Consider the following 72,089-nt stretch of genomic DNA (forward strand, 5'->3'; position numbering starts at 1 on the left):
TTAACCCATGGTGGTCAGGTGGGCACATGCTTCTGTAATTTGCATAAAGATCTACTCTTAATGAATAATTCATAAGGGTTATTTTAAACACTAGGCTTCTACTTCGGATGGCTCTATAGTACCGCAGCTTGATTGGCTGTACAATGTTTTCATCACCAGCAGAATTCCTATAGCATAAAAGCAACTAAAGCTGAATTGAATATACAGTATTTGTTTTTTGAAAAATGTGTGCTATCATTTCAAAACAAATTGCAGAGATTTCCCCCCCGCCACCATTAGTATGCCTAGCTTTTCATGAAAAACAAATTACAAGCTTGATCGTGTCTGCCATTTGTAGCCTTGACCGGTATCTGTGATTCCTGGAGAAAGCAGCAGTCTCTGTATTTGTCTTTAACTTGCATAAACACAAGCAACATGTAAATAAGAAACCATTGCATATATATGGAATGTGCTACTGAAGGCTGCGCAATTCCACTGCAGTACTGTAGATCTCTCACCATCACAATCTTCTCTTTCAGTAGTGATATGATCTGGAAAAAAAAAAAAGAATTACTCACTGACTAAGTTATCTATAGTATTTTTTTTACTCTGCCTAAAATTACATTTAAAAGAGGACGAGGGAGAGACCTCTTCATTCGCTAAGGAGAGGAGACAGGAGAGAATTAATAAAGGACTAACCAGGACAATGAATTTAGAGAGCAGAGGATAGTTTGCTTATTTAATTTGGTACAAATAAATAGCATCTTTCCTTATTCTTTATCCTCATTTGAGGTGAATTATATGCCTTTAGGACAGCCTTTGTTAGTCACTTCAGGATATGAGAATCACAGCTAATGCTTGTTACAAATGGTTCTGATTCAGAAACCTTATAGATGGACCTGGGGATGGTCAAAATCTAAAGCAGAATTGAACATATTTAAGTCTTTTAAAAAGCTGTAATCCAAAAAAAGAATAAAACAGAAACATAATGCATGATAACAGCTGATATAAAAGTCATGTGAAATGGTATGTGTAATCAATGTATCTCACATTAAACTATATGAAATGTAACATATAGGATACGAGAAAATACTGGATTATATGTGGCTTCAAGCTATACACAGAACCTCTACATTTTAAATGAATGATTTTAATTATACTAAATTACAAAACGTACACATTACATTGACTCAGTGTAACATACGGTAATGTGATACAGAGGACGTGAAGCTGATATGTTTCTTCATATCTCAAATTATATGATATTGATATTGAAACTGAATAAAGAACAGTGTTTCTAATTCTGGTACCAACCATGCCTATGAATCCAATGCAAGACAAAACTTGTAGGAGCAAAGAAAAAGGCAAAAATTACTTAGGTAGTTTGGCTATTAACTTACTTATATGGGGTAATGTTATTTCTTAATTCAAATACTGTTGCTATTTCTTTAAAGAAATATTTTAAGGCTATATGACAGGGGGCACTCCATACCAACAGCATGATTTATTACTTGATCTGTCAGTTTGTTCCACCTTTGCCCCTTAAATCAGCTCATGATATGTTAGGTGAGAGTGAGGTGTATTTGGGAGAAATCTTGAAATGTAAAAATAGAAGCAAATAGAAAATCTCTTTTAGGATTAGATGCACCTATTCAAGAAATATTGCATATTATGCAGAATTATTAAAACTAATTTTAATTTTCCATCTCTTGCCAAGTATGTTTAATTAAATCTTGCAGGATTTTATAAGATCACTGTGCATTTAATCATCAACCATTAAATGTTTACAGCTATAATAAACACCAAGCAATCTTTAATGCACTAAATAGATATTGTAGGTTTAGTACATTTCAATAAAAGAATATTGATAAAAGAAACTCTGTAAAGGAGAGCCAGATTAATAAATGTTGTATACGGGATGTACTTGTATACTTTGTATTTGTGTGAAGTATCTGTTAAATGTCAGCCTTTATTAATAAAAAAGAAAAAAAAATAACTCAATAACATCTTGATTGAAGTATTTCTCTCTGATGAGTCATTCTATTGTATGAACTCTTTCAGTCCTTAGTCAGGCAAAATTCTTGTAGACCTCAGTAAGAGCTTTGACTGTGTAAGTCTCTAGGGTTGGGCCCTTGATGTTCATATTTATAGAGGCAAAAGAGGTGCCAGACCCTGCCCTCAACACAGCACAAAGAATGAAAGACACTACCTGGTGCATAATCTGGAAAAGAGAGGAGGGAGGTGCCCACAAAGAAGTCTGGCAATGCCTTATGGGACATACTTTGATTTATCTGTGAGTACAACCAATGTGCACATCCAAACTTTGTTGCTTAATGGTTGCTGCTGATGGCAGCTTTCACACTGGCTGACTAAGCATGGGAGATAAACACATCCCTTCCTGCAGAATAACAAATGCCCCAATGGGGGCATGTCTGATTGGCTGATGAGTTACCTAGCCCTGAGATCCAGTATTTATCTTTACTTTATGAAGTTATTCGATTTGGCATGCTTGTTTTGGAGGAAGAGTCTCTTTCACCTTTCTTCCCCCACCTTGAACACCAGTGCAGCAGAAGGAGCCCTTACCATTCCATGTGGGGTAATATTATCTTCTAAAATATAACTGTCTACCACATGCTTGCAAACAGTGTAAGGGTTTTCTGTGGTGCTTTGAAATATAATCACAAAATTCCAAAATGAAAAAAAGGGTGAGAGCGAGCTAAACTTACAATGTATTCCTGGCATGAATAAGGCCTTTTCTCTTTAGACCCAATCCTTTTATACTGGGGACAGAGATGAATGAATGTCAGCCTTCATGCCTCTGACAGAATATTTTTTTCATGAAAAGAATTCTTGAGAAATGTCTTTAACGGTTATGGTTGAAGGTTTCAGTGTGTATTGTGACCTCTCTCAGTACTTAATTTGTCAGGGAGCTGGCTCATTAACAAACATGTTTTCTTCCTACCGTTTAGGTAGCATTTTAGTTAAACAGGTATTAACAGAAACAGAAAAAGAAAAGAGTTTTAAACAGTCTGAATAGAAACTGTTCCCATCTCAGCTTTTGCTAGGTTGGTATCTGCGGTGGCCTATTCCTCCTGCTAGTTCTCCAAATGACCAGAGAATCATACAAGAGGAAAGGAGTAGATAAGGTTTGGACTTCTGATGTAAAAAAAAGAAGTGTGATTGAGCAAGGGAGGGAACAAACAAAGCTTCAGGCTTTATTTAAGAATTTTAAAGAAGCAAAAAAGGGCATAATCCCATTTTCACTCCTTTGTGGATAACCTTTAACCAGGCACAGCTCCCATTGAGTTCAGCTGTGCCTGTCTGAGGATTTTAGGATTGGTTCCTAAAAAGAAAATAATGGCTCAACATAAAACAATAAATATAAACATAGGAGCCTGATTTTCCCCTCATTCACACTGACTTTGTACCAGTTTAATTCCTTTGACCTCAGTGGAATTACTCTTGATTTACACTGGTGAAAGTGAGAGGGTAATCAACCCTTACATTTTTCTAGCATTTCTAGTAACAAAAAGCAAATATCGTGTAGTTACTTTGGACATATCCTAGAGCCCTTGAGATAACATATAGCCTTATAATATGTGCAGCTTGGGTGTATTTTACTCTTTATGAGTTCCAAAACAAATTCAACCCACTGACACCTACCAAGCATTTTTTCCAACCACTTACACGTTACCTTATACTGCCTGCTTTAATGTACTTGTATCCATTTAATCTTGTGCAAAATTTTCTGTTTTCTTCTGACAACATCCAAAATCATGGTACTTTTGAAGATATTTTGCAGCAAACTGCTGATAATCAGGATATAGAATGAAATGACAGATTATTAGCAATAGAAAAATAGCTATAATGGAGGGAAACATTCTAACATAATGAATGAGTTGTTAGCATATCCAGAATTGTATGGCCGATCAGCCCTATAGAATTACTTTTTCTCTAAATATCAACAGTTCACATTTTTTTGGAGCTTTTCTTCTCAGGAGGAGAGCAGAATGTATTCAAATATATTTGAAGTGTGTATTGACATGATTCTGAAGAACAAAAAATATAGATTGCTACATTTGTGGAATAAGCATGGTTTTTGCCATGGAAAAAGAGAGTAAAGAGAGAGCAGAGAACTTTAAACCTAGAATGGGTTTACAATTATTGGTCATTTACATAACCTGCTTAAAAAAACTAGGGAAATTGTTTTTTCATTTTCACAGGGCATTTAAAACATTTATTTGAATCATACTTTTATTTCTCCACATGGCCAAATATTGACATACCTTTGTAAATCTAGGAGGCTGTGACCTAGAGGAATTTGAATTTAGAAAATCCAGAGTTTTATTCCTGGCCTGGCCAAGAGCTAGTTGTGAGGTTTTGGACATGTTATTTCAACAAATTGTATCTGTTTTCCTTGGGTGTGCAATGGGTAAAATTATACTTACGTACATTTGGGCCAGATTGCATCCTCTAGATCCATACACATTGCAGGCTCTCTGTGTGCTAATATTCACCCCTCATTCCTCATGGAACAGGGGCTTAGCTGCCCTCACAGCACTTTTCCCTATCCCCCAGCCACTGCAAATTCTTCCCCACATTGTGTGAAGCCCATGATGGGGGAGGAGACTGGGAAGAAAAGTGAGTGGCATGATGGGGTGCACATCATCTTCCCTCCAGTCCTATGGAAATTTAAGACCATACAGCTTCAGGCTGTATGTAACTTTCATATGTAGTCTACCACAGAGGTTCTGAAGGGCAGCTGAAGCTGTGGGGGAGGTATGGTAGGTCAGCTTCTATGAAGCCATGCTGCCAGGTAGCTGGGACTGCTGGGGACCCACAGATAGTGTGGATGAATAAGTATCCTGCAGATCTTTAGGGAACCACCAGATCTGAGGGGAAGCCAGTGGTGTTTCCCAAATGGGATGTATCAGTCTGTGAGGGTGATTTACAGGGAAGGGGATTTCTGTGAGGGGTTATTCACTGAGATTTCCTCTATGAAGAGACCTTTTCATGGGTTTCCCATTTGGAGGGAATCACCTTATTGTTTATTACACAGCACCAGAAGTGTACCCTCACTGGGGGTTGTGAGTAATTAATTAATTCATGTTTGTGCATCACTTTGAAGATGTGAAGTGGTAGACAAATGGTAAGTATTATAATTATTTCAGTATAGGATTTTATGAGTCGTTTTTTGCAGTTCTGCTATAATCTGTAATTTGTTTAGTGCAACATGGTAACGTCTCTAATACAGAGCAGTGACTTATCCCTTAATAGATCATTATGAAGGCCCTGATTCTAGACTCAAGTGCAGACAAAACTCACTTGACAAAATTCACTTCAATAGCAGCAGGGTTGGGTCCTAATACAGATACACATACTGAGCTCAGTAGAGCTCTGTGGTAAGTATGTGTATGAAACTAAGTCATCCTCACTGAGCATGAAACAGTCCAAAACCTAGAGACTCTCTCTCCCTCATGAACACCCAGATTTCAAGCTCCATAAAGGATAGAAATCTACTGATCACATAGCAAACTCCACAAGTGCCACACAGCGTTGTATTTATTCACAAAAAAGTGCCCTAAAGGGAATCTGATTTTGCATGGGAAGGAGGATAAAGTCACTGAGAAATTAAAGCAGTAGCCCCTTGATGTGTATGGCATAATGTGGTATATTTTCAAAGCCGTGAGGCAAGCTTTTAATAAATTTCATTATTTCTGGGATTTGTGCATGTAATTACCCCCACAGTACTTTCAAAATGTAGTCTAATATGCCTTTACATGATTACAGAGTATATGACATGATGGGGCATGCAATGAATAAATGTGGAGACATTTAAATCACATAATTAACAATTCTTCTTGTAGCCATATAAATCTATCTAATCTGTCTATCTCAGTTCTTATATGGCACCCTCTTTAAGAAAATGAGGTATATGTCAATATGAGAGACCCTTCACATGCACTTTATATATAGTATCACATTACTAGTACACACATATTTTGTATAATTGAAAAGAGGTATGGTGCAGTTTCTGTCAATCTCTTTCTTCGGTGTGCAACAGATAAATAGGGCCACTGGAAACACATATTACCAAAATTCCCATCTCAGCATGAATTTAAGTTTCTCTGTGGATTCCAATGTGTTTTCAATAATCTAAAGTTCATTTAGGAAAAATTATAATTTCTACTGATACAAATTGAGATTTTATCCCTCTGATAGTGAATGAATGCAGTGCTCTGTTCCCAGCTACAGAGACAAACAAAATGAAACAATAACTCTCAGAGAGGCATGAACCTCCCGCTAGTCACCTTGCTGAGGCACTAACTCTGAAAGCTGAAAAAATGACAATTTTAAATAGCATTAACTATTTCACAGCTGCTCTCCCTAATAGAAACCTCTAATGCTTTATTCATTGTGTTCATTTGAAAAGTCATTCCATGCACTTAGCATTGAACATTAAAATGATACATGTAACTGAATGCTTTCTGAAAGATTAGAGTTTGTTTCTTCCACATAATCCAGTAGGGAGAAGAACTAAAAAAGATGATTCTAAGTTGCCTGGAAGATCTGTGCAGGGGGTGGGGTGAGGGGCAAATGTAGATTTCTAGGGGGGAAATGAAAGATTTCATGGAGATGTGGAAGGAGATTATATATATATATATATATATATATATATATATATATATATATATACATACACACACACATACACACAAAAGCGTGACAAGTCACCTTTATGTAAAGCTATTAAGTATGGATAAAAATCTGTACTAAATAATTTGCTAGTGTTTTCATAGCTGTCTGAGTGCATTCACTTTAAAATAATTCTGCAGATTTTCCTACAGATATTCAAAAAATTGCTACACAATATGATGCAGAGTTTGTCAAAATTTTCTTCAGATTTCCAATGGTTTTAATAAAAAAATCTGTCCTTCCCTTGATAATCTTAATCATCCAGTGTAATTCTTTAAAGAACAGATGAGGCTTCATGGATAACTTTGAGAAATATTTCTGCCTTACTTGGTATATTTATTTCCTCGTTATGGACTAAATTCTGAAAGGTGGTGAATGAGCACCTGAAACTGAAGTCAGCACCTTTCAGAATTCAACTCTAAATTACTAGAGCCAGCTGTATGGAAAGCTGATCTTTGATTCTCAAGCTTTAATCTATGCGCTCTCTGTATTCCCCCTCTGAAATCATAATATGCCCTTTGTGACATTACAATAATTTCAACAGTAGTCAATTGTGATCTCCCAAACAAAGGCATTGAGACAAAGAGGAGAATAATAAATAGGTGCTGGTGAACGCTTAAAAATTGATATGATCTTTCCATGTACATGTCTCTAAATGGAGGGGGAAATAAACAGGGGAAAACATATGGGCCTAAATTTTCAGAACTGATTACTGATTTCGGGATGCCTCAGTTTTGGGTGCCCAGTTAGACACATGTCGAAGGGTCCTTATTTTCAGAAAGTGTTGTGCACCCAGCCTGGTTTACAATGTCATACATGAGAGAACTACTCAGCCTCTCTATGGAGGCTCTGCTCACTGCAGTGTTCACTTAACAAAGAGATTTACAAACTGAAGCCTGAATGCTAATCATCAGGGACTGGAAGTGAGCTGTCACCTGCAGATTCTCTTGGGGGCTTGTGTTTAACTAATGGAAATCTCCATGGAGAAGGCCTACCAGCAGGTATCACCCCACCTAATAGAAAAAGCAGGTGGAACATAGTGTGCCTGGCTGGAAAAAAAGAATTAATCTTTTTGATGGTCTTTGTACCATACTGTCTACAACCCAGGCATTCAACTTTGCTGCAGGCTGTGGGATAGACTTGCAACATCCTTTCAGCAAAGAACCTGCCAGGGGTAAAGTTTTAATCCACTGTCATTCATCTACAGCCTATATATACTTATCCCAAAAATCATGGGTTACATTTCTGGCAATACGTTAAGAACTACAGATAGTGGAAATGTCAAAAAAACAAAAAAAGTAGGTGAAGTGCAAAGGAGGTTAAAAATCCTGTTTAATGGAATACCAAGAATTCAGGATCCAGATGAGAACACCAGTGCTCCATAAAGACTGTTGATTGCTTCCCATAGCCATTAGTGCTGTCATTCACTATTCAGAGATGTTAATTATAGCACAGTACACAGATAAATTAACTTTTAAAAACTACTTTAAAATGTATAAAAATGGGCTGGCTAAGCTGAATATTCTCGATTTCACAATAGGATGCTATACCTTTCATTTGAGTTATCTAGATATCATCCAAAATGTAGACATACAGAGAGAGAGAGGAACATTTCAGAAAATTGACAGCTTTGTGGGTGAGTTGAAAGCAGAAGCAAAATATATTAAAAACACCAGAGAGAGGGAGCGAAGCACAGAAATGCAGGGAACCGGTGATTAAGGGTGTTATCAATAGACTCTGACAGTAGGCATGCTCTGAGAGCTGAGGTATTTCAAATACAGACAGTATCATACTGGAAAGATAAACACATCTCTGAAGTGATTCCCTCATTGGGTTTGACTAATTTTATCTCAGTTGTCCTCAAGTCAATGAAATTAGGTTTTAAAGTGGTATCTGTGATGTATTCTTCAGCTGGTAGCTGTACTATGGCTTTACTTTGGTTAGAACTATCTTAGAAAGGTGTGTTCCATTCTTTGTATTTAAACAGGCCACTGAAAGAGCTTGAGGATGTCAAGCAGTCCAGTTAAGTTCTGAGCTAGGGTATGCTCATGTTATCTCTTCAGAAAGACCATATCGCAAAACTAAGTAACATTAAAATCATGAAGCTAATTGTTTCTTGGTCTGCTAAGTGTAGTATCCTGTCTTCAGCAGTGGCCATAATACCTGATGCCTCGGAGAAATGCTGTACCACACCCACCATAATGCATCTTGCCAGTTGAGTAATGATATGGGGATAAAATTCCTGCCTAACGCCTGCAGGCAATCAGCTTATTGCCTGACACATTTGGTCTGATTTCCCTTGTATCATTCTCTTCACCTACATAAGAGCAAATGTTAAAAGATTATAAAATTATCCAGTCCTTTGAAAAATCCTGCTGAATTATTTTTGTGATGACCTCTCACAGTTTGACTGTAATATGCTGTGAATTCACAGTTTGACTGTAATACATTGCTCAAAGAAGATTTCATTTTATTTGTTTTACATTTGCCACCTTTCTTTTTCATTTAGATTACCTTCTTGGACTTGCACTGTGGGAGAGAGCAAAAAGAAGTAGCTGATCAGTTTTCTACTATACCCTTCCTGATTTTACTTTAGTCTCTCACTGCAGTAAGAATCATCATGTTTCTAATAATTATTAATGCTTTTCTTTTAGCCTTCTTTGTTGTGCTTAGGTGCAATGATCTTCGAGCAACATGTTAGATAGTAAGTGTAGCACCTCACACCACCTGGGTTCAATAATGATGCAGCAGCCAGTACTTCCTTGCTTTGATCAGTTTATCACACACTCACAATTTAAATTTAACAAGCTTTTTGCATCTAATTTCTCCTCTTTTGAAGTTCTGGCTTCTGAAACAAATAGGGAGGTGGGGAAGTGGTGACCCATTCATTGAAGTAAGTAACAGCGAACATGATTCGAGCCAATACAATATTTCATATGTTGAAATTTAAATAAATATGCGTTCTGGGGAAAATCCAGTCTGAACACCCAAATAAGAACTGTGCCCTAGGGAGATCTGATGGAGCTGTGGGAGGAAATCCTCTATCATGCTAAACAGCAATAGTATAGCCATTGTGGGACCACTACTGTAGCCTCAGCAACTGTTATGCCCCTTTTCCCAGGAGGGGAATAGATGATGGGCTGGCACTACTGCAAATCAATTGGCCCCTGCTGCAATCTAGGGACATTACAGAACGGTGGTGTATGACATGCTGGGCTTGCCAGGGACATTACATCCACCCCCGCCTCTACCCTCACTTCACAGTAGAATGATATTGATTCTACTGGAGTCAGGGCTCTGTGCATATAGAATGGAGTGGCAGAATATGCACTCAGATATATGATACATATCTATATACACACAGAGAGAAAGAGAAAATATTGATTCGATGTAAATTAGACACTTTTTGTACCTCCCATTTAAATTAAAATTAAAGGCCTTCTATATAATGGTTTATGGAGTTCCAGGGCTCATTGAAATCTTGAACCAGCAAATGTTAAACCCAACTGATTCTGATCAAATAGCAACTTTGTGGTGGATGTATTCTGTTATTTGTTTGGGGCTTCATTTCATACACACTGCATAGTATATCATATTTTGTTCTTGCTATGCAAAATAACCCACGCTTCACCTTAAACTACTATACTAAAAACATGACATTTTGTCAAAAAAGAAGTAATGAACATGAACAGTAGCTACATTTCTAAATGAATTAAAATGGTTATTTTTTTAATTCAAAGTTATCCAGATACACTAGCTGACAATTTTTCCTTTATTTTCAGAGATGAGCGTGGTATGTTGACCTAACTGACAGTGCTTCATTTGCACATCAGGTTTATAAGATGAATAACAGATGAAGAATTTCATGTGTTCTGGGAAGAATATCTTCCTTTTTCAAAGGAAAATACTGATATGCAAGTGAGAGTTATGTGAGACCCCTAGGAATGGGACAAAGTGGCATAGCAGTTCAGTATTTTGGAAAATGCTGATGTTTTGGCACTTGCCAATGGATTGTTATTCATAGGTATGCTTTTATTGCATTATTTTAAATTCCCTGAAGTCATTTATTCAAATTAAACAAACAAACCCCAAATACCAGTGTGAAAGGTGCCTTATAAATACTTAGCTGAGAGATTGTGATGCGCTACTATGTTCCCGCAATTTAAAAACAGTTAAATTGATCATTTTCTCATTGTGCTTAAAATGTTTGTTCTTGGGCTGAAGATTTTTGGGAGCAAATTTTCAGAAATAGTCTCCAGCACCATCCCCACAATTTGGTATGAGCAAACAAGGTTTGCATCTACAACTTGGGTTACTAGACAGATAGAGGCAGCTGCAGTTGTTGGTTCAGAACTAGGCCTTGATGCTATAGTCAGACCTGGAAGCTCAGACCTGAAGCCTTTGTAGTGCCACTTTGAGATCAATGCACTTATCTGATTTTAAGTTGACGGCATAAGAAGGCTTGGGGACACTGAAAATCTATTACATTAGGCAGACTAACTGCACCAATTTTTGTAAAAGACTTTTTATAGGTTTATTGTTGGAAAGTGCAGTACACAGTACTGATTGAACTGAGTCATTGATCAATAATTATTGTGTATCCTCCAGCCTTCAGTTTTAGTAATAATTTGTTATGTATACTGTGAGCATAAGGATATAATTACCTCCATTTTGACTTGCATAGAAGTAAATGAGAATGGAATGAGACACATTTAATGTTTATCAGATTATATTCTCTCTGTGAAGGGATTATATACCCTTGATTTTCTTGTGCAGCTCCTTTCTTCTGTCCAGTCATGTTAGGTTACCAGTTTGGAGATCTTATATAGCAAAACGTTAATTTGAGAATAGTATTTTCAGAAAGATATAATGGTGTTAGCCTCTCTAGGTATGACATTTGGGGATAATATTGCATAAAGTCTCGTCCTCACTTCACATTTAATGGCATTATGCCCAAACCAGGACAGGTCTTCTAGCTCTAGTCTGATTTATTTGATTTATTAAATGAACTCGTCAGAAACCGCTGTGTGTATGTACAATTACAAAACAAACATTAGGCACAATATTGCAAACACTAATATGGCTTCAATAGAACTACTCACGGGAGCAAAGTTACTCATATGCATGTTTGGAAGATCAGATCTCTGAGTAAAAAGGAACAATTCATGGGGGAGGGAGGTATTATGAAACGTTAAGGACTGTGTGAAAGCATACACATTTTTTTAACATTTTTAACAACATTTTTACCATGCAAATTTGTCCTTTTTTCCACACCCCAAGGTGTGACGGTTTCATTATAATTTTTAAAACTGTATTGGACATGTGAAAAGCTCTCAGGTTTTATTAGTGAAAATAATTGTGATAAATGGGCCTACTGGGTGTGAAAATGGGGACCAATCTGCATCCAATATGATACCAAAAAAGCTCATATTTTGACCATTGTGTGGTTTGTTGTGAATACTTTCTCCAGTCTTAAACATTATATTGAACATGTTAACACAACCTTAGTCATATTGTTGCAACAGTGTCCTTTAGTTGCTTGCCTTCCAGAGTTAGCAGAGCAAGTAAGAAGTTACTTGTATCAGTAGCCCCCGGTCTTGTTTATGGATGGAAGTCATACTTAAGCTGTGTTTGGCTTCATTTTGGTTCCAGCTCTGCAGCTAAGTCAATATGGATTTCCATAATGGAGAGAAACCTCTTGTAATGAACTCTGATTCTTTGCTACTCACAGTGCTGACTGTTTACAGTGAAACGTTACATAAGCCCCAATCATATAAGTGATAATAATAGTCTCCCCAGTTATAACTCATCTCCAGAAATAATAAAATTGTTCTCTGGGAAAATGGCTGCATTTAGCATTCCTCCACCATACTGTGTTTAATGTGTGAAGGGTTTTTTTGTTTATTTTTAATTTTGTAATATTTCCCCCCTCTTGGTCAATAATCTCAGTACTATATCTTTTTCTTCAACGTAAAAAATGAATTGATATTTATTTTGTTTGTATTTTTAACGTACCATATGACATAAGAATTGCATCATATTATACAAATGCCATACTAATCAGAATCAGTAATGTTAGCTATCATTACTATGTAATAGTCTAGTATTTTAACTGTAAGATCTCCATTGTATTGTATTAACACCTTTCTCCTATTAATCTCATATTACTAGGGAGAAACTCAGTAGGGAATTGAGAGTACAATATGCTAACAGTTTTGTTTCCTATTGGTGATACTTTCACCTTATAATATTATACTGTTCTAGTTATCAGAAAGAAGAAATAGGATGGGAATAACCACTTAGAAATACTGCCAATGGTAGCAAAAATAATGGCAAATCAAGGTGACCCATACATTACCTAGATGATCTCTACATGGTAAACAAATGGCTGGTTAACATCCAGGATGCTTTGTGCTGTAAAATCTCTGTAATATGGCATTATTCCCTGGGTCACATGCATGCAGCTGAGCATACCTGTTTTGGTTCTTGACCTTTTAAAAGATGGAAGGTGGGTAACATTGTTCACCCAGGTGTCCTCAAATGAAGCACCTGGTCAGAGGGATTACATGATCTGGAAGGGTCATGTGACTAAAGGATCAGGTGGTTGCCTGTGGGGATTATTTACATAGCAGCTTGAACTCACTTGGAAAGGTGAGTAGCTAGGGAATTATTGGTGTGGGTCTTTGCCACAGCAGCCTGCAGAAGGACTACTGGGGTGTGACTGGTAGAACTCTTTGTACAGAGGAAGCTGGTGATGCAGAAACCAAGAAGTAAGATTACCAGGATACCAGGGTGACTGTGAAACTCTGAAAAAGGGACAGAAAGAATGCGGGGAGCCCAGATACAAAGGCAAAGGGTAAATGAATTTGGCTTAATGATATTAAGAAAAAGAAAACCAGGAAAGAACAAGTGGGACTGCTAAACACTGAGGATAGGGTGGAGATTAAAGATGCTCTAGGCCTGGCCCAACACCTAAACAATTAATCAGCCTCCATTTTTAATGAGGCTAATGAAGAATTTAGGGGTAGTGGCAGGATGGCTAGTGGCAATGATGATATGGAGGTAGAAATGACCACATCCAAAGTGGAAGTCATATTCCAACAGCTTAATGGGACTAAATCATGGGGCCTGGATAATCTCTGTTCAAGAAAATTAAAGGAACTGGCACATGAAATTACGAGTCCAACAGCAAAGATTTTTAGTTAATCTGTAAACTTGGGGGTTGTACCGTAGGACTGGAGAATTGCTAATATATTTCCTATTTTTAAGACAAGGAAAAAATGATCCAGGAATCTACAGGCCTGTTAGTTTGCCCTCACTTGTACGCAGGGTCTTGGAACAAATTTTGAAAGAGAAAGCAGTTAAGGACCTGGAAGTGAAAGGCAATTAGGATAAAATACAACACGATTTTACAAAAGGTAGATCGTGCCAGACCAACCTGATCTCCTTCTTTGAGAAGATAACTGATTTTTTTTTAGACAAAGGAAATGCAGTAGATCAAAATTTGCCTGGATTTCAGTAAGGCATTTGATATAGTTCACATGTGAAATTATTTGTTAAATTAGAAAAGATGAGGATTAATATGAGAATTGAAAGGCGGATAAGGAACTGGTTAAAGAGGAGACTACAACAGATCAAACTGAAAGGTCAAATGTCAGGCTGGAGGGAGGTTATTAGTGGAATTCCTCAGGGACTGGTCTTGGGACCAATCTTATTTAACATTTTTATTACTGACCTTGGCACAAGAAGTGAGAGTTGCCAATAAAATCTGTGGGTGACACAAAGCTGAGTAGTATTACCAATACGGAGGAGGACTGGAAATCATACAAGAAGATCTGGAGGACTTTGTAAACTGGAGTAATAGAAATGGGATGAAATTTAATAGTACAAAGTGCAAAGCCAGGCATTTAAGAACTAAAAAGAACAATTATTGCTATAAGCTGGGGATTTATCAGTTGGAGGCGACAGAGGAGGAGAAAGACCTGGGTGTATTGGCTGATCACAGGATGACTATGAACAGCCTATGTGATGCACTGTGAAAAAGGCTAATGCAGTCCTACCATTTATCAGGCAACGTATTTCCACTAGAGACAGAGAAGTGTTAGTATCCTTATATAAGGCACTGGTGAGACCTCATCTGAAATACTGTGTGCAATTCTGGACTCCTGTGTTTAAGAAAGATGAATTCAAACTGGAACAGGTGCAGAGAAGGGCTACAAGGATGAACTGAAGAATGGAAAATCTACCTTATCAGAGGAGACTCAAAGAGCTTGGCTTGTTTAGCCTAACCGAAAGAAGGCTGAGGGGAGATATGATTGCTCTCTATACATACATCAGAGGGATAAATACCAGGGATGGAGAGGAGCTATTTATGTTAAGTACCAATGTGGACACAAAAACAAATGAATATAAACTGCCATCAATAAGTTTAGGCTCAAAATTAGGTGCAGGTTTATAACCATCAGAGGAGTGAATTCTGCAACAGCCTTCCAAGGGGAGCAGTAGGGGCAAAAACCTAACTGGCTTAAGGATTGAGCTTGATAAATTTATGGAGGGGATGGTATGATAGGACTGCCTACAGTGGCATGTGGCCCATAGCAAAAATCCCCAGTGGCCAGAGATGGAACACTAGATGGGGAAGGCTGTGAGTTACTGTGGGGAATTCTTTCCCAGCTATTTGCCTGGTGGTCTTGCCCACATGCTCAGAGTCTAAGTGACTGCCATATTTGGGGTTAGTAAGGAATTTTCCTCTAGGTCAGATTGGCAAAGATTCTGGGGGGTTTTCACTTTCCTCTGCAGCGTGGGGCATGGGTCGCTTTCAGGTTTAAACTAGTGTAAGTGGTGAATTCTCTGTAACTTGAAGTCTTTAAACCATGATTTGAGGACTTCAGTAACTCAGCCAGAGGTTTTGGGTCTATTACGGGAGTGGGTGGGCGAGGTTCTGTGGCCTGCAAAGTGCAAAAGGTCAGATTAGATTACCATGATGGTTTCTTCTGACCTATTAACAAATCAGACCCTGGAAAGTTTGTCTTTAGTTGAAACCGCAGTTGTGTGAGAGGTGAGTACTTCAAGGAGTTCAAGGGGAAACTGAGGTATAAGTGTATACCCAGAGAGATACAGTGTGTGACAATCACATTGGCTTGTACCTATGAGAAAATGCCCAGTGCTGCTAATGAAGAAATTGATGTCAAAATTCCCATTGATGTCATTGGGAGCAGGACTGGTCTTCAGTGGATCTTTGTTGATTTATAGTAGTGTTGGATTTGGCTTTAATGTGCCCTAAGTAAACTTATTTATGAACATTCAGTATATCAGGTGAGTACTGCATGTGCATTTTTGCATGCATATCTGGAGCCTCTTTTTGAAAATATCTCTCTTACTGCTTATCTGCATTTCAAAAGTTTAGAAAATGTCAGAAAAAATAAACCAATATGTACATTTTTATGATGATAAAGAGTAATTTTAGAATTTTGCTAGTTGGTTTCAATGGTGACACTTTTTAATTGTTTCAAATTGCTGTGGGGGTTTTTTTCTGGAAAAAGACTGTAAAAAGAAGCTTTTAAAAGAAAAATCTAAAGGTGAAGACCTGCAATTTTCTCTGTTAGGGGGACAAGGTAGCCTGCTCAATAAACTTTGCATGTGTCTACACTGCGATAAAAGACCTGCAGCATGGCCACAGTTGACCTGGGTCAGCTGGCTTGAACATGTGAGGTTCAGGTTATTGGGCTAAAAATGGTAGAGTAGACATTCTGGCTTGGACTGGAGCCAGTGCTCTGAAACCCCACGTGTGGGGGTGGGGCAAGTCTCAGAGCCCAGGCTCTAGTCCTAGTCTGAATGTCCACACTGAAATTTTTAGCCTTGCAGGCCAAGCCCCATGAGGCCTAGTCAGTTGACACAGGCTGTGATACTCTGTGCCCCAGGTTTTTTATTGCAGTGTAGATGTACCCTTTGAGAATAAGGGGACCAGAGAGGTGGAGCAATAGAGGGCAAAATAGGAATGAGAGAGGATTGACCTGGGAGAAGGGAAACATCCTGCAGAGGAGAAGAAACCAGCAGGAAGAAAATTGATGCAAAGAGGAAGGGAAAGAATAAGGGGGTTCCTGTGATGCAAGTCTTTGTGAATCCACCACATCTTAACAATGCTGTCTTCACAGAGGATTGATGCTTACAGGTTAAAGAAATGGTGAGAGTTCATTTCTGATCATATACAAGTGAAAATAATTACTTCATAGATATAATAATAATATTTTAGAGGGTTAGTAGTAAAATTTGCCCATGGCCAATGCCCCTTTGTATCACATGGATTTAGGCCTGGTCCACATGCAGTTTTTGTACCTGACTTAACTATTTCAGTTTAGTGTGTGATTTTTCATCAAAATAGTTAAATAGGAATAACCCCTAGTGTGGATGCAGTTATATCAGTATAAAGATGACTAATGCTTATTCCTGTAAATGTATTGGAATAATCTATAGTGGCATAAGCATCTTTCAACCTGATATAGTTAAAGCAGTGCAAAACTGTGTTTAGACAAGCCCTCACATTAAGACACATCATGCAACTTACTATACTTGACAAATCCACATCAGTGAGTAGCCTTGCATTTCCGAACAGGGGACCTTAGCTGCCACAGTCTCACACACATTCTGCATAGGGGGGGCCACTCGGGTTTTAAGATTTGCACCTTGTAGATTAGCAATATTTACTTTACACATACAGTAGTCAGAAATATTCCATCACAACTCTGAAAAGAGCAGAATGAGGCTCTTAAAATATGGCCTTTTCAATTCTGTGACAAAGACAAAAGAGCTTTTTATGTACTTTGGAGGATCATTAGTCTATGAAAAGGGGAGACTGATGTTGGCTGTGAATCAGAGAGAGCCTCTGGAATATGTGCTTATCTCTAATATGCATGGTGTTGCATCACGTTCAGCCTAGTCAAGCTCGGGCTTGTATTAGAGTGAATGGAGTGCATGGATGGTGGACTACTGGGATATTACCTTTAGTGGCATCCATTTGAGAGCTGCATTTCAAGTTCCTTTTCAGAGCAAACACATTCCTTAAATTGCACACATTCTTTTTCCAAAATTATATGCAGAAATTGTAACAGATGTATTTCTACCATAAAATTATCCTAATGTATGCATAACTGTATTACTGTAGAGAGTATTAACTAGAGCCCTTCAATATGGATGCATTTTTAAGTATTGTAAATATATATTCTAACCAATCCAAATATATGCTTTAAACAAACCACTTCAAGCACCTTCTCCTAGTTCTTCTTGATGTCTTCTACTCTGGAATGATTATTTATTTGTATTATGGTAACCTTAGTTGTCCCAGGACTCCATTGTTCCAGGCAGCGTACTAAAAACAACAAGAAGATCTTACAATATAGGTTGTAAATAAACCTAGGTGGAATAATAAATCAGTAGATACTAAATAAATTGTTATTTATAACAGGTCCAATCCTCATTCCTTATTCCTTATTCAGTTTTCACTCAAACTCCTGTTGACATCAACAGGAAATGGACTAAGTAAAAACCAGTATTCATGAATTCTCAGTTTTATGGCGCTCATCGCTACAGTATCTGAGTCCCTCATCGACATTAATAAATTTAGCTTCACATCACCCCTGTGAAGTAGGGAAGTATCATTATTCCATGTTACAGATGATTCAATGATTTCTCCATGTACGCACAGTAAGCCTGTGCAGAGCTGCGAAAAGAAACCAGATTCGTTGACTCCCGCTCTTGTACCTCAACCACACTGTTCCTTCTTTCTTTGTTTAAGTAAGGATCTGAGGATTTGGATCATTATACACACACACACACATTGTGTTATTTTTCCACCTCATCTGTGGATATCTACTTGTTCGCCTTAAAAACATACATAAGGTACCTGATGATGTCAGCAAAGTATAGATCTTTTACACTACTCTGTGCACTTATGTTTAATTGTACAAGAGACAATCCACAATGGGCTGACATTGAGAATAAAAATTTTTGCCTGTGGATTTTAATTGGCTGTCTCCATTAGGAAAGAATTGTACATGTGGTAATAATGCCAGATTGTGAGACAAAGTATAAAATCTCAGGGTTTGTGATTTACATCCAAAAGCAACAAAGCTACATGACTGCAGTGCAGATAAGCCCCAGGCTCAAACCCATCACTATTGTATGTACTATATTGTGTACACACCACATTTGTATGTTGCACACATTGAAATATATTTGACTCAGGAATGTGAAAAATTCCAGCAAAAAGGACAGATATTTGGAGAGGTCAAAGAACAACAATAATTTTGTTTAGTGATTTTGCTCTTTTCTCTGGTTTTTTTTTTGTTTCATTGTAAAAATGTATATATTATGCTGATAATGACTGCACATGTCCTATGGCTGGAAGGTACAACAGCCAAGTTCTGAGGGGGATGGGCCAGAAATGACAAGTAACACATTTCAGCAGTTTGATTGGGCTACAGTTACAGAGTATTGCTTTTCTTTGGTGAGAGGAATACATTCAGATTTATAGGTAGCAATGAAAGAATGGCCATCATGCTACATACTTGATAGTCAGGAATGTTCATATAATCCTTTCATAAAAAGGGGTTGGAGGGCTGATTTTACTCGATTGAAACTGTCTGTCTTTTTGGCCCTTCTGGGAACATATTTTCTAGCAAGCAATTACAACATAAATGCACCACTATCACAGAATTGGATAAATGAATGAATAAATAGTGTAGTTTAAGTAAGGATGAGGAAATGTACAGAAGAAGATGGTACTTTTTAAAAAAACAGCTCAGGTAATGTAGTAGTGTAAAAAAAAGAGGAGCTAACAACAGGAGGAAATAATTGTCAGATAGCAGAGAAAGAAAGAAGAGAATCGCAAGATGGTATACAGTGCCTCTCTGAATCTGCTGAGAAGAGACTGACCGATGGAAACTAACTAGCATATACTCATCATATTCTCCTGAGGGAGTCTCCCAAATGCAATTGTGATAAATTGTCTGGAAAAGGAAGATAATTTAGATCTTCCAAACCACAATGAAACAGTGATAAACTAAGGCATAAGACATATTTAAAAATACTAATAAAGCATTTAATGGATACTCTATTTTTCTCTGTGGTTACAGAACTGAATTATTCAGTATCAATTACAAACCAAATATTAATGCACAGTGAATAATTCACAATGAATATTTTATTCAATTAATGTAACTTCTGCTGCTGCTTCAAGAATACCCTCAAATTTAATTTTTCTTCAAATTTGATTTAGTTTGATTTCCTCAGATATATTTATTATTTAAAAGTATTTTGCAAAAAAAATCGCAGGATTTTTTAAAAAAAATTTTACACACCATGGCTTGCTCAAAAACAGTTATCTGTGTGTATTCAAGATTTAATGTTCAGATTGTGTAGGCTAGTGGTGATAAATCTCATCATGTTGCTTTTGTTCCCTGATTAGATTAGTGCACAAGTTCTTGTAGCATGAATACTCACAGCTAAGAATCTGCCAAATATTTGTCCATGTTAGTGTGAAAACCACTTTTTGCAAATTCTCGTGCAAATAAAATTTGACCGTATGAATGTTTTGGAAAAGCAAACACAAAAGTAGGCCTCAGTAGCTGAAGTCCTTTGTATAAATATTCTCCAATTTTTTTTACAGTATCCTCCTGACCTACCAAATTATCAGCCAATTCACACCTTTTATAGTCTTTCAGATCAAAACTCTCTCTGACTGAGCGTTGATGGAGATCACCATTCCTGTTTGAGTGTAATTCAACTACAGTACTAGAAATTTTGTTTTCTCATGTCTGTCAGATTTTTCTAAACTTTATTTTTAACGCTAAGCACAGGCACAGATTAAAGACTTCTGGGGCCCTGTGCACCAGGGCCGGCCTTAGGATTTATGGTGCCCTAGGCGAGATTATTAAACTGGTGCCCCTGTGCCTTATCTGCTCTTAGCAACACAAACATAAGCTTACAGTATTGGAAAACTTGCCACATTCACGTTATTAAAATCAGTTAAACTTAATTAAGCACACTGTAATGCTGATGGACTAGCACTAAAGAAGCAGCACTATAGAAAAAATTCTGATGACAGAATGATGCAAATTTTTTTTTAATTTATCAAAATTTTATTGGAAATTTATATGAAGAGGTATTGAAACAAAGATTTGTTTTTAATTAAAAGCAATCTTTCTGGCTTTTTTGGCTGAAAAATCAGTAATAATGTCATCGTATGACAAAGACAAAGTCGTGTCTTGTTCGATTGCAAGAATAGCAAGACCAGTTAAGCGTTCCTGACTCATTGTAGAGTGGAGATAGTTTTTAATGAGCTTTAGTTTTGAGAAACTCCGTTCTCCTGACGCTACTGTTAAAGGAATTGTCAGTAGAATACGAGTGGAAATGTACACATTAGGATATATGTCAACAAGTTTGCGGGTATGAATAAACTGTACAATGTCCATCACCGATTTTGCATGTGGCAACATTGATGACAGTGTACTCAATTCTTCATACAGTTCAAGTCCATTTAAATCAAAACTATCACCGTGCTTCAGGAGGCTCTCTAGGTTCTTGCACTTTGTCATTAGTTGCTCTTGTTTTCCTATTTCGTTGAATTTAGTTATGTCATACAAAAATCCAAACTGTTCATGGTGTACTTGCAAGGTATTAAACCTTTCATCAACAGCAGATACTACTTTATCCATCACAACATTAAAAAATTCAACCTCAAATTTCTTTTCTGGATCGTCTATGGGCATGATCTGTTGTACAGATTCTTCACAAAGAAGTGTCCCTGGCCTTTTTAACTCATATTAACTATGTATTTACTTTATGAAAGTTGGAGAAAACATTGTGAAAACATAAAATATTGGCTGCCCAACTTCTGGGCTGGCAAAAGTTATACTGACTCACAGGGAAAAAAAAAAGCAGGAGAATCTTAGTACAACATATGGTCACTCTATACCAGGGGTCGGGTCGGCAACCTTTCAGAAGTGGTGTGCCAAGTTCACTGTAATTTAAGGTTTCTCGTGTCAGTAATACATTTTAATGTTTGTAGAAGGTTTCTCTCTATGTCTATATTATATAAATAAACTATTGTTATTATCTGAGGTCTTGGCCACCGGTCCTGCTCAGGCCACTGCCAGCTGAGTAAATGAAACCCCAAACTGGCAGCGAGCTGGTGGCTGGAACCCTAGACAAGGATCCCAGGCCCTGCTCAGCCCGCTGCTAGTCTGGGGTTCTGACCACCAACTCCTGCCAGCCAGGATCCCGGCCGCCAATCCCCCCTCAGCACGCTACCAGCCTGGGATTCTGCTCACCCAGGCTGGCAGGAGGCAGAGTGGGGCTGGCGGCTGAGCTCCTGACTGGCAAGGGGCCGGCAGCCGGAACCCTGGAGTAGCAGTAGGCTGAGTGCTGCTGGCACCCCAGACTGGCAGCAGACTGAGCCACTCAACCCCCCATCGACCCTGCTCAGCCCGCCACCAGCCCACTCAGCCCGCTGCCGGCTGAGTGAATGGAACCCCAGGCTGACAGCAGGTTGAGTGTTTCGGCTGGCCTGCTCAGCCCACTGCCAGCCTGGGGTTCCTTGGGGGTCCCCAGGCCAGCAGCAGGTGCTGAGTGGGGCCGATGGCTGGTATCCCAGCTGGCAATAGGGCAGCAGCCAGAACCCCAGAGCAGTGATGGGCTGAGCTGCTCAGCCTGCTGCTGCATACCATCAAAAATCAGCTCACCTGCCACCTTTGACACGTGTGCCGTAGGTTGCCGACCCCTGCTTTATACACTAGTAAGGAGATGAGCATATTACAGTTGTTGGGCTCTTATCAGGAGTAACAGGCTATAGGAAAGTCAGTCAACATTTTTTGTTTCTCTGATGAAAACTGGCCCACTCCCTGCCTCAAACCAAACCTGTCACTAATAATTGTCAACAACTTAATTTTCTGTTTTTGGCTAAGATATTGATTTTTTTTTAAATAATATTGAAATTGGATTCAGGATTGTTAGCAAGAATTTTTGGCAAACAAAGTTGTTAAATGACAATCTAAATGGCAACACAGTACTGCTTTCATGCTTGGCTCACCCCCCAGCCCGCTGGTCCAACAGCTGCAGTAGAGGAGGAGATAGGTGGAAAACTGCAGGACCCCAAAATCCACCTCTTGGGGTGCAGAGTGGCAACAGCAGCAGCAAACCCTCAGGTCCAATCACACACCAATGGGCACCACCACCAGCCTTATGGACCATGGTGAAGTTAGCACAGCATCTGATCTCAGGGACAGGGCACCCATGGAGCCACAGCAGCTCATCCTGCCTTATGCAGCTCCCCCCGGATGAGATGGATAGCTGGCAGCAGCCAGCCCGGGGGAGAGGCGCTCCCCAGCTAGGGTGGCCAGATCCAGATGTCCTGATTTTATAGGGCCAGTCCCGATATTTGGGGCTTTGTCTTATATAGGCACCAACTACCCCCACCTAGAGTGACCAGACAGAAAGTCTGTAAAATCAGGACAGGGATGGGGGGGGGTAAAAGGAGCCTATATAAGAAAAAGACCCCAAAATTGGGACTGTCCCTATAAAATAGGGATATCTGCTCACCCTACCCCAATCCCCTATCCTGATTTGTCACACATCTGGCTAACCCCAGCCAAACCCTGTGTGACATTCCAATTCTGGCTGCCTGCCCAGGAAGTGAGTTACTTTCACTTTCATTCCTCAGCAAGCAGCCAGCCTTGCCTCCCCCCCAGCACTTCACCCAACCCAGCCCTGATGGAGGGGAGGGAGGAGAGAGAGAGGGGTGCTCCTGGGGAGGAGGGAGAAAGGAGGGGGTGCTCCGTGGGGCGGGGGGAGAAGAATGGATGTTATGGGAGACAACAAAGGATACTGGTTCCAGAGCCGCAGAGCCTGCCTCACCTGACCTCAGCCAGGGGGAAAGTCACACTCACAGGTGAGCTCCTTTCCCAACCCCCACCCCCTCCCCTTCCCAGAGACCCCAGCAGCCAATCCCGTCCCTCAGACTGTGCTGCATTCGGCTCTCTCTAGGACCCAGCAGCCCTGCTTCTACACTGTCTGGGCTGCCTGCTGAGTGGTGCCCCCAGGCAGTGTGGGGGCCCTACGCCGTTGCCTATTCTGCCTATGCCTAAGGACGGCCCTGCTGTGCACTATGAAATTGGGCCCCCTACACCTGCCTTAAACTAGACAGAGCATGTGATATACAAGACAATCACCACCCTAAGCAAAGCTTCAGTGTGCCACGTCCTTCTCCCTCCCCGCCCCACTCTCCAAACACCAAATTTTGGTGTGTAGGGCAGTGACAGATGGGTGGTTATAGTCAAAGTGAGGAGGGTGGCCAGCACCAAATCACAGTGCCACTCATTCAGGTTTGGCCTGGCCCACTTGCCCCCACCCCCACATCATAATGGGGGCAGGTAGCCCGACCAAATTTGAGTGAGTGGTGTTGCAACCTGGCATGTGGGGTTGCAGTGCCACTCAGGTTTGGTTGGTGGTGCTGGTTATATTTTTTTCTCCCAGTGGTCCAGGGTTCCCATGAGATGGGAGTCCTGTGCAAGTGCACATTGGTTAATCCGGGTCTGACTAAGCAATTCTACCTCTTCTATTGTACCTAGACTGGTTAGGTGAGCAGGATTGCCACTGAGACTTTAGCACTCAGGCCATGGCTACACTTGCAGCTGTACAGCGCTGGGAGTTACAGCTGTCTTCGTACAGCTGTGTAGGGAAAGCGCTGCAGTGTGGACACACTGACAGCTACCAGTGCTGCAGTGTGGCCACATTTGCAGCATTTGCAGCGCTGTTGGGAGTGCTGCATTATGGGCAGCTATCCCAGGTTTAAGTGGCTGCAACGTGCTTTTCAAAAGAGGGGGGTGGGGTGGAGTGTGACAGGGAGCGTGAGGGAGACAGAGAGAGTGGATTTTTGGAGCTGACACTGTGTCAGCTCCCTGCCTTGCAAGTTCTAAGGACTGGAAGATACACAGCACCAACCTTCAATCATTTTAAAAGTTTCGACCCCTTCCCCCACCCCTCTCTTATTCACTAAATGCAAATAGCCTTCAGACCAGATAAGCAGCTGCTCCAAAATGGACTCCTCCCTCCCCCCACGCAGTGTTGCTTCTCTCCTCAAGCAAACTGTGAACATTTCAAAGGAATCCCCCTGCCTGCCTTTGCTCGAGCAAACAAGCTGTGTTTGTTTTTTAGTTAAGCAGCTCCTGGGAGCCTGGAGTTCACAACAAAACAGCAGAGTGGCTGCACAGTCATTCTGGGATACCTCCGAATACCTCAGAGGCCAATTACAGCGCTTTTGGTGGCCATACTTGCGGAGCAGCGCTGCATCACCAGCGCGGCAATCCTTATACCCCAGGCACAGCAGGAGTACAGCCAGCGCTGCAGCCAGGGAGATGCAGCGCTGTATGTGCCTTGCAAGTGTGGACGATGAGTAAGTTGCAGCGCTGTAAACCCACCACCAGCACTGCAACTCTCCAGTGTAGCCAAGCCCTCAGTCTAGAAAAGAAAGAGCAAAATGTATCTCAAAATGAATTTGCTGGGGTAGGTCTTTAGATAAAAACAAAGGTTCAACACATTAGTCAATCAGAATACCAGTCACCTAAATTGTAATGATCATGGGAAGGGCTCCCTTTGAAAAAGAGTGTAGGATGTACATTCTCATTCTTCTAGTTAGGAAGTCTGCAAAGAGATGACATTAAAACAATCTACAAATTCTACATGCTTCTTATGTAAACTCTTCTGGATTACAGTTCCTTTTTGATCTCATGTGATGAGCATCAGAGCAAATCTCCAGAGATTATGCAGCTCAGAGCTCTTAAAATCATCTCTCAGAGAAGTGACACTGGTTCATTTCCTAGAAGCTAAAGACAAAAAGATGCACATTTTAATTTATATTTTTATTTTTATTTACTTTCCTTCTTTCAAGAAGTCATTGATATAATTTAAGGTCCTGTTCCTGCAAGTTGCTTAGTTTCTAACAGGAGCAGGATCATAGCTTCATTTTTCTGGCAGCTGACTCCCAAAATTCTGTTTCTGTAAGTACATTGAGCAGTCAGTTATACTTTGACTGTTTTTTTCCTTTCAAAAGTAAAACACCACAACATGAGTCCATTGTGACCTGTCTCAGATGTTCCTCTACTACTTGGGATGTAGTGTGGCCAAGCGGACAGTGCAGTAGACTAGGACTCAGGATGGCTGAGTTCTATTTCTGACTTGGCTGCTCGGTGACCGTAGGCCAGTCATTTTTCACCATTCTATACCTCAGTTTCACCATTCATAAAATGGGAATAATGCTAATGCTTTCCCTTTGTAAAGCACTTTAAGATCTACTGATTAAAACCCTTCTGCTAGATATTATTATTATTTTAGTGGTAGTAGTAGTACACAAGGTAGAGAGTATTTAAGTGTGAACCAAATAGAAATCAGTTTGCTTCAAACTAACTTCCTCTTCTTTAGTGCACATACCTCAGTGCAGGGAAGATTGGCAACCAGAGCTGTGAGATACAGTCTGAAAAAAGGGAAAAATTATTTGAATTCAAGGATTGCCTCAGGGTCCCTTTCTGTAGGTTACAAAATTGAAAATGGGCCCATGGGTGGAAAAATCAGTGAGCTATTTTTAAAAAATTAAGGAAAATTGCCCCTCTTTTCCAGCAAAAAGATGCCAGATGCTGAATAGTGCTTAGTTTGGCATTAAAAATATGCAAGCATGTGCAGTTTTCAATTTTTCAATGCAAAAATAGCCATTTTTTTTTACAAAAGCAAAAATCTGGGCTGCAGTGGTAGTGTGCAAAATTGCATAAAACTGAGATTACTTGTACTGAATTTGCCAAAATAAAAATGATGAGTTTGGCATTGCTCTTAAAAGACACCTAATAGCCTGGAGTAACCCATAGTCCTAAACTTGAATCTTCTTCCTTCCCTAAGTGTCTGTTTTCTGCCACAGATGCTTCTAGTGATTCAAAGAATCTGTCTACGTATGCTTGATGTCATTACAATAAGTTTTTTAGTCTGTTTAGCTTTGAACTGGAAACAACACCTTTCACTCCCTTTTTAAAAAAAATACCCTGTTGACCGAATATATTTTGGACTGAGTAGGGCCACCATACTATATGTGGATCCACACAGCTAATTGCTTCAGTCTAGCAATAGAAGAACAACAGTTTGTAGACATTTTATGATCCATTTCCCATCCAAACATATGGGGCAGCTGGCTCTGCCCAAAACACACTGATTGGGTCATACCCTCAGTAACACATGTGCAGCCCCACTAAAGTTGATAGGGTTACACTGGTGTAACTGAAGGCAGAATTTGGCTCTGTGAAGTAGCACAGGTAATTTAAAAATACTGCTGTAGTTTCGGTAATTCCCTAGCTTACTGTGGCCCTATTTCTAGTGCCTGCTTATTTTACCACTTACCCTGAGTTTACACCAACATAATTCTACTGACTACAGTGGAGTTACTAGCAAGACCAGAATCAGAATTTATGATACTGTGAAAAATGTTAATGGGGCAAATAATCCTCATTTACATACCAGCTTCCAAGTGAAGTCAGTGGTGTAAATGAGAGGAGAATGAGTTGGAGTCAGTGAGGTTCTGGGCAAACACAAGTCTGCCCTCACAGACCCTGCTGCAGGATCACTGTCTCATCCAGTAGCTCTAGCTCTTATCACACACAATAACTTTAAGCACATGATTGCAGCAACCATGCTTGCAAGGAAACATGGGGGGATTTTTTTGTTGTTTGGTTTAAATTACTTTAAATTGATAAACAAAAATGCAAGGAGCAAGAACCAGCCAATGCTACTTCATAAAGGATGCTCACAGTGTTGTTAAGGTGTACACAGAAAACTTAAGGAGGCGAGGAGAGGAAGCATAATGAGTTAATACTTGCTAGAATGCAAGCTTTTCTCTGAAAAGTGGCTGTAAAAATTACTTTGAAAAGAAACGTTTATTGTGTTTCACTAATTCCATATTAATTTTGTTTGCCAGGCAAGTAAAATAATAGTTTTATAACTACTAAAACCCAGTTGGGGATCTGAAAGTCACAAGGGGTTCTCTCTCCTTCTCATGCCTCACAGTAAAGATGCTGCAGAACAAATTCATACTCTTTACATCCGATGGTTACATCCATCGGTGATATTGCAAGGACCATAATTTGGCCTGGGAAGCATGGGAAGACAGAAACCAGTTCTCAGCTTCCCACATTTCATTTGCAAGGTTGGCAGATAGAAAAATTGCTTTTTAACTTGGAAACACAGCACATTACATGGGCATAGATAACTGGGGTTTACAGGGCTTTAGCCCTTCTGAAAAATTTAGATTGCTTTAATATATAAAGGAAACATTGAGTTTCCAAAGCTCATTTATCTCACTTTATTAAAAGTGGATACATTTAGTTATGATACAAAACTACTCATTAAAAGTGACATTCAACATCTATTATTATTTTTAACTCCAACTTCTCCAAATAAAAAAAATGGTCCATGCCCCCGCATGATGGAGCAGCAGTGGCAATTTCCATGGTGAAGGATGAGCAGAGCTAAACATCAGAGTACATCAAAGCTATACAGAAGAGTAACACTATAGAAGTACACCCATTAATAAAGAAGGTGGAATGGGAAAATAATGACAGATTCCGAAGTGGCAGAGTAGATGAACTGTTTATATAAAAATGTTTTAACCGAGAAAAATACAAAAAAGAGTTATAGATAATTAAAAAGTAGTGAAGAGCAGGAAAACTTGCAAATAAAACTGTTAACAAAAAGCAGGTAGAAGACGACCTAGAAAAATTATAAACAAATCTATCTGTGTCATAGTTCCAGGGATTTTGTGTCTATAGTTGCAGTTCCTGGCATAACAGCAGCGATAGTGCGCAATAAATTGAATATTATTATCAGTAGCAATGAGCCTGAAATAATATAGTTAGCAAAATTATGAGGATGCTGAAAGATGAAGATGTTGCAACAATGATCATTTGTTAGTGTACAAGCTAGACTGGAATGAATTTGCTCTGTGTATAACTAAAAGCACTTGCACTGAGTATTGAGTAGAGCTGGTTGGAAAACATTTTCTCTGAAACTTTTGCAAGTAAAGTATTTGTCATCTTTCATCAACATTTCATGGACAATAATTTTCAACCAGTTCTAGTGCTAAGGACTTTATGATTGGGTTTTTGATACTGTACTTGCTCAGAAATAGCGATGGTAAGAAAGTTAGGGGAGAGGGTTGAATTTTGCAAGCATTTACATCAGTTTAAAAACTTTGATTTCATTGCAATTCAATCTTCCTAAAGAACAGGAATATCATTATTAACATGAAAGACAAATTAATTTGAAAGGTTTGAATGACACAAGATGGAGCTGCTAATGATAGCATCTAACTTCAATTAAGCAAACAATAAAAGTCATTAATAACAACTCAAAATATCACTGGTGATTGGAACTCACTTGCCAAACTGAGTGGATTTGTGGTGTGCCATAGACTGAGTTTATTTTGTGTTTGTTTACATATTGCTCATCCTATCTTGTTGTCTGTTAATTTAGTATTCACAATTCTTTAGTTTCTTAATCCAGATTTGATTGCTGCACTTCATACCATATATCAATACTAAGCAAAGAAATATTGACAATGCACACTGACAATATATTCAATGACTACCGAGATCAAGTCTCAACACTGGCCATATGAATTGTTTTGCATGTTAATAAACTTCCACAACCATGAAGAAGATGAGTGGTATCATCTAGGATTGATGACAATATAACTGTGCTACATGTAAAAAGGAACACAGAATAACTTTATTCTCTGCTGTAACTGACTTTGCAATTCCAAGTATTGACAGATGATTTAAGGGCCAACAATGAAGGCATAATGAAGGAATTTGGCAATTTGCATCCTCCATACACAATACATCCTATTAGTGAACAACACATTTGTTCATTAGTTGAATGATATGATACACTTGACATTGACCCAGATAGCACAGGTGCTCAGTTTAGACTGTATAGGAGAATGACGGATATGACATCTTGCTCAAATATATCAGATGAAACTCACCCAATTCCGTGAGAGCATAAAGACCTTAGAACTTTACAGCCAATTGCCTTGACTCTGCCTGTTGCATCACCAGAATGTGAACATGTTTTCAGTAAACAGAAAGAACATTATTAAGAACAGTGATCCACAGTGGGATAAAAAGTGATTGAAATCTTTGATGATGATCATGATAATGATAGTACAGCATTACATTGCAACAGGTTTTGATAATAATGCACATAGCTTCATTAAAAACCAGAACTCTGGCACTAAGTAATGTCTTAGTTTATAAAGAGTATAACTCTAGACCACTGATTGATATATAAATATCACCATTTTTACCTGCTTTTCACCATCTACAAATTACATGTTCTTAAAATATATAATTATTCATTGAATTTCATTTGAAGAAAAATATATTACCAATACGCTACATGCTATTGTAAAACATAGACTCACCCTAATTTAGAGCCAGCTATGGGCTTACATTGTGTTTAACTGCATGCCAGAAAATCCACAAACCAAAGAGAAGCTGTAGGTGGAACTTTTCTTTCCTAATTTTGGCTCCAAATAAGACTTGAAGAGAGGCCACTCCATGTGTAAAATTTCAGAGCTATAGCCGAGTTAGTCTGTATCAGCAAAAACAATGAGGAGTCCTTGTGACACCTTTGTTAGTCTCTAAGGTGCCACAAGGACTCCTCATTGTTTTTTCCATGGGTAAAGGCATTCTAGGGCAGGGCACAAGTGCTGGAGGATGTGGACTGCACCTTAATGAACACACCCTCCCATTACAGGCAATGGCAAATATTACCCTCTTCATGCAGAATTAATGCATCTAACAAGGATAATTTGAGTGGTGTCTCTTTAGGGTGTTATTCTTGGTGAGAATATGGATTGCATGTCAGCACCACTTTTGTAGCATATATGTGATCCGCTATTGAGGGTATTTATGCAGTGAGGAAAAATCTGGTCCATACCATTTTCTTTTTATAATTATGGTCCCGGTTTTACAGTGCCTGTTCACACAAAACCACCTCGTGCTTTTTACTTTGTTTGATCAGATCCATCTTAACAGAAATATAGTACTCAGTCTACCCTCACACAGGTTTTACACCAGTGTAACATCATTGATTTCCATTAAATTAGTCTCCATTTAAACTGATGTCAGTAATATCAAAAACAGGGTCATTATTCTCAGCTGTTATCATTAGAGTTGGTGAAGTCTTTTCTAGTCAAAAAATGTCAATTTGTCAAAACAAACTGTTCAGGGGAAAGGGTCAGTTTTAACCAACTTCTTGACTCAAAAAAGATGTTGAAAAAAATGAAATAGTTGAAAAGTCACATTTTGACATTTTTTAATTAAAGTTTTCATTTTCCTGATTTTAAGTGACTACTTTTTGTTTCAAGATGTAATCTAATTATAGTACAAAAAATTAAAAAATTAAACATTGTCAAAATCAAATAGAAACATTTAGAAATTATCAGAACAAAGCATTTTTCATGACCCAAACTGACTTTTTTGTTTGTTTGTTTTTTGTTTGTTTCTTTCTTTCTTGGTTCATGAAAATTTTCAAGACTTTCACTTTTAGTCCTGATTCAGATCAGAAATTCTTTTCAAATTCTCAAATATTTTGCCAGGATGGGAAAACTGTTCCCCACTCCATTTTAGTTATCATGTTTCAGAATTACACTCTCTACGCACAATAACAGATATAAATACATTGGGTAGCCGGCCACATCATTGTCTATGCAACATCTGTATGAACAAATATGCCAGCATATCTTTTTCATCTAGTATCCTCTCCCAATTTCCAATATTCAAAAGTTTTAAAAGTTTACATTCACTGTCCCAAATGAATGTGAAATGTGATCATTTTAAAGTGGCGTGCATTTGCAATTTTATGCTCACCTTTATACAGACATGTAGTATAACAAATTTATAAAAGCCTTCCTCTCCATTTACCTGATCATAGGCTTTAGTTTACCTTAGCCAAATATACCACTTTTTCTACCATAAGAAAGTTGTTAGGAAGTAATACCCAATACTAGTAGTGACATATAGTGATCTAGTAGTGAGATATAGTGATAAGAGTGAAAACCTGGCTTTAGTGATTAGAATGAAAGCCTGGCTGGAGCTATTTTGAGGATTGTCAGGTGATGAACATAAGAGTAACTGTAGCTGTGTTCAATGTTCACTCTTTTGATTTGTGCTGATATATCTTTTGAATTAGTGCTGTTCTTTGGTGTGCATTTCACAATGAAACTTTGCAAAAGAACACTATAAAGACACTAATGGCAAAAAATAAAATAAAATATTGACATATAATGTCCATCAACTCAAGTACCATAAATTCTTTTTCTCTGTGCACCTGGAAAAACTGATTAATACCCCTCACATTCCTTCCTTTATGAACCAAAGAAGAACCCATCTGCTTTGAAAAGCATTCCAATTCCACAACCACAGCCTACTTTCTGTTTACATGTATTTAAATACCCATTAATGCCTTTAGTCTTTACGCTTCTTGGGACAAAGATTCTGTTCTGTGTTTGGCATTTTCAACATACTGTAGTGTCAGATTCACAAAAAGGCATGGCATTTGTGACTATTAATAATAAATTACATCCCAAAATACTGTGTTAAAGGAATGTTAAAGCTGAAAAGTCAAGTCCTCCAAAATTAGAAAATACTAGTATTAATACCAGAGATTAAAGCTGAAATTTTGAAAAATATCAACTACTTTTGAGTGCCCTCCTTGCGATGCTTGGGGTTATATTGTTCAGAGTACTTTGACTCTTATAGCACTTTATATATTTGGAGCAGAGCTCCTACTGACCTCAGTTGCAGTTGTGAGTACTCAGCACTTCTGCAAAACAAACCCAAGCTGGATACTAGGAACATACCCTGTGGCCATCTGTGAAAATCTGGTTTATGTAACTCACCCCCCATCAGACTCTGTAGCAAAGGCAGTGACAGAATCCAATTCACCAGGGCTATGTTCAGCTTTTTTAACCAGGAGACTGCCTTTTCTCCTCGTGCCCTTCCCCAGCACATTTACTACGTACCTGCCAACTTCTGCAACAAATAAGGCAGACAATAGCGTCCTTCACTATGCAACCCTGATTAATTCTCAAGGCAGATCTATCTGTGCACTGAAATGAACTGAATGTTGAAAAAAGTAGTTTGTGATTATGTAATTAGACTATCATGATGAGTACATACAAGGGGGCAACCTTAACTCTGGAATATCCACATTTTGGAAAGCTTGAATTTTCAACCTTAATGCTCCTTTAATGTAATGTTTTTTGTCAGGAATCAGGTCCTGCAGCAGAGCCAGTCTCCAGGCAACCTAATGAGTGCAGCTGGCCTGTAGTAGGGTGCCTGATTTCAATAATAGCAGTTCACCAGCAGCTCAAACCATTTGTCCATGGCTGCGATAGCTTCTGTGCCTGTTTGTCCCAAGTCTTGTCTCACTCCAGGTAACCTGGTCCTGACCCTTTGTTCCAATTTCTGACCTTTGCTCTGACCATTGCTTCTGGCACTTGGCCTTCACCTCTGGCTCTGATCCTGGTCTCTGATTCCTGACTCCTGCTCTTATCACTGGGAATGATCACCCACATCCTGGTCACTGACAGTGTTTGAATGTAATTTCCTAGGTTGTTTTAACATATTAAGAAACGTAAACAAAGGGGGCAGGCCTCAAACAGAAATTCCATCCCATCAAAGAATGACACCCACTGCCTTCCACATGGTTCATCAACTATTTGCATTTTTTAGATCTATAGCACTGTCCTTTACCCTTCAGCTAACACAGCAACTGGCAGGAGTGATAGGCTGTTGTTTCCTATGTGGACTGGCCACTAGAGGGGAATGGAGACACTAGAGGGGAATGGAGATATTACCGATGGGTTTCACAGCTGTTAGACCGCAAAGGAACTTTGAGACCGAGGAAGAATGAGTTCAATGCCAGGTTCTGTAGGAGAGTGTTCTCTAGTGGATACAGACTCTTTTGTCCTTGTCCCTTCACCTGCTACAATCTTCCTCAGCTCCTGGCCATCTACCCCCTCTGTCCTCTAACCCTGCTCCTATACTTGCCCCTGACCTTTCCTCACACACACACTCTTCCCCAGTGCTCATTGTTCTGCATTCACGTCAGCTTGCTTCCTCCTTCCTCTCTCTGCTACCTGGGAGCTATCAGTGAGAGCATTGAGAGCACAGGTGGGGTAGTCTCCCTGCTCTTAGTTCATGTGTCTAGTGCCACAGTGGCCCCCAGGAGAAGCAATTTCAGAGAGTCCTGCTCAGCCTCTGCAGTCCTGGGATGGAGCATGCTCAGTTGCTCTCTGGGGATGGTGCATGCACAGTCAGATTGGCCTTTGAACTGTGAGGGGCTGGAGCATGCCCAATGCACACAATCTTCAGAGAATTTAGGTGCCATACTCTACTGAGCATATATGGAGCGAGAGTTTCCAAAGGCTCATAACTTGGTCAAATTTGGGTGAAATTTCTCAGGGACAACAAAACCACATGGTGAACCTCTGTTAAACTTCAAGTCCCTATTCCAAACCATGGGATGCTACATCTTCTCAAGGAAATAATTGTAAGACAGTTTTACCAAGGGGAAAATAACATATTTTTATATATTATCATTCTCAGAAATGGCTGATCTATTTTAACTAAAAATTTTCCAAAATGTTCAGGCTTAGGCAGACAACCAGTAGAAATTTCGAGCATAAAAATTTTAAGTTTGGCAAAGGTATAAGCAACTGAAAACAGGACCTTACCATTGAAAATGTCAGGAAACCTTAACTATAGGCATTGCTATCTGCCCCACTTATAATAAATATGTAATCCCTTCTCAAGGGGATTCCACCCATTTGCCTCTGAAAAGGGCCACTGTCTTCTGGCCCGAAGTTTCAAGCTATCAGCGGAAAACTTGGGCTTTGTGGAGATTCTCCAAGGATACAAATCCAGCACCAGTTTAAACAATATGCGTGGTGCCTTCGCCTAGGGAATGGGCAATCTGTCATCTTTCCAGGAAACTTTACAGGGAAAGTATATAGTGGGAGCAATTCTTTAACTCAAAGACACCAACAGATTACATGTGCGTGAACCATAATTTAAAACAAACAAACAAACGAACAGGAGGTGGGCAGTGCACCCTGAATAACATTATTAATCAACAAGCTCCCACTGAATAACTCCTCCTTACATAAAGACTAACTCCAAACACATGTTGTGTGAGTTTTTAGTACTTAGTCTTAAGTGCACAAAGGTTGTTGGATAACTGGTAGCTGGTGGAGCCCATTGTGATGAATAAAGGGCTTCAGTAGTGGGTTAGAAGAAAGGGTGACAAAGCAGCAACAGGGTGGAGATCTCCCAGGAAGCAATGGCACTCTGTGTAAGGGGGAGATTGTGGAGCATGCTCTGAAATGTGGTAGGAGATTATCCAGATCCACTCATAGTTTCCATCTTCTTGGCTGAGGATAGGGACCCACCTTCTTTTGAGGATCAGACAATATGTTTGTGCTGATCAGGCTCTCACCTCTGTTGGTCTCTGGCCTGGCATTTTCCCCAAAGTCATCACAGACAGAATGTGAGTCCTCAGGTCCCTTTTGTCAGTAGCAGGGACTAGAGACTGCAGAAGGAAGCTGAGAGCTCAGGTTGAGCCCTCCATTCCCCCTCTGAGTTTCACTGGGGGGAAAATCCATAATTGTTCATTCATTGAAAGGTCTTGGGTGACCTATCCTAGCCTCTACCTGGACTTACAAACAAATGCTGATTCCCCCCGTAACAATTAATAATATTATGTAGTTACACATTTATGAAGTGGTACGTTACCCTTCCGTAGTTAATGAATAGCAAGGTGGTACCAGAAGGGAGAAAACAGCTATTTACAAGGACATTTGCATTTTACTTTGTGGTCACACTTATTTCTTGAAGCCCTTTTGTCTTCTGTGACTTAATTAGAATAGTTTGAAAAGACAAATCCCTATTGGGTAACATTGTTTGCTTTCTGTAAGTGCATTCGTTGAACTCCTTGTAGGGTGACCAGATGTCCCAATTTTATAGGGACAGTCCCGATTTTTGGGTCTTTTTCTTATATAGGCTCCTATTACCCCCCACCTCCATCCCAATTTTTCACATTTGCTGTCTGGTCACCCTAACCCCTTACCTTGTGTGAATGAATTTTGTGAAAGAAGTCACTTTTTCCTTTTTGGCTAGCCAACCACTTCTTTGGGCTTCATCTTTCTTGTGAGTTGGATTGGAAAACCTCCCGCTAACATGCTAGCACTTCCCTGTCATATACAGGAACAACCAGGAACCATTTAGCATACACTCTAATGGGCTGGGCCATTTTTTTGCAGCAGGAACTAACTGTGGCAGAGATGACAATTTCCTGTAATGTCTTTGGGAGATATTGTTGTATTAAGTTTATGTATCAGTGTGGGTCAGGGATTGTATATAATTTCAAGGGGGAGGGGGACCATAGCTTTGACAGCAGAGGTGGGCAGCCTGTGGTCTGCAGGCCACACGTTGCCTGTCAGGGTAATCCGCTGGCAGGCCACAAGACAGTTTGTTGCATTGACCGTCCACAGGCACAGCTGCCCGCACCTCCCTGTGGCCGTGGTTCTCTATTCCCAGCCAATGAGAGCTGCGGGAGGTGGCAGTGGGCTTATTATTGTGATATGATGCAATATTGATGCTGTTATTTTAAGGAAGCTAGGCTTGATGGGATAGCTGATTTAGATATAATGCCTGTTCTTGCAGAACATGTGTTGGTAGGTAAGAGTTGTAGATGTAGAGCTACCTCTTGTAATCTTAATCTTCTTGGCAATCTTAGAATGGAAACACTAATGTCAGATGGAATTAATTTATGTTGCATATTCACTGTTGGATGCATTTGTTTGCTTGTTTGTTTGTCTAGTCTCAAGAATGGAATTGTTGATTTTTGCTAACTGTAGCGCTGAGTCACATATTTGTTTTATGCAGCCGCTTCACCCTTCTCACAACCCAGTTTATTACAAAGCCTTAGGCTATGAATTATTTTTGCAAAACCAGACATAAATACCACCAAAATGTGGGTGGACCAAAAAAAGCTTTTTGTTATTAGTGCAATGTCTTGCACGTGCAAGGTACAGGAGATTTTCTATTTTACAAAATAACACTGACAAGGGTCTGAGCTCCAGTTCCTCTTTTTCATCTAAAAATAACATTCATCTTCTATAAAACGATGTACTGTGGTTTCCTGTGACAGAAACTGAACATCTCCTGTATTGCACATCAGGGAATCATACACTGCATAGCCTCATAAGGTGTATCAACAATGGAGTTTGGGGAGGATGAATCTGCTGCTGGATCCCAATTCTCTCGGTTGTAACCTTTTTATCATTTGTATATCCAGCAACTCCGCTCCCGGAGCTTACTTTTTTGAGGGGGAGAGGATGGAGAAGTAATTTGGAGTGAGGATTTGATCCTGAATTATTTAAAATGTAGAGCACAGGCCTAGAATGTTTGACTTTTTTTCTTCTAAGTAGGAAACATTTAGAATCCCTAGAATTCTAGATTCCCAGGCAAAAAACTGATGGGTAAACTTGTCATTCAGAATTGATGAAGGATGTTTTCTCCTCACTAACTAAAAAGCACAAATCAAATACTAGCTTTTCAATATCAAAAATTAGTAGGCTCTAGAGAGCCAATTAAACATTATCTTCATATCTTGTTAATGTCCTCCTTTTATTGTGTGATCTAACTATCACACGCCAGGTAGATGGTGTTATCAGGCTAATTTTGGGACAGTTATTATAATGTAGTTTTTGCAATTACATAGTAGAGCAGGTGGCAAGACAGCATGGCTTTGCATTGCCAAGGTGCAAAACAAATTCAGTGTTCAATCAACCTGAGAGAAAAAGGACAATTCTCATTTGCATAAACATGTAGCCACGGAAACTAGATGCACAGAGGTATGAGGAAAAGAGCCCTATTTTACATGATGTGCATAGAATATTTGACAGTTTAGATTGGAGGCGTCATTGATGTGGGTAGGAATGGTGCAGTTGGTTGCCATGGTTATGATTTTCCCTACTGGCAGTGCAAAGATTGGCAGGGATGGATGCTGGAGGAAAAAAAAGACACACAAAAACGCCCAAACCACTGCAACACTCTGGCAGCCTCATTCTTTTCTTTTGTTGAAAAGCTATGCATCCTTTCTGTACTAATGACAGCTCATCTAGCATGCAGTGTAATCTAGAAACATTGATATTTCTATAACAAATCATTTATGTACAACATGTATTTATACCCTGTGTGCACACATATATAAAATATATATTTATACACACTTATTTTACATAGTGATATAGATGGCTATAAAGGTATAGATATCTAATATGTAAATATATGTATATATTCCAGATTATTTTTCCTGATCTAAAATATAATCTAAAAAAACCCAGCCTTAAAACCCAGCATATGTATATACCCACACATGCATGCACATGCTAATTTTAACTGATAAGAAAAGTATGCGACAGTATGAATCTGAATCAATAGAATAAGCAAGCAACAAAGAAAAACAAAGAGGAATGGCTTGAATGGAGGGTGTATAGTTCACAAACTGGTCACTAGTTCACAAACTAACTGGTCAGAATGTTGTTCACCAATACAAAAATGTGTTTTTATGATTTTACAGATTTTAATATATGGCTTCAACATGCCAGGTGCTGAGCATTCTGGTTCTGATTTAGTAAAACACTTAAGCATGTGTTTAACTTTAAACCTGTGAATAGACCCATTAAAGTCATAGGACTATTCACAGGTTTAAAGTTAAGTGCTTTGCTGAATGGCCACCAAACTGCTAAGCAACAGGCCATAGTCCCTTATACATTATCTTACTAAAAATAAAAAATAGACTATTTTTATCTTTGCCTCAAAATAGCTCACTAGAATGGGCCAAATGCTACTCTCATTTACACCAGAGCAACTCCTGGCCCCATGTATTTGAGTGATCATTCATTCATAATCTTCTAGGTATCTATATAAATGTCTAGATTGTGCTTGTGTTTTAGCAGGTGCCATTTAGAAATAATGTGATTTATTTTTTACAAAAATACATTAAAAATATAAGGTTGTTTGTTTTTTTAACAAGAGCTGCAGCTTAGATTTATCCTTTGAACACAGGCAGCTAGATTCAGTTTTTGGTTCGGCCCATGCAAAACCAGTGAAGCAAAGTGTAGGGGGATGGGAGGGAAATATCAGCATTAGGCAGTGGTCAAGTAAATAGGACATGGAACTGAGTGAGAAGATCTGAATTCTCTTCCTAGCTCTACCACTGGCTTTCTGTGTGACCTTAAGCAAATCATTTAACCTCTCTGTGCTGCTACATCCCCAGTTGTAAATAAGGATAATTATACTGTGTAAGCTTGGGATCGATAGATGAAAAGGCACTGTGTGAATACAAGGTATTCATGTTTATTAAATTAATGGTTTTCCTTAGTTGTAGAGATGTAATGAGTAGAATGCCCAAGAGTCCATTTTTTCTGGAGAAGGCCTTCCAACCTTGTATGCTCACTGCTGGTTCCCCCATTAGTCTTGTGGGAAATGCTGAGCAGGAAAGAAACGAGCTATCAAACCACCAGCATGTTTCTACCTGGTCAAAGGGAGCCTGATCCGAAGCTTGTTGCAGTCAGTTGAAAGACTGATTTCAATGGGATTTGGATCAGGCCCAGTGTGAAATCCAGTGGAACTGACATAAAGTGACATCGGAGTGATTTATAGGGGGGTCTGATGGGATTTTGGGCTTCAGCATCTGAGAATGTATGAGATGTAAAGAGGATGGGGGGAAAGGAAGAAGTGTAGACAGAGCCCCCTACCAGCAGTAAGGAAACTTTATACATATAAAACCATAAAACATATACAATACAGGAGGCACACTTTTCTGCACAATGCTCCACTGACCTGCCTGATCAGAAGGAACCATTTCACAGTTGTTCGGTCCCTATGCCAGTTCAATCTTTGTGCCCTCTACTGAGGATGCCCTCAGGATGCCAGTTGTGATGGAGGACTGTTTCTGTTGCTGGGATTTTATTCTAGACTTTAGGTCTCTGTGGAAGCAACTCCACAATAATCCATGGTCTAGAGGGAACATTATTTCTTCTCTTCCCTATCCCCACCATCTCCTCATGTGTCTGCTCAGTATCTAGCCTGAGCATGAGCAGGGCCGGCTCCAGGTTTTTGCCACCTCAAGGAAAAAAAAGGGGAGTGGCAGAATGCTGCCCCTTGAAAAGTGCTGCCCCAAGCACATGCTTGGAACTCTGGTGCCTAGAGCCAGCCCTGGGTATGGGGGCTGGGTAGTAGGCTCTGGATTTGTCCTTTTATGTGTACTGTACACCTGGTTCAAACAAAAAATGGAAAGCAGTTTGTGTCTCCAAATTAAAACAATCTTTAGTCATGATGTAGGAACATAGGAGAAAGATGTGAATTGTTGCTGTATTGGGTGAACACCTGCAATATTTCAAACTATGAGCACAATTCTTCTGTGGTCAGAAGGGGAATTCTGCCAACACCTGTTTTCCATGGACAAACATCCACTTGCCTAAACTGCACTCAAAACCTGGTATGTAGTCCCATGCAGTGTGGCTTGTATGTAGGGTGACCAGACAGCAAGTGTGAAAAATCAGGACAGGTAATAGGAGTCTATACAAGGAAAAGACCCAAAAATCAGGACTGTCCCTATAAAATCGGGGCATCTGGTCACGCTACTTGTATGTTTTCATCTTGAATCAGGTACACAAAACAAAGCCTGACCCAAATCTATTAGTTTTTAGGTATTAATACAATGGGTCACCATCTAATCTCATTAAAGATATCACTGATGTAACTGAGATCAGAATCTGGCACAAGAAGCATTTATTGTCAGCGTTTTCAGCTGTGAATCAGTGCTGGTTATAATAATCAGTTCAAATTGTTGTTAATTCTGGTTGATTTAACTATCCTAATTCCTTTCTCTGCCATACTCTTCTTCTTCTTCCATGGGTAAACTATTTGCCAGCTTCCCTCCCTAAATAAACTTCAGGAAAAAAATTAGATTTCAGTTTTTGACTAGCATCACCAGTACCACGTCAAAAGAGCTTTATAATGACATTTCCATCTTTTGTATAGAACACAAGCCTATTCCTTGTTTTTTCTGAATCTTTCAAATTAAGGGTCGAGATAAAGGAAAAAATAAATAGTCAGATGGATGTATTCTGACATTTAATTATATATTAATAATTGCTCACTACAATATTTCTTTTCATATCAGAGTCCAAAGGAACCAGGGGGCAAAGCCATGCAGTGATTGTCTAACCCAAATTGAGAATGCAGTGTAACTCTGATCTGTCGAGAGTAGTTCTTGTTATCTTATTAAACTAGTCCTATTTTTTCAAATATATTTTGCATTTTTTCATTGCATTTTTTAAAAAATTAAGCCATTTCCCCCTTGCAATAGTAACAATGGATATATCAATTGAATTTTCCATTGCCTGCATTATCTTTCTAAAAAGAGGTGTCAGGATGTCCAGCCAACCTAGTGATCCAACTGGCTGAACATTTTTGGATGATTCTTAATTTTATGATAGTTACTGATCTATGTTGCTACCAGTAAGTTGTCTATAAGATGAAAATGGAGCTCTAACATGAGCAGACTGCAGAGTATCCTTGACTGTTATGCTGGAATTCCTTTCCATCCAGTGAAAAATTGTACCAAGTGCTGGAAATAATTCCTTCCTCTTTCCCACCCATTAAAGCAAAGATTGTGTTTCTAACTTTCTTTGAGATTACCTAGAGTTGATGGAGAAAGGAGACTTGGCTTATATGATCATTTCAGGGAAACTAATATTTATCTGAGTTCAGAAATGCACATTTCATTCAAAATTAACGGCAAACTTATATTTTTCAGGGCTTCAAAATGTCACGTCACCATATTTACTATGTGACTGCACTATGTCTCCCATGATGAGTCAAATTGTGTGCCACTATGAACTTATTGTTATCCTGTCTGCTCAATACGATGATGACCTTCATCTTTCAAATTAAGTTTGAACTCGATGTCGTAACTGCTAAGCCACTATTCATCATTTTTTTCATGGTATCGTTACATGCCATGACTTTTTCTAATGTGTTTATCTCTATTATTAATTTTACCTGCAGATATAGTAATATTGAATGATATGATTTACAGCTTAATAGAATGACTTTTTAAAACACTAGATAAACTAGTAAATCACTTGTAAGAGCCTGCAGTCTGCAGTTCGGCAGATGGACTTAATTTTCTTCCTTTATTTGCAATCTTGAGTGACTTCCTTGAACTGATCTCATGTGAACTCGATGGGATACTGTATATTTTTGACTATGGTAATGTACAGTAGGAGGGAAATAGCAGCCATCCAGGGCTTCTTTTGATGCTTCCCATGCATAGGCTGCTATGTTTCACTGAAAATAAAACAATAATATTTATGTATTTATTTATGTCTCCTATAGTGGTGACATAAGGGTGGATATTACATAGACCAAAATAATAATCCTCCACAGCAATTGAATAGCAGCCAGTAGACCAAATGTTAGAAGATTTCAAGGCCTGTAGTTACTGAAAAGCCAGGCAAATGTGTCTTACATTTTGCTCCAAAAGTTTGGGCTTGAGTTTATATCTAGCAGGAGAGAATCCCAGAGAAGAAAGTCCAGTATGAGAATCCATGATGCCCAGTCATTGTTTCCCATCAGCTTCATCCTTGGGACAGATAGTAAAGTGTTTCTTTTGTTCTATTGAAGTAACTGGGACTTACCCTTTCCTCCTTTAAATCCTTCAAAATCCACTTCTTTCATCTTGCTTTCCACCATAGACCTCCACTCTGATACTATCTCATTCTCAGTGTGAAAACCTGCGCTCCCCAATGTTTGTAAGATTAGGTCACAAAATAATAAATTCCCACTAACTTTATTTATTTTAACTTGTGTCCACTTTGCAGTAGAATAAACTTCTTTGGGATGGGGCCAGAGTCGTGTCATTTTAAAAATCTCTCTACTTGATAAAGCAGGAACACAGGGATTTTCAAAGCTCTCACTAAAGTACTGGCATAGAGGAAATTAAACAATCCGGATAAGAAACTGACAACACCTTTCACAAGTAATGTATGCACAGACAATTACTTGTTGTGAATATGATTAATGAAATTTTACCTTTGCCCACAGTCAACCAATTCATCTTACAATAGTCTAATTTTCTAGGAATGATGCATGAGGCAAGGATGTGTGTGGTCCAGAAGGAAAAAGGTTTACAGTTTTTTAAAATTCCCTAATCCTGTTTATCTGCCATCTCTCCCTAAACAGTGACTGCTCCCTGAGAAATTCAAAGAATCGAGTGGCTTCTTCAAACATTCCTTCTGATTATAAGAGTGTCTGTTCATCCAACCAGAGGACAGAAACAATACCACATGACATATGTGACCAATCCCAACAAGACAATGCAACACAATTTTGAACATAAAATGTTGAGTTCTTGTAGCAAAATTTTCCCAGTTCATAGGGGGGAAAAGTTGTAAAAAAATTGATAAATAATTTCAAATAAATTCAAAGAACATGTGAACTGCTTAGGGACATTCCATGTGCAAATAAAGAAACAATGATTTACTAAAAATACTTTGCTTGGTTTTGATCATAATAATGAATTATAACTAGCACACTCATTTTCAGATGGCAGTCCATGCAGCATAGTGTGCACATACATTCATTAGTCTCATCTACTTAGAGGTGTTTTGTTCTAGCTGAAGCTTACAAAGTGGCCTTCTGTGGTATTTCTGGGTAGAGTTCATTTGGGTAGTCTAGATTTGAGCTGACAAAGGCGTGAATAACTGTGGAGATATCTATATTGTGGAATAATGGGCACAATCACTTGGCCAGAAAAAAAAAGTAAGTACGGCATTTGTGACTACTCTACTATTTAGGAGAAGAGATCAGTCTAGCAGGTCACCATGATAGTGAACCACTCTGACAACTGATTTGGGGCCTTTAAGCATTACCGGAATATAAATGCTGTCTGCTGGAGGTCTGTCAGGTATTGCACAAGTAGGTTTTATAGTCTATCCTTATATACTGAGAAGGAGACATACGGCTGAGTATTCTTGGCACTGTCATGATGTTATGGCCCTTAGTTCTTCACAGTGCCCTCCAGTGGCTTCATACTTTATACATGCTGGATATAAGCTTAAATGCAGGTTGTAAGCACTTTATGAGTAGAAGTTACTAGTGCATTCCAGAGGACAGACGCCATGGGGACTCTGAAATAAAAGGTTACAAAAGTTTTCTTTATCTTTAGAATTATTCTGATACAGGTTACAGCAAAAGAGGTTTTCAGAGGTATTTGATTTTGATACCATAAACTAGATCTGATTTATGATATTTTTGTTTCCAGAAGAGACTGTTTTGGTAATTAGGAAAATATCTATTGAGCAATTTAATCCATCCCCTGCCACTACAGGACTGTTCCCTAGTCCCTACAGTACATGTTTCTAGTGCTTTGTCCATAAATGTCTCATGAACTCATAGATTTTCTGTATCTCATAATACTGGCAACTAGAACAGCAGGTTTTAATTTGTAGGTTTAGCCACAATATTATGTCAAGAAAATCATGTCCTGCTCAATTTTTCTGACAATGTCAGGGGATGGAAAATTGGGCACTACAGCCATCCTCTTGTCTGGAACTTCTGCTTGTTTCTTGTGACAAACTGAAAAAAGAACTTTAGATCTTCTGATACTTGTGAAGAAGACTTTGTTGCTTAGAAGCTTAACAGGCATGATCAATATGCTCCTGTGGATGACCATAAGGTGGCACACCCACTAGTCTTTAAAAAGTAACCTTTTTAGAGTTTAGTCCTAATGAGGGAATGCTCCACACAGCTGCATAGCTTACAGAAGATGTCATGCACGCACTTTTTAATTAAGTCTTAGGGCATGCCTACACTACAAACTTAAGTTGACATCCAGCCGCCGCAGTAATTAAGTTGGTAGTGCTTGTCCACACCACATTCCTTGTGTTGATGGAGTGCATCCTCACTAGCAGCACTTGCATTGATGCAGACAGCAGTGCACTGTGAGTAGCTATCCTACAATGCAACTTGCCACAGAAAGTTTTGGAAAGGGCTTGCAAAGCCTCATAAGACCAAAACATTTTCGCAGGGGCAACTGGAAACATGGCATCAACGTCCCATGATGCAGTTTTCTCCCTCCCCTGATTTCAGCTGGAACCCAAAATGTTTCATGCCTTTTTTCAAAAGGCTGGCATAGTGACATATATGTCATATCCTGAGATGCATGGATCCCACTCAGCTGTGCACTATCGTTGTGAGCCTTATCCTGCAGTATTTGCAATACATTGCAATGTCCTTCAAGCAGCCCAGCTGGAAGCTATAGAAAGAAACAATTCCCAGTTGCTGCTGGCAGTCATGCAGCAGCTGAACACAGTGGAGCACCATTTTTGATCCCAAGAAACAAGCACTGACTGATGGGATCACATTGTTATGCAGTTATGGGATGACGACCAGTGTCTGCAGAACTTTCATATGCACAAGACCACTTTCCAGGAACTGTGTGCAGAGTGCTTCCCAGCCCTGCGGAACAATGACATTAAATGAGACCTGGTCTGACAGTGAAGAAGTGGAGTGGCAATCGCTGCGTGAAATCTTGCAATGCCAGATTGCACCTTCCAATAGTGTGAACCTTGCTGTGACTGCTGGGTTTTTATCTCCAGCACATCCCTTCTGTTGCCTCAGTTTCCTTGTCCCTTCCCTTCTCCCCTCCCCCCATTTTAAATTAATAAATATGAATTCATTCTCAAAACATGGACTTTTATTGAACAAAGATACTGAAACTTTAAGATAACAGAATTTAACCTTGGACACACGGTGGAATAGAATTGGGAGGAGAGAAACACATTAATCTGTCTTTAAAAGCACAGTAGCCTTGCTTGTCATACATCATTGTATGTGTGGCTTTTATTCTTAGGACCCTCTCCTGGGGTTGAGTGGAAGTGTATTCCCTGCCTCACCTCCTGGAATGTTTGGGAGAGCAAGAGTGAGAATAGGGCAATGTTGGAATGCTGTTGTACAGGGGCTGCAGAGGGAGCTTAGCCTCAAGGTGTTTCTCCTGAAGGTCAACCAGATGCCTCAAAATGTCTGTTTCTTCCTTCAGAATCCCCAGCATCTCCTGCTGCCTGCCATGCTTATGCTTCTGGGCTGCTCCCCTGTTTGCTATGTCAGTGTCCAGTTTTATAGAGAGAGAAATCCTCCTTACTTTCTGCTTAGTGTCTGCTGTCCCAGAGTCATTCATTATCTCATTAAACACGTCATCACGTGATCTCTTTTGCCTTCGTCTTATATGGGAGAGCCTCTCCGCTGGTGTGGAGGAAGAACTGAAGGCCGCACTTCCAGCTATAAGCCATGGAAAGCACAAAGTACCCATTATCAGTACAGACCAGTGTCTAGTGCAGAGTTGCTATATAAAAACCACTCCCCTTATTTCAAGGAGGTTTAAGGCAGAACATTTTCATTTACACAAGGTATTCCTTGAACTGGTTTGCTGTCCCAGCCATGGTGAATATGGCCTTAGGGTATGGGCTCTGGACTGTCAGCAGCATTGGGTAGGCAACCCACAGCAAGACCAGAGGAGGTCAGGGGGCCATGCCACCTCCTCTTTGTAACATGGATGTTGTCTGGAGATCAGGGACCAGCACTCACCCTCCCAAACTGCAAACCTTGGCACAGGCTGCTCTTGGGGGGATGTTTGTGGCAGCGAGTGGGCACCACAGAATTTTCCCCCCAATCCACCCTGGTGCCATTGCTGCTAGTCATTGCCCAAGGCTTCCAGTTACTAAAGGTCAGCACCGACCCCTGCCACCCAAACTACAGCCATGTTTTGGAAACTGAGGGTGAAGGGGCAGAAAATCACAAGTCCGAGCAGCTGAAATGAAAACTACCACCACCTCCCCTAGGTGACCCTAGCTGATTTCACTCTCCTGAGAGTGACAGAGGGGGCAAGGGAACAGATGCTATAAGCATCCGGATACAGACCAGATCTTCATGCTACTATGCTGTATACTGTGATGATACCAGCTGAATCAATACTGGAGTGCTGTGGGAAAGTGTTCTACCATCGTGGAAGAAATAAGGCAGCCCTTCTCAGAAACCTTCTGCAATGAATTACAGAATGCCTCCAAAAAAGTTTCTTGGAGATTTCTCTGGAGGATTCCCAGGTCATCCCTGTGTACATATACAGTCTTTTTTATGGGGCACCCTCTACCTAGCTGGTGCAGCCACTGAGAAGCAGATAGACATTCTATCTCACCTTGTTAATTTTAATTAATAATAGAATATAAGAATATGTGACCCCAAAATATTACTTGAAACTGCATACTCACCAGAGGTTCCTTCCCCAACATTAGACTCAGACATGATGCTGTTCTGCGACTGGTTGGACTGCTCTGGGATTACAAACAGCTCCTGACTCTCTGGGAGAATGGATTCCTCGCTTGCCTGTCTCCCATTTTCCTCATCCAAGACCACCTCCTGAGTGTTGCCTGCTCTGGCTTGGGTCTCCAACTCCTCAGAGGTATCCAAGCTGCTCTTGGGTGTTGTGGTGGGGTTGCTGCTGAGAACTGCATGCAGCTCCTTGTAGACATGGCATATCTACAGTGCTGCACCAAAGCGACTTTTCACATCCCTTGCATTCTGGTACACCTGCCGCAGTTCCTTGATTTTCACACGACATTGCTGCAAGTCCCTGGTCTAGCCTTCCTCCCTCATGTCCTGCACAATCTGCTCATTGATGTCTGTTTCTATGGCTGGATTGGAACTGTGCCTGCACAGCCTCTTCTCCCCACAGACCAAGAAGATCCACCACTTCTTGTGTATTCCAGGCTGGCATGATCAGCTGGACAGGTGAGCTCTCCATGCCGAAAAAACAGGAAATGGAAATTCAAAAGTTCTTGGTCATTTAACAGGGGAGGGGCTGTTTCCTGTGTACCTGGTTGCTGCTAGCTGTACAGTGGAGTTGAAAACCTTTACCAGAGTGGTCACAATGGAGCATTGTAGAACACCTCCTGGAGGCCATTTAGGTCAATGTAAACAACACAATGTCTACACTGCTTCTACGTCACCCACCTTTAAAAAGTGGAAGTCAAATCCTAGTGAGGCAAATAGAAAGGAGCACAAACACTGCCAGCTTAAGTGCAAGAGTGTAATAAGAAAAGTCAAAGAAGCGTTTGAAGGACGGCTAGCCAAAAAATCCAAAGGTAATAACAAAATGTTTTTTAAGTACATCAGATCAGGAAGCCTGCTAAACAACCAGTGGGGCCTCTTGACGATCGAAATACAAAAGGAGCGCTTAAAGACGATAAAGTCATTGCGGAGAAACTAAATGGATTCTTTGCTTCAGTCTTCATGGCTGAGGATGTTAGGGAGATTCCCAAACCTGAGCCGGCTTTTGGAGGTGACAAATCTGAGGAACTGTCACAGATTGAAGTGTCACTTGAGGAGGTTTTGGAATTAATTGATAAACTCAGCATTAACAAGTCACCGGGACCAGATGGCATTCACCCAAGAGTTCTGAAAGAACTCAAATGTGAAGTTGCAGAACTATTAACTAAGGTTTGTAACGTGTCCTTTAAATCGGCTTCGGTACTCAATGACTGGAAGTTAGCTAATGTAACGCCACTATTTAAAAAGGGCTCTAGAGGTGATCCCGGCAATTACAGACTGGTAAGTCTAATGGCAGTACCGGTCAAATTAGTCTAAACAATAGTTAAGAATAAAATTGTCAGACACACAGAAAAACATAAAGTGTTGAGCAATAGTCAACATGGTTTCTGTAAAGGTAAATTGTGTCTTGCTAATCTATTAGAGTTCTTTGAAAGGGTCAACAAACATGTGGACAAGGGGGATCCAGTGGACATAGTGTACTTAGATTTCCAGAAAGCCTTTGAAAAGGTCCCTCACCAAAGGCTGTTACGTAAATTAAGCTGTCATGGGATAAAAGGGAAGGTCCTTTCATGGATTGAGAACTGGTTAAAAGACAGGGAACAAAGGGTAGGAATTAAAGGTAAATTCTCAGAATGGAGAGGAGTAACTAGTGGTATTCCCCAAGGGTCAGTCCTAGGACCAATTCTATTCAATTTATTCATAAATGATCTGGAGAAAGGGGTAAACAGTGAGGCGGCAAAGTTTGCAGATTGTACTAAACTACTCAAGATAGTTAAGACCAAAGCAGATTGTGAAGAACTTCAAAAAGATCTCACAAAAGTAAGTGATTGGGCAACAAAATAGCAAATGAAATTTAATGTGGATAAATGTAAAGTAATGCACATTGGAAAAAATAACCCCAACTATACATACAATATGATGGTGGCTAATTTAGCTATAACGTGTCAGGAAAAAGATCTTGGCATCATCGTAGTTCTCTGAAGATGTCCACGCAGTGCGCAGAGGCGGTCAAAAAATCAAACAGGATGTTAGGAATCATTAAAAAGAGGATAGAGAATAAGACAGAATATATTATTGCCCTTATATAAATCCATGGTACGCCCACATCTCGAATACTGTGTACAGATGTGGTCTCCTCACCTCAAAAAAGATATTCTAGCACTAGAAAAGGTTCAGAAAAGGGCAACTAAAATGATTAGGGGTTTGGAGAGAGTACCATACGAGGAAAGATTAAAGAGGCTAGGCCTCTTTAGCTTGGAAACGAGGAGACTAAGGGAGGATATGATATAAGTATATAAAATCATGAGTGATGTGGAGAAGATGGACAAGGAAAAGTTATGTACTTATTCCCATAATGCAAGAACTAGGGGTCACCAAATGAAATTAATAGGTAGCAGGTTTAAAATAAATAAAAGGAAGTTCTTCTTCACACAGCGCACAGTCAACTTGTGGAACTCCTTACCTGAGGAGGTTGTGAAGGCTGGGACTATAACAATGTTTAAAAGGGAACTGGATAAATTCATGGTGGCTAAGTCCATAAATGGCTATTAGCCAGGAAGGGTAAAGAATGGTGTCTCTAGCCTCTGTTCATCAGAGGATGGAGATGGATGGCAGGAGAGAGATCACTTGATCATTGCCTGTGTAAGCAGAGTCAGGATGAGCGCTACCCTGACATCTGGTGGTGAATTGTAGGGAATGTGGAAAGAATTCCAAGAATTTCAAAGAATGGGGAAAGATTTGCATTGGCATCCACCCGCCACTTAGCATAAGCCCACAGCAGACTGGGATGGTTATTTTAACAGCTCTGGGATCCCCAATTTCTTTGTTATTGGGGCAGGAAAAAAAAGTTTGTCACTCTGATTGTGTGAATGGGGAGCTGTGGGACTGCTTTGTGACAGAGATGACTCAACCTCAGTTGGGTGGTACTTGCTAAACATGGGACATGGGTTCCAAAACGCCATAAAGGGAGAGGGGTTGGGGACTGGTGTGTGTACCTGATGGTATGGGCCCCTTATGAGGGCTTGGAACACCAATTGCACATCCTCCCCTCTCCACTGTGGAATGTCAGAGTTGATTTTTTATTCCCTTAAGAATCCAGATACAGGTTACTAAGCTGAACTCACTTTTGGCTAATGGTGCACTAGCACTGGGGCTCCCCTACTATGAGCTGAAATCACTGAGCTGAGAGCACTAAGTACTGTACTAACTAGTGGGGGAGCCTGAAGCTATACTGTGGAACAGAGCAGCTGGCGGAGTGGAGCAGTTTGTGGGGACGGCTGGTGGAGCAGAGCGGCTGGAAGAGCGGAGTAGCTGTGGGACGGGTGGAGCGGCCCACAGAGCGAGTGGAGCCGAGCAGTTTGCAGGGACAACTGGAGCAGCTCACAGGACAACTGGTGGAGCAGAGCAGCTGGTGGAGCGGAGCAGTTTGTGAGGACGGCTGGAGGAGCAGAGTGGAGCGGATGGTAAAGCGGAGCAGTTCGTGGAGAAGGCAGGAGCAGAACCCACGGAGAGGCAGGGCAGTTGGCCCTGGACCACGTAAGGTGCCCCTGTCTACCCAGTCTGGGGGGAGGGACCTCTGCAGATAGACTCTCAAACTTTGGGGCTGCACTGATCCAGGACAGAGACTTTTGGATTGTGGGACTTTTGGGACTGTGGGTGATTTGGGGGTTGCTGGACTCAAGAGCCCAGGAAAGAGGACACAGCCCAATTTCCTGGGGTGGGTCTTTGCTCACGGTTTGGTCTATGAACTCTAGTTGAGGTGTTTTCCCAATTTAGTGTTTGTTGTTTGTCTCATGTATTAAACCTTTTCTGCTACACCGAGACTCTGTGCTTGCGAGAGGGGAAGTATTGCCTCTTTGAGGAGCCTAGGGGTGTGTGTAAGATTTTCCCAGGTCACTGGGTGGGAGCTCGAGCTGGTTTGGCATTGGGTTGTTGAAACGGAACCCCTGGATACTGAACCCGCCCTTGTTGCTGCCAACTCAGAGGGGCAGAAGGGTTACACCTGTTAGCTTCACTCCCTCTGGGACACCTGGCACTGGCCAGTTTGTAGACAGATACTTGGCTAGATGGACCTTTGGTCTGACCCGATACGGCCGTTCTTATGTTCTTATGTTCTTAACAACATTGAATTAAGCACTATACCTCTCACAGTGGGGGATTAATTAAGTCGATACAGCAGGTGAGTTTTGTCAGCGGAAAGGACCTGGTAGTGTAGACACATTCATTATTAGGTCGACGTAAGATAGCTTACATCAACCTGTGTAGTGTAGACCAGGCCTTAGACGTATTTTGCACACTTTTACCCAGCAGCTGAGCCACACTTCAAAGTTTAAATGTTTTGAGTGATCTCATTGGTCCTGTTCAGAAAATCTTCAGTAGCTGGTTGAAGGCAGAAGAAGTCAATAAACTTCTGGGTGGAATAAGTCTCTAATGTATGTCAACAAACACTTTTTTTGTGTGTGGTGTAATTCTGTTTCCATTCTATTTGTACACTTTCATGACCACAATTTTCTCCTCGTCAGACTGCTCATTTACTATAGCCCACAGCAGTTAATTTCTCCAACTCTCCCTCCCACTACTTCAGTCCATTTGTTTAGTTGACTTGCTTTTGATGCATGCAGGGCTGTCACTTGCTAAGACTCCTGGACATGTCATGCATTTTTATTGTTATAAGGGATATTGATAGGTTACTAGTGTTTATATTTCATATGCAAATTGTACCAAAGTTTCTACCTCTAGGGAAGTAGTCAAATTTGTCTTATGATCACTAAATGTATTTGGTTATTTAAATTATTTTCTATCTTTTGCCATAAGTCAAACTGAAGCAGCTAAAAATTTTACGTGACCTATAAATGACTTTCCCATCAAGAAAGATACAACTTAAGCCACTAATGAACAATAATGTCAAAAATACATCAAGAAAAAAACAAGGTGATATCTGTTGTAAGTTAACTATTGGCCCCATCCTCCCCATCATTCTTAATACATCTTTGATACACATCGGAACACTATCCCCAGACTATTGTGTTAAGTTTTTAGGTATCCTACCGCTGACGAGAACTGGATTCCTTCAGAGTTATAACACAAATCTAGTCTTAATCCACTTAATTTTCTATGTTAACTCATTCTACAGCTGTGCATAACCTTGAAATTCTAGTTCTCACAGCATTCCATGAACTTTCCTTTTGGTTCGTTTCATGCACAAATTGCAAACCATAAATTCATAAATAGTCCATGTTTGCATGAATGCAAAATCTCACATTTACAAATTATTGTCATTGCAGTTTATTGCTAACTTGTAGCCATTGCCAGGGAGTTTGTCTAAGGTCACCTGAGACAGTGGAAGATCACTGGTTAGGGATAGGGCCATTTGTGGGTCCTCACTTATGGGTAGAGGAGACTGTAGAGCAGAGCTGATTGGAAAAGAGATCCCCCTCAACCTTTCTTGCCAGATTTTGAAATTTCAGTGATATAGGTAGTTAAAGATACAAAATGCAACCTGTCTAATAAGCAATACAAATCACTGACAGCATATTCTCACCAGTGCTTAACACTATACATTTGTTGTCTATGCAGTCCTGAGTTTAATTCAAAGTCACTCATTTACTGGGTTCTAAATAGGCTATTTTAATGACCACTTCTTGCTCCACACTCTGGAGTGGCACCTGCATAACACTTTTAACTGGGACACTTTGGTTGTCAGAGTCCTGGACTCATCTTGTATGCATTGAGGCCAACCTTTTCCAGGCCAGGGCTATGGAAGCCATTTCCAGGGACAGCCTGTCTTAACAACTTAAACTGGTAAGGTGCTCTAATGTACTGCAAGGCATATGCAGTCTGCTTATGGATAGGGAAGATGCCAAGTCCACTTGGCATTTTAACCTCTTAATAAGAGACTACTAAGGGAAGAAATGAAATGGAAGAAATATTCTCCTGTTGAAAAGTGTCCAGATACTCCAGTGATGAGTGCTTCCAACATACACATAGTGTTAATATATATTAAAATTAATAATATTGATAGGTTAGATTGTGCTTTACATTGCATATGAGATGGGGAATATGGGCTATGGAAGGAGAGGTGGAGTGATGTCCCCAGCCCCAGCAAATCAAGGGGATCCAATGGAACGGTGATTTATGAATCAAGAGGAGAGAAAGGAAGAGATGGCAGTAGCCACAAATCAGAATGAGAGCTATGCCCCTAAAGGCCAGTGTTTTGACTAGTCTAGTTTTTTAAACTGAGAGCCCATTCAAGGGTAAATTTGTATATTAACTTGCATTAAGGGAAACTTCTGTATTAAATTATTATAGACTCATTCCCAGATGTATCAAGAGTTTAACAAATGAGAGAGGTATTCAGAAGTTGAGACTCCTTGAATGTTACTAAGAAAAACATAGAAATTACAACAGTAAATTATTCCTGACAGTATGCAATAAATTAAAATAAAATATAACCCTGCTTTGCATGAATGCTCACCAGTGTGAGTAAGGGTTTTACAACAGATCCAAAGGCATCAAGCATCAGGCAGAGACGTGCTGGGAACATCACAGAAAATATGATGTTTTCTCTCCATTTTTGTGCTGTGCTACTGTGCTGACATTTTTCTACAGAGTGACCTAGGCTGAACTGAAAATTAAATCTGGAGTGATTCAGGGCAGGAACTTCTTATAGAAGGAAAATAGCTCTTCTAAAACAATATTTACTTGCTTGTTGCTATGAATTATTTTTTTGACTTGGTCTCCAGCCTTGCTTGCCTTCATTCTGCATCAGTGACTTTCTTTTGAATCTTACCAACAGCAACATGTAAGGTTTCATTTTTATTACTTAAACTCTCTGCCAGCTTTTTACCTTCAGTAACTGCTTTTGAGTTACTTTGTCCTCACTAGAGGCAGGAGTTCCCCTCTCTAGGATTGTGAGTAGGAAGATGGTGCCAATCAACTGCATGATGGATGTTGATTAGCTGCAAACTGCAAAATAGCTTTGTGTCCTATCACCATCTTATTTTCTGAGGCTTGATAGGGAGAGGAAGGTTCAGTGTGGGCAAGCTTAGCCCATATAAGAGCAGCTTTATTGCCAGCTCAGTTTATGTTATGCAGCAGATCCTTTGCTAACTTACTGCCAGTGTCGCATGACTTCCAGTTTTCTTTTAAATGTCATAAGTGATGAGACTTCCAACATTTCTCTTGTAACACTGTTCCAAAGCCCAACAGATCTGACACTCAAGAAGTTTTTCCTTCTATTCAACCTGAATTTTTCCTTTTTAAAATATTCTACAATGATTCCAAGTTATATTCCTTTGTTCCATCTCAATTCATCTCGATACTGGGTATCTACAACCTTTAAAGATGAGTAGTAGTATGTTCAACCCCAAAAGCCCCAATCAGAATTGGGGCTCCTTTGTGATAGTTACTATGCAAACATTTGGGTGAGTATATGAGTTGTTAGGCCATGATCTACTAAGTCCTGATTCTTTAGCTCAAGCTGTAGCAGCTCATACTTATATCTCTGGCAGTTCCCAGTTGATTTCCCAGTGTGTGTCTGTCAGATGGCAGCTATCACATAAGTGGGGGCTCATCCATGATTCAAACTTTTGAGCAGAGGAAGTATGTAACCTACTAATGTGTCTGGGTGTATGATAGAGGTAATTATTTTTGCTGATCCACAAGGTATATGGTTTGTTACAGCCTCTGGTTCCTGGGTTTTATCACAAGCTGTAGCAGATCATGCTTTTATCTCTGGGGACCCCCCGTTCAATCTTCAATATGTTGGCCAACATAGCAGCCATCACATCTACAGTAGGATTTTTGTGTTATTGCCTCCTGTTGAGACAACCATGTCAACTCCATCCATATCATCCATAGATGATGGGGGTGCTAGCATAGATAGGGCTATAGTCAAATGTCAATGTTTTAAGCACCATGTTGTATAACTCTACTAAGCGCAGACTTCAAGGGCACAGTAGTAAAATTACTGGCAGCTTTTGGCAATTTATCTATTCCAAATTTCCCACCATTGGCAAAGTAAAGCACTAACCAGTGTGAGTAAGGGTGATAGATTCCTGTGCTAAAGCACTGAGAAAGTGAATAGAAGGTAGCCAGTTTAAAAATGACAGGGGAAAGGGGTCCAATTCTGTGCTGAATAATTTCCCTTCCTTTCCATCTACTCAGTATTCTGCAAAAATATTCAGTTATAAAGGTTTTTAAATCCAAACAGCTTTGTTGTTGTTTGCAGATCCTTTTCCTGTTCCCACAGATATTAACAATAGTTTGTCATAGCCATATTTCTAACTTTCCTTCTCCAAAAGAGTTACACGATTAACCCGATTTTCTGTCAGTCCTATTAGCACTGTAAAAATGCCATTTGTCTGCACAGGTAGGCCTAGATTGTGACTTTAGACATAGTGTGGAGCAGAAGGTGGTGCTGTGCCACCCCTGAAGTAACCTTGGGAGCCACTGTAACACCCTGAGTTACAGTTTCTCACCTGCTGCCTCCTACCTCTGTGGGAATATTGACACCTCCATGCCAGTTCAGCTGTGCTAGCCACAGTACAGAGGTGTAGAGAGCAAGTCTGCACATATTTCTTGCTTCTCTTTGTCCACTGTTCCAGGAAAGGAGTAAGCAGTCAAGTAGCTCTACTTACTCCTGTACTCCCAGTCTAAAGGCCTGTGTAGCCCACACAGTGGTTTAAAGTGCAGTGGCATTTTTCCCCTTTATTATCTTGCAGGAGTGTACAGTCCAAATCACAGTCTAGCCTCTGGATAAAAGAACAGTCTGCCTTACATGAGGTTTAGACTTCACACCTTCATTTCAAGGTACCTGATGCATTAATCCCTAGTGCCCACCACACGGTGCTATTGTTAATCCTGCACTAGATACTGCACTAGAGCTAATACACAGTAGCAAGAAGAATCTCATTATTCCAGCATTCTTAACTAGTATCACGGGCAAGAGAAAATGTGTATGGAGCAATCCCAGGATACCAGTGCTCAGCGCTAGGTTCACAACGTACTCTGAGATTTTTAACACTGGAATACTGTGCTTCAGATCGCTCCCTTTTAAAATCAGCAGTGAAAACTGATATTAGATATGTTCACAATGCAGTTTGTCCCTCCATAATTTGATTTATGGGGAAAAGAGGGCAAAACTTTAAAAGCTAAGTGCTGTTCAGTAGTATTTAATTCCTCAAAAATTTAAATCTTTCACTTAAATGTACAGGCTTTACTTACCTGTACACATTTCTATTGCATCTGGGACTCCATAGGAGGACTACTAGCACAGACTGTCCAGGGGATGCTCTGACTAGCACTGCCTACTGTTGAAACTGCTTTAGTAGTGACCTGTGTCCCAAGGTCCCAAGCTCACTGAGCAAGATTTCTGCTTTTAACTGTTGAAAATGATCTCCTTAAATACATGTATTGGTGGCACATTTCGCCACACTCCCTTAGATTTATGTCTCTTTTACGCTTACAATAGAGCTCTTTTGTGCTCTTCAGCAACCTGTTTAAAAACTGTGGGAAAGGTCTCTTAGGTTACCCCAAAAGATCTATAGCTGCCTATTTGGTCTGTGTAACTCTGTGGCATTTATTTGAAAATTTAAACCTGTAAATCCAGAGTTTGAGTGAGTACATTTTATTTATAGAAGCATTTACCTATACAAAAGACTCTATAGTTATTTCTTTTAAGAACACTAGAAAATCACAGAAATAGTAGCACCACGTAAGAATAAATAAATCAAACTTCAGATCATCAGTGTAAAAATGACAAAGGCTATTAAGATTTTAGAGCTAGTAGTCTAACAGAAACTGACAATGTAGAACCAAACATGATCACAAATAAAAGAACAGTACTAAGAGGATCTGTAGAACAATGAACATATATTATCTTTGAACCTGATAAAAATAAAACCAATCTAATGAATTCTGGAGTATCTAGCATATGGTAGAGACCTTTTTAAAGGAAACAGTATTAATATTTCATTATTAACAGCTTTAAAAACTGACTGGTCAAGAGAATAATTGCTGACAAATTACCAGTATCTAAATTAAAGAGAATGTAATTAGTCATCTTTCAGTGTACTGTCTTCATGCTCCATAGAAATGAAAACCATGATTGAGATGTGTCAGATCAATTGTTCAATGTCAGATAGTTTGACTCTTGAGGTGCAACTGTCTGTTCAAGTGTCTGAACAAGAATACATGAACTGCCTCCCTCTCTTCTGTAGAGAAACTAAAGTCCTCAAGGTGTTTAGCCTAGGGTAGCATCCGACATTTGATTGGCTTTGTGCCATCCCTACAGTCCAGTGGTCAAAAAAAGGGGTTTTAGGTGCATTTCTGGGGGGAACTGGGCACTCAACAATAATATGAATAAAATGGTCTTTATGGGTATTACAGAGTTCAAAGCACTTTACAAAGAAGGGTAAGTATTACTATTCTCATTTCATAGATGGGGTGACTGAGGTACTAAAGTTAAGCAACTAGCCCCAGGTTACACAGAGGGTAAGTGGCAGGCCAATACTACTGGGATATGCTGCCTCACTGAGAACTAAAGGGAGAAAGAGAGTTCTGTAAACACAGAGAGAGAGAGAATAAAGAAAAAGATTTTATACCCAGGACAAATACATTACATAGGAGTCAAGTCCTGTTTGTAATCTCTCAAAGATGAAAATTTAAAAATGGTTTTTGTCCTGTAATTTATAAAGTAATTATGAATTCTAAAAATCAATTATGCATAATTTCCAAAGAGAAACCGTATGTTTGCTAGAAGCTGGGAATGGGCGACAGTGGATGGATCACTTGATGATTACCTGTTCTGTTCATTTACTGTAGGGCATCTGGCATTGGCCACCATTGTAAGATAGGATACTGGGCTAGATGGACCTTTGGTCTGACCCTGTATGGCCATTCTTATGTTCTTATATTTTCTATAAAAGAACATTTTAAATTAGATATTAGAATCTAAGGCCTTGTCTAAGATAACCTTAGAGTTCTATTAAGTCCACATCTGTAAGTGTCTTAAAACAAACCAACAACAGAGTTAGGACTCTAAGTCCATTCTTCTTCTTCACAGAGTGCACGGTGTGCGTCTTGAAGGAGACTAAGGCCTGCTTTTCCTCCTAGTGAGGTCAATATAAAAACATCTGTTGACTTCAATGGGATAGGATTGGGCTCTTCACCACTTGGTTTTAGTACAAGCTGTCATTTTGGTTGGGTTTTATAGGATTGGGTTTTTTTCTTTGTTTTGTTTTGCCTTTGAACACACTACTCCTTATGGCATGTATGTTGCTCTTATAGGAAGAATAGTACAGTGCAGTTTTCCTCTAGGGTCTAAAAATATTGTCTGTAAAACCTATGCCATTCACTATGGAAAGAAAGTTTTGGAAGAAACTGTGAGTTACAAATATTTATAATATCAATTTGGTTAAATCTAGGAATTCTGATTCTCACAGGGAAATTATCCTTGAAAACTAAGGCTCCAATCTCAGAGTCATGTAAGTAGCCTAATTACGGTATGAAATGTTACTCATATTGGGCTAGAGACTGTCACAACCTTTACCTGGCAGCACATGGCAGTAAGATTTGTCAAACTCCCCTGCGGGCTCTGCTTAGATTGTGCCAACCATGGGAAGTAAAATAGAGGTTACACACCTGATATTCCCTCACTGTGCAAGTAGATGAGGAAGGGATGGAGTGTGGGAGGAGCCACCAGCAGGGTAGCCACCTAGATACACATGGGGAACGAGCTACTTCACAAAAAGGGTTGAAGTAATTTATTTCTCAAGGGTAAGAAAGGGAGGAATTCCTCCTCCGAGTACATGTCAGCACTATAATCACAAGATGTGATTGCAGCTAGAGTAGACATACCTGAGCTAGCTTTCGTCTAGCTAGTTTGGGTCCTGGAGCAGCAAAGCTACAGCAGTGCCTGCTTCACTGGAGGCTGTACAAGCCCACCCAGAACCCTGGTAATTACACCTGGAGCTAGCCCACACTGAAGCACATGCTGCTTTGGCTTCACTGCTCCAGTACACCCGAGATAGCTAGATTAAAGTTAGTTTGGATATGTCTACACTAGGTGCAGTCACGCAGCTGCAACTCATTCTCTGGGCTGCTCCTGCAGCAGTGCAGTTAAATGTTTTCCCTTGCTTAGGGTGTATTGTAAAATTATAATCCAGACATTGTGACAGTGCAGTGTATCGTGATGGTTGCACTTCAGTTGCTTTGTGCACAGTTGTTTGTGTAGCACCATGTATTCTTTGAAGTTTAGGGAATTTTTTTTAAGTATTATCTATCGCATTAGCAGAATGTGTGAATGATTCGTAATGGATATATTTTTCAATAAATGTTTACTCTTTTTGTTCCACTTTTTCTGTTCCTTTCAAACTGCTTGAAATCAGGTTGTAATTTTCTCAGATTCATTTGTCGTTTGAAATTATTCACCCTATAATTTCTGTGAATAATTCTTAGTCTGTTGCTCATTTGTGAGCAGTTTGTTGTGTAATTCTGATATTCAAATTTTGAGCTGTTTTGCTGGAACACATGGATCACACAGACTATTTCTGTATCACTTTGTATGAACATAGCTCTTGGAATTAGATTTCTGATGTGAATACTAATTCTAATTAACTATCTGCAAATATTCTGCATTATTCAATTAAAAATGTATTGTTTTGTCAAACATTCCTGCCAAATAAACTCACTTCCTAGATATTTATTAGAACATTTGCTAGAATAATCACAGGAAGCATAAACAACAGGAAGTATGAATATAGTCAGATGTATTTGTATTAAAATGTGAACAAATCCTGGTGATTTCATCTCTCCTACCTAGATTTTTACCATGCTAATAATTATTATTACCATCTTATCTAATGGTTTAGAATTGGTAAAAGATTAGAATATTTTTACTGACCAACCGTCACATTGATACTGGAATTGGTTTTACCCACTCTGTAGGGTTTGGGTTTTTATTTTAGTAATGACAAATATTGTGATAGATGGCAGTTCATCTCAGTTAATTGCACTAAAAGCCAAAAGGCTTATTCCTAAGGAATATTCACAGCTTGTATAAATACAAATCTTTCTCTTTTCAATTTATATAGTAAGCCATTCTTAGTCTAAAGGATCACTCTGTCTACAATCACAGTCCTTGGTAAGCTGCCAAACACAATAGGGCAATAATTAACATGTGCCAGGGATTCATCAACATGCACAGTGGTAGAAGGCAATAGCAGGCACTTTTTTTTCTCCTTTCCACGTCTGTGTAATTCATGAAAGATCTCCAGTATGTAAATCAGTTCCTGCTAAACACCCAGTAATACAATTCCTTTTATTTTCCAGGGCTGTTGTCAAATTTCTTGCACATCCAGAAAAGACATTTACTCTGTCTCTTTTTTTCATGTTCAGAATCCATTTGCAGACTGCAGATGGTAAAAATAACATATTTGTTTACGTGCCATACAGACTGCTCTGTAAATAAATCATCTGATAAACTACAAAACAGGAACAGAATGAGATTCATTTCCTTTAATGTTGTACCAGTGGGAATAGTGGAATTACTCTCCCTGTTAGCCCAGGGTGACAGTAAGCTGGCCTGCTAACTTATGTGAATGTAAAGAGAAATACTGTAAGTCATACTGTAGCTAGCTTTTACCACCCAGCAGCAGGTAGTCATATAAATCAGAGATGTAAATTAAATTTCAATTAGTCTTCAGGTAGACCTTCTTTCCCTTTATCTGTAAGGAAACCAATCCTTCCCATCTCTTTTGTGGTTATTATTGTTATTAAAATGTATCAGCATTGAAGTGAAATCCCAAGCACTTGCCTTCTGTTATTTACTTTTGACCTTAATGCTAGGGGAGTGTGGAAGCTCTCCAGTTAGGTTACCCATATCATTCACTTGCAGAAAATAACACAGGAATACTGGCAGATGGTAATACAGAGGAGTTCTGTTGTGCAGTTATATCATAAACCTGCTAAGTAAGAAAGCCAGTCTGCCTGCCTGAACACTCTGGGATCTTGATTTTTTCCTTCTGTCTTTCTCTCTTATTCTCCAATTCATCCTCATTCTTCTTTCCATATGCCCTAACCAGATCCTTCTCTGCAGTGCCGCCCTGGGGAGGGGGAAAGTGGAGCAATTTGTCCCAGGCCCCAGGTCCTGCAGGGCCCCCCCACAAGAATGTAGTATTCTATAGTATTGCAACTTTTTCTATGGAAGGGCCCCCTGAAATTGCTTTGCTCCAGACCCCCTGAATCCTCTGGGCTGCCCTGCTTCTCTGTCCCCTTGATACAAATTTTCTCTTCCCTTGAACTTCCTTCCCCAGTCCAAATCTCTCTTTTTGACCCCATCAAGTTCACTGCTTTTGGAAATATTCCACTGAGGTCTAAGGTCTTTCCCTTATTCCACATTTCTAGCTGTTTCTGATTTCTTGAGTTTCTCCAGGAAGAGATGCCTCAAAATTTGTCCCCTTTTACCTTGGAGCAAGGGAGATTTGAAGACACAGTGGACAAAATTCATCCCTAGCGTAACTCCATTAACTTGAATGGAATTACATGAGGGATAAATCTGGCCCAAAAGCTAGACAGATGGATTTTAGCATTGGTTCTTCTACTGGGACACAGGAAGAGGAAGGTGTCGTGCCTATTGAAATCTAAAAAGACCTCTGAGTCTGCTTCCATCTGAAAATTGGGCAGAACACTGAAAATTGGCACTTGTTTCTTAACCAGTTTGTCCATATTAAGCTGCTGGCTGTATAGAAATGAGCACAAATAAATCTGTACACAGTCAACCATTTTAGCTTTGTCATAATATGAAAACTGTATTTCTATATAAGACTTGATTCTGTTAAGGAGACCTCACCAAACCATGACATTTAACTCATGATGTGTTATTTTGGCATGATGACATTGTGTTGCCTGGGCCCCAGTGACTAAGACATAAGTCTGTCTCAAAGAAAAATTGCAACAGCCCTGCAAAAATGAGGACAGCTAGAAATCCAACTTGCCATGATACTTTCATGCGGCAAGAGGAAAGAAAGATTGATATCGTGCCATTGATCTGTAGCTGCACTCGTTAATATTAGTGGGAGCTGTGCATACAGATCACACATAAAATGATAAAAATTTCCCGGCTGTGTAATTAACTAATTATAACTAACTATAATGTTGAGCTAATAAGTTGAAGAACAATACCCAAAAAGTCATTTGCAATTGTGCTGTACTGTGTTGTGCTTAACTTCTAGACGGGATGCAGATCCCCTTTTTCTTTCACTTCTGTTACAATGGCTCCCTTAAAAAAGTCAGAATGTCACCTCATTTTACATAAAGTGATACCTGAGAATGACACCACAGTTTTTCTCAACACTTAGAACAGACAATAACTGTGGTAACTGTACGGTAACAGTGACAATGTAATGATGACCACTGAATTTTTTGAGCCTGACAATGTGCTCAACAGAATACAGAATATGGTGAGTACAAAGTGCCTACCCAGAGGGCTTTCAAGTCAATATATGTAATGCTTTCTATACACTATCTCTAAATATAAATTAAAGGCCTGAGTCTCCTCTAACTTATGGTAATATTACACTAGTGTTACTTTATTGACTTTAGCTGCATTGCTCTTGATATACATCAGTGTAACTGAGATCAGAATCAATACCATTGGAATGACTCTAAACAATCATAATGCATTTGGGGCAAATCTACAATCTCCGTATTATGCCTCTGGTTTAGCTATTAACAAGTTGCTTCTGAAATACAAAGGATTTCTGAAAAATCATTTTATGCTTTGCTTGTTGTTTTTAATTCTGGTGTTATATGCAGTCCTAAGCACTCAGATTCTATGGTGATGAGTTTGGTTTACATCTGTCTAGCTAGACAGATATGCTCTGATACAACTTTAACAAAGGGAGAAATGAAAAATGAGCAAAAAGTTATCTAGGTTTTTGTTGCCCTATGCTATTTGCTAGTGCTGTCCATTTCCTTCAGCTTCTGCCCATTTTTACAACTGATCAGGGTCTGGTATACAATCTGAATAAAAATAATGGGGACTGTTCACCCACTGATGCTTGAAGAATCTATAACACTAATGGAAGTTATGCATTTAAGAACATAAGAATGGCCATACCGGGTCAGACCAAAGGTCCATCCAGCCCAGTATCCTGTCTACCAACAGTGGCCAATGCCAGGTGCCCCAGAGAGAGTGAACCTAACAGGTAACAATCAAGTGTTCTCTCTCCTGCCATCCATCTCCAGCCTCTGACAAACAGAGGCTAGGGACACCATTCTTTACCCATCCTGGCTAATAGCCATTAATGGACTTAACCTCCATTAATGTATTTAAGTTCCCCTATACATACAGCCTGACAGGTTATCTCTCTCTACTCCTATATTGTATATTTAATCATCAAGTGATGACAATGCATTTATTGCTAGCATTTAGCATAGTGAAATGTTACATTGTGATATTCTAAAACACTGAATTATATCAACACAAAGGAATAAAAAGGCTCCAAAGATGACAGTGGCAGGCATCTTCATAAACATTCAAGGGCAAATGAAACCAACACAAAAATCCAAAGATATCAGAAAGTATACAAGCACTGAGTCAGACCCCATTTAGAGAAGCAAATCATCTGTGCCGACATTTGACTCTGGCCATGTGACCTGAATATGCACTAGCTATGAAAACTAACTCTCCCATCACATTATCATTGCATGACACAGAACAACAACAATACCTAACTTCTGCTGAGGAGCCACACGAAAGTGTTGTGAGGAATCATTTCAACTATGCAGTATGATAGGATATTTTTATTTATTATTATAACTATTATGTGTATGGTGTCAATATTGTACATTTATTAATGTATTAATTTTATTTATACCTTTATATCTTTATAAAAGTGCATATCCCAAGATGTAGGTGCTTTTGCCATAAGCTACAAATACGGTCACTTTAAAGAGTGGTATTTCCTTATCACAAAAGAAAAAGCAATCATTATCAAAATAAACATGGTCCTGATATTCCCTCACTGTGGAAGTTTCAACTAGCTGAAAGCATGTGAATAGTCCCATTGAAATCAATGTGATGACTCACATGCTGAAATTTAGTTATGTGCTTAGTTGCTTTGCTGCGCTCGGGAATTGGAGACTAAAGGCACGGTGGATCCAAAACCGAACAGTGTAATACAGATTATTATTCCTGGTAGTATTGTAGTAGCACCTGGGAGCCCTAGTCATGAACAAGGATCCCATTGTGCTAGGTGTTGTACAAATACAGAACAAACAGACTGTGCTCCAGAGGACTTACAAGCTAAGTAACAGAGCTAATACACTGTTACCTGTGGTCATTGAGGCTAGAATGATGCACGGGATGTGAGAGTTTGTAGGGTTGCTTGTTTTGGTTTTATTTTGATTTTAAGAGGTGAGGGATGCAGCTTGCTATATACTGATGGGGTGATTAGTCCAAGCATAAAAAGCAATGTCCATATGTAGAGTTGAGATCGATTTGTGCGTTCTTTTGTATAACCCACATATATAATAACTAATCAAAAATAGTATTATTAGTATTTTAAAGAAATATTATTTTAAAGAAAAAATGCTGGAAGTCTGGAGTAGGGAAAGGAAATGGTGTGGTCAGGAGAAGAAAGTAGGGCAGGGTGGTCAGGATGTGAAAGTAGGTGGAGGAGGAGATAAGGAAAAAGACCTTGGTAGAGTTATGAGAGCTTTGAAAGTGAAGAATAGAAGCGTAAATAAGTGTCAGAGACAAAGAAAGGGCAGAGAGAGAAGTAAAATAGGTGCATAGATGTAAACACACAAACTTTGTGCTTGTGAGATGACCCTGGAGTGGGAGTCCAGAGATCTGGTTTCTGTTCCCAAATCTGTCACTGACTTGCTGTGTGACCTTGGGTAAATGACCTCAAGACCCTAGTTCCCCTCCTAGTCTTTGTCTGTCTTGTCTAGTTAGACTGTAAGCTCTTTAAGAGAGTGACTGTGTCTTACTATTGCAGGTGTATAGTGCCTAGCGCAATGGGGCTCTGATCTGAGATGGAGACTCTAGGCACTACTGAAACACAAATAAATAAATACTCCTTTGTACTAATTATTCAAATTTGTCCAAAAAGTACATAGAAAAAAGACATTTTTTTCATTTTGACTTTAGCTACAGCTTTTAAGATTTAAAGTGAACAACTGACAGCAAAATTGGGCCCCAGGACTTAGAGGATAAAGAAGAATCCAGATACTATGGTGATGAGTCATTGACAGACAGCTCACCCTGAGACTATAGTAACACCTTCTCCAGCCAAGAACTAGTTCTTATGAATAAAAGAATGGCCACACACCATAATGGTGATGCAATAGCAGTTACTCACATGACAAAAATAACTTACAAATAAAGGGAAAATCTTGAATGTTTAAATAAAGGAAGAAATTCAAAAACTGAAAATAAATTGTAAACTCTCAACTTAATATTTTGCAATAGCTGAGGACATGATTTATCTAGCAGATAGTCCCTATCTTACTTTAACTTAATCCTTCTTTTATCCTCCTTCAGTTCCTCGGTATATGAGTGAGACCAGTTTAGACTCCCTTTCATCTTTCCAAAGAGGAAAATGGTTTTTCATTTTTAGCAAACCATGTGCACGTCTCCTGCCATAAAGTATTTACTCTTTTTTCACAAAAATATATGTGAAAACTCAGTATTCACCTGTTTTAGTTTACAGACGATGCAAAATTTTTGTTATACAACTCTAGTTGCTTGAAAATATTTCCTTTATTAAGAAGAGCTGCTGCAGTGAGGTGCTGTTCAGATCTGTGTTTTTGGTTCAGTACATGACAGAGATGAGAACCTGCTTGAATTTCAGGTCTGGAGCTAAACTTCTCCAGAGTTTGAAGGTATTCTGGGATTTAGGGAAATCATCTCCAGCTGAGTATCTGTGTGTTTTCTGATAGTGTACTTTTCATTATATTTGTACTACTATTATTATTTTGAGCACTGATAGTCTACTCCAATAAGCTAGAAGACAAATCCTCAGCTGATGTAAACTATCTCAGTTACATTGACTTAAATAGAGCTATAACAATTTACACCAACTGATCTGCCCCTAGGTGTAATTTAGACCTCATTACATGCACTTAACCTGTGCATCTCCTACCAATCTATGTATGGAGAATAGTATAGATACCATAGTAAAAGTAAATAGTATGGTGTAAACTGATCTGCAAGCTACAATGAGTGTTAAAAATGTAAGGCTTGATACAAAACCACTTTTTCCACTGAAGTCAGTGGAAAAAGTCCCACTGATTTCAGTGAACTTTGGATCAAGCCCTGAATATTTGTCCTAACGTGGAGCTCAGTGGAGCTTGTAAATCAGTTAGTAAATTTTTGGGATCCACCTGGATGAAAGTAGGAACTATGTTGCTATGCTTTCCTATATATTTGTATAGCACTTATCACATTCTGCTGGAATACAAATAATAAGTAATAATTATTGTTTAAGCTAGTGCACACTGGAGCTGCATGAAATGTTATTATTTGTTTGTAAATAGTTGTTATTTGCAGGGGTATGTGCAAATCTTTTTTCTGATTTTGCTATGCATGATATGCTTAGTTCCACTTTGAGATTCTTGCACAAATGATTAACCCTAAAAACCCAGCCAGTGCCACCAGGCAAAGAAACCTATTTCCATATCAAATCACAATCAACCCCAGTGCATATGAAACACACTCCACATTCGCAAACCTCTCCAAAATACACTAAGGTTTCAGGTGTTTAACACTATAAAACCTGAAATCAATGAATTTTGCTTGGTTTCATTACAATTTTTTTCACTTCTCCATTAGATATGCAGTGCTCAGCACTTCTATCTCCCATTGGGACTCGGGATGCTAATTCTCTTCCCTAGTTTCCTATGCAGACACAGATGTAAGCATACAATTAGTCCCACAAATTTGTGAGCAGAGCTTTTACAAACGTTGCCCTAAAATGTTCAAATAGGATGAGAAGATAAAATGAATGGACTGGAGTCAGAATTATGCCAGTAGCTGTGATTATGGAAAATAATCCATTGGGTGAGTGTGGAAACTAAGGTTTTCACAATTTATTTTAATTTGTCTATCGTTTACGAGTGAGTGGATCCCAAAAATTTACTAACTGATTTACAAGCTCCAGAATTCCACCTCGACTGAACTTGAGGTAGCTAAGAAATGAAGCTAGCAAGCCTTGAGTAGTAAGAGTTGCATAGCCTCCATAAGTATAGTGTGGTACATCTCAGTTAGCAGCATTCCTCTGTTGGGACAAATGTGTTCTAATATTTTATATATTCCTGGTCAGTGACATAAAAAACCACCCAGTTACAGTCTGCCATTCAAAAAGAATATTTCTGTAAAGAAAAAGATGTGAAAATGTAGGCATTCAAGTGAAAATTCAATCCTTCACAGTACAGAGCCTCTGTGAAGTCTTTTAAATGACCCTTTTTATCATGGTGCCATGTCTGTACCTTTCTGAATAGTGAGACTTGGTAAGAAAAATAGATGTATGTATACAAGTGGTTGAGTAATGTATTACTCATGTGCACTTTGTTCTTTTTGGCAAACTGACCTTATCAAAGGGAAGAAAGCTATACATTGTGACAAGCTGAGCCTTACGGGAAAGGCTGGATTAGAATGAGTGAGATTTCTCTGTTATCTTGTGTTAAATGATGATCAGTGAGAATCATCTTTTTTCTACTTTGAGAGGTGATGATGCTAAAGTGATGTCACTCACTTTCTCTTTCTTACTTTTTTTTTTTAATCAATAGCTCAAATACCATGTATAGCTTGATTTAAGGATCAGGCACAATTTATGATAATAATAGTAAATATGGACCTTCTGATTACTTGTCATTTTTTATTGATGAACAAATTTAGATTTTTGAATGGCACCAGGTAAAAGAAAATTATAAGGGAATAAAAAGAATGGCGACTGGGTTTTTTCACCATCCCATGGTTCACCTTACTTGTAAAAGTATCTTTTCATTTGTTGGCTTTAGGGTTGTACTACAATTGGAAGCCCATAATGGTCACCTATGGAACCAAAGTGCAGGGCACTACTAACCAATAGGCCCACAGTTCCTGGGTCTAGAGCACAGAGAGGCTAGGGGCTGCCATTTTGATGAGGCCAAGGGAAACCAGTTTGTGAAACTGCCAAGCAGGAACAGCTCCCATGTGAGGGCACTGGGTGCATTTCGTTAGCAGCGGCAGTTCTAGGCCGAGGGGAGGAGCTGCAGCTGCATGATGACAATGCAGGGTTATGGAACAGCATGCAGTGCGGATGGCAGTTCACAGGGACTAGAGAGGCCTGCCTAGAGGAGTAGGATGTGGAGAAGAAATCTGAAACCCCAAAGAACAAAGGCAGCTGTTTAAAAAGCATATTTCTGGGATGCTGTTAAGGATATGGGGCTAATCTAAAATGTTAGGGCCTATTGACACTCATTGAGTTTACCAGCACTGGCTCAATGGAAATACTAGCTATATATCATATTAAATGTCATAACACTATAAAATCATTATTAAAATCTATCGACTGTATGTGACACTAACTTGCAGTAGAGAATTTGACACATGCAGTGTAAAAATAACTTCCATTTATTTGATTAAAATTTTCCTGCGATTAACTCCATTGGGTGGTGTCCTTTTTCTTGCCCTATGGGAAAACATGAAAGAAGGTCAGATCATTTACTCTACATAATTTTTTAAATATCTCACTTAAGTCTCCTCTGATTCTTCCCCTTTCAAAATTGATTAATCCTAGTTTTTGCAGTCTGATCTTAAGAAAGTTTACCAATACTGTAAAAGAAGGTCTTCTGTCAATGACCTATACCCTCCTGTTATGAATTTACTAACACTTCCTCATCTACTGTAAGAACTTGCAAGTACCTTCATTGCCTGTTTTACCTGCAGAAGTTCCAGAAACCTTCACCTGTGGTTTCCCAGAAACTGACATTCAGATTGGTTGTAGATATATCAATAAAAACCAAAAATGATAAAAAAATTATCCTTTTCAGAAGGTTTATGCACATATATTGAGTTTATTTTTACTGCTTTCATTATAGTCCACTGACACTGCACAAATGGATTCCAGAACACTAGGTTTTATTAGTCTGTAGTTCATAGAGTTCTGGAATGTTATTAGGATCTTCAAATATCATAATCATAATCAGCTTCACCCATTCAAAGCTAGAAAAACAAAATGGTTCTAGACAGTACGGACTTGAATGTAATCACAATTTTAAGATCATCAGGGCAGATCCTGGAACTGACTCAAGATTTCACTCATTCCTTATTCAGGTGTGCTTATTGATTTCAATGACTGAGTACAAATTTAGTAAAGATTTTTACTTTTCCACAACTTTTTGATATACCAGGAGCCAATTCTGTGACTGCTAAATAGGAACTACATGACTGACTAATTTTGATCATGGGAGTAGCTTAACCCTGCATTGTAAATCTCTTGAACGGGGTGTATCAAAGCACCAAGAGGAGGACAGCTGGTGTGGAAAGCATAGCACTGATCAAATTTGTCTTGATCTTGGGCCCTTGAGATGACTGGAGCATCCATTCTCAGAGGGGCAGTTAGGTGGATCATTTATTCAATTTTTCTGTGTTCAACTAATTTCACTTGGTGTTTTTTTCCCAGGAACTGAGAGGAAATAATTCTGTTCACTTTCACTTTTGACAAAGAAATCAGGAATTCGAGTCAGGTCTCATGAATTTGCTCACACCACCACAAACCTTTTTAATTTAGAGTAGGTTGTGCTGGTGGGGAAGTGGCATTATATGTGAAAGAAAGCATAGTCAAATAGAGTAAAAATCTTAAATGAATAAATTGTACCATAGAATCTCCAGGGATAGAAATTCTCTGCTTGAACAATAAACAAACAGCAGTAGCAATATACTACCAACTAGCTAGTGAGCATGGTGACAGAGGTGACCCTGGCAATTACAGGCCAGTAATTTTAGTACCAGGCAAATGGGTTGAAACTATAGTAAAGAACAAAATTGTCAGACACATAGATGAAAATAATTTGTTGGGGAATAGTCAACATGTTTTTTGTAAACGGAAATCATGCCTCATCAATCTACTAGAATTCTTTGAGGGGGTCAAGAAGCATGTGGACAAGGGAATCCAGTGGATATAGTGTATTTAGATTTTCAGAAAGCTTTTGACAAGATCCCTCACCAAAGGCTCTTAAGCAATGTAAGCAGTCTTAGGATAAGAGGGAAGGTTCTCTCATGGATTGGTAACTGGTTAAAAGATAGGAAACAAAGAATAGGAATAAATGGTCAGTTTTCAGAATGGAGAGAGGTAAATGGAGAGAGGTCTTCCAGGGGTTTGTACAGGGACCAGTCCTATTCAACATATTCATAAATGATCTGGAAAAAAGGGTAAATAGTGAGGTGGCAAAATTTGCAGATACAAAACTACTCAAGATAGTTAAGTCCGAGGCAGACTGCGAAGAGCTAGAAAAGGATCTCTTAAAATTGGGTGACTAGGCAACAAAATGGCAGATGACATTCAATGTTGATAAATGCAAAGTAATGCACATTGGAAAGCATAATCCAAACTATACATATGAAACGATGTGGTCTAAATTAGCTGTTACCACTCAAGAAAGAGATCTTGGAGTCATTGTGGATAGTTCTCTGAAAACACCCACTCAGTGTGCAGTAGCAGTCAAAAAAGTGAACAGAATGTTGGGGATCATTAAGAAGCGGATAGATAATAAGACAGAAAATATCATATTGCCTCTCTATATAAATCCATGGTACGCCTACATCTTGAATCCTGTGTGCAGATGTGGTCACCCCATCTCAAAAAAGATATATTGGACTTGGAAAAGGTTCAGAAAAGGGCAACAAAAATGATTAAGGGTATGGAACAGCTTCCGTATGAGAAGTGATTAATAAGACTGGGACTTTTCAGCCTGGAAAAGAGACGACTAAGGAGGGATATGATAGAGGTCTATAAAATCATGACTGGTGTGGAGAAAGTAAATAAGGAAGTGTTATTTACTCCTTCTCATAACACAAGAACTAGGGGCCACCAAATTAAATTAATAGGCAGCAGGTTTAAAACAAACAAAAGGGAGTATTTCTTGTATTATGGGAACAAGTAAATAACTTTTCCTTATTTACGTTCTCTACATCACTCATGATTTTATATATTTCTGTCATATCCCCCTTAGTCTCCCTTTTTCCAAGCTGAAAAGTCCTAGCCTCTTTAATCTCTCCTCATGTGAGACTCATTCTATACCCTTAATCATTTTAGTTGCCCTTCTCTGAACCTTTTCTAATGCCAGTATATTTTTTTTGAGATGAGGAGACCACATCTGCATGCAGTATTCAAGATGTGGGAGTACCAAGGATTTATACAAGGGCAATAAGATACTCTCCTTCTTACTTTCTATCTCCTTTTTAATGATTCCTAACATCTTGTTTGCTTTTTTGACCGCCACTGCATAATGCATGGATGTCGTCAGAGAACAATCCATGATGATTCCAAGATCTTTTTCCTGATTCGTTGTAGCTAAATTAGCCCCCATCATATTGTATGTATAGTTGGGGTTATTTCTTCCAGTGTGCATTACTTTACATTTATCCACATTAAATTTCATTTGCCATTTTGTTGTTGTGAGATCTTTTTGAAGTTCTTCACAGTCTGCTTTGGTCTTACTATCTTGAGCAGTTTAATATCATCTGCAAACTTTCCTACCTCACTTTTTACCCATTTCATCAGATAATTTATGACTAAGTTGAATGGGATTGGTTTTAGGACTGACCCTTGGGGGACACTTGTTACACCTCTCCAATCTGAAAATTTACCATTT

Source organism: Gopherus flavomarginatus, chromosome 3 (assembly GCF_025201925.1).
Source record: "Gopherus flavomarginatus isolate rGopFla2 chromosome 3, rGopFla2.mat.asm, whole genome shotgun sequence".
Taxonomy (NCBI): Eukaryota; Metazoa; Chordata; order Testudines; family Testudinidae; genus Gopherus; species Gopherus flavomarginatus.